At 39.8% G+C, this 72,089-nt stretch overlaps 1 protein-coding gene and 1 long non-coding RNA gene across 2 annotated transcripts; one reads left to right on the top strand and one right to left on the bottom strand.

The window, feature by feature from the left end:
* The first annotated feature begins 32,836 nt into the window (after positions 1-32,836).
* Positions 32,837-33,814, top strand: LOC108177320 (olfactory receptor 2W1-like). Its single transcript, XM_017344797.3, has one exon. It carries the CDS (start codon positions 32,837-32,839, stop codon positions 33,812-33,814), a length of 978 nt encoding a protein of 325 aa, XP_017200286.3.
* Positions 33,815-37,815: 4,001 nt separating this feature from the next.
* Positions 37,816-57,892, bottom strand: LOC149126808 (uncharacterized). The gene is made up of 3 exons (XR_016234787.1): positions 57,547-57,892; positions 52,575-52,707; positions 37,816-37,994 (listed from the first exon to the last, which is right to left on the bottom strand). It is a non-coding gene; the product is annotated as an uncharacterized LOC149126808 (long non-coding RNA).
* Positions 57,893-72,089: the final 14,197 nt, after the last annotated feature.

Here is a 72,089-nt window from a genome sequence, read left to right as displayed (position 1 = left end):
TATAATCACACTTCCAAAAACCAGCACAGAGAAGACTCTGAAAGCAGGAGGAGAAAAGCAGCAAATAACATAAGGGAATTCCAATGTCTAGCAGCAGACTCTTTAACAGAAACCTTAGAGGGCAGGAGAAAGCAAAATGATATATATCCAAAGTGGTAACAGAAAAAAATACCAACAAATCCTGAACCCAGCTGTTCTTCAGAAATGAAGGAACATTACTTTTCCAGACCAATAAAACTGGAGGAAATTCACCTCCATCAGAACTGTCTTGGAAAAATTACTAAAGGAAGTTCTTTAACCTGAAATTTTAAAATGCTAGAATGCTGTTACATGAAGGGGTTGGCATTGTGGCTTAGCAGGTTACGCCACCACCCATACCAGGAATCCATATGGACACCAGTTCCTGTCCCAGCTGCTCCATCTCTGATACAGCTCTCTGTTAATGCACCTAGAAAAGCAGGGAAGGATGGTCCAAGTGCTTGGGCCCCTGCCACCCACATGGGAGGCCCAGATGAAGCTCTTGGCTCCTGGCTTCTGCCTGGCTCAGCCATGGCCCTTGTATCCATTTGGATAGTGAACTGGTAGATGTAAGATCTCCTTCTCTGTCTCTCCTCTTTATGTAACATTATCTTTCTTTTTAAAAGTTACATGAAAACAAGTGAAAATGTAAAAGCCACTGGTAATTATACAAATTCACAACACTATAATACTAGAACGGCAGTGTATAAACCGCTTACATCTTTAGTATGAATGTTAATAGGCTAATTTACTCAAATTAAAAATAACTGGAGAGAAAGGGCACCAGAGCTGGGAGAGGACACAGGCAGGTGGCTACTGTCAGGTGGGAGCATGAACCAAAATGTGCCATACTAATGGTAAGCATTTAGCACATTTGAGATTGAAATTTAGTACACTGTATTCTAGATTGGTCAGTTTGTCTGATGTATTTGCAGTAACCATTTTCCTCTGGACTGTTCAAGCAAGAAAGGCAAATAATTTGCTCTGTCTTCTTTTGTGTTTATTTGGAAATCTTAGTTATAGTGTGATTAATTGGCATGAATTAATAGAATTGGAGTTTTATTTTTTTAAATATTCACAAACTAACATCCAATTAACTCAGTCCCCTTTATTTTTTTGAACTGTGTAATTAACATAACCAAAAAAAGTCTTTTTGGGAATATGTTCTCATAACATATAAAGAAATTTTCCCTTCATTTAAGCTAAGTTACTATTCTATGTTGATCTGCATGTTTCTGTATATTTGTCATAACAATGCTTGTAGCTGGTTGGGAGTAATAACAAGAGACTAAGACCTAGTGAATGTGGGGGGCTTATGAACTGAGACTGTGAAACAAATCCTGAGAGTGTATGGGAGAATTACTGATGTGGCTGAGATATGAGAGGTCTTGGTGGGAGATGCCACAAGCTCAGGAGACACTGGTTACCCTGTGAGAGACATTGCAGGGGAATCTGGCTTGGGTGGCCCTGGCTACCTGGTGAGAGACATTCGAGGGGAATCTGAGCTTACACTAAGGACTGCACAGGTCCTTTGAGTGGTCTTTAGGACAGAGCAAATTAATATTTTACTCACTGGGGCTAGTGCTCAGGCACTAATCTCGATCGAGGAGAAGAGCTCTGCTGAGCAGAATTACTACCCTTCTGATTAAAAAGACACACACAGAGAGAATTACCATGCCAAACCTCAGTCTGTCACCTTAGGCACACCCTTAACCTTGAAGAACTGAATAGAGCTCTCTGGCCACACACACCACAAGCACCTAGAAATTCACTGAAAGCAGACAGTCAACTTATCTACAGAGTCATTGTATAATGAGAAAAGCTGCCACAGTGAAAAAAAGAAGAAGAAGAAACCAAAGAATATCTCCACAAATGCCAAACAACAAACACAAAACCAAGGAAACAAGAAAAAGGGAGGCAACATGATGCTCTCAAAAGAACATGTCATTTCAATGCAAGATTATGAAGATGACAAGATAGAAGAAATGCAAGAAATGGAACTCAAAAAATTGATGATAAGAACACTTAGAAATAATCAAAAACAAATGCATGAACTACTGAAATCCATGCAGGATATGAAAGAAAATCTATCTCATGAAAATGAATCTTAAGGAGGAATCAAAATAAAGTGAGGAATTTAATAGAACATGAAATTGAGTTATTGTAGAGAAATCAAAATGAAATGAAGAATTCAATAGAACAAAACAAAAACACAGTTGAGAACCTTCAAAACAGAATCAATGAAGCAGAAGAGAGGATATTGGACATAGAAGACAAAGCACAGGAAAGTATACAGTCAAGCCAAAGACAAGAAGAGGAAATTAGACATCTAAAAAATATTGTTCAAATCTAAAGAATACTATTAAAAGACAAAACATTCAGGTTCTAGGAGTTCCTGAAGGCATGGGGAGAGAGAAAGGATTAGAAGGTATTTTTTTTGACAGGCAGAGTTAGACAGTGAGAGAGAGAGACAGAGAGAAAGGTCTTCCTTCCGTTGGTTTACCCCCCAAATGGCCACCATGGTCGGCGTGCTGCGGCTGGCACGCCACGCTGATACAAAGCCAGGAGCCAGGTGCTTCTTCCTTGTCTCCAATGTGGGTGCAGGGCCCAAGCACTTGGGCCATCCTCCACTGCCTTCCCAGACCACAGCAGAGAGCTAGACTGGAAGAAGAGCAACCAGGACAGAATCCGGCACCCCAACCAGGACTAGTACCCCGGGGTGCCAGTGCCACAGGCAGAGGATTAGCCTAGTGAGCCACGGCACTGGCCTAGAAGGCCTTTTTAGTGACATACTAGCAGAAAACCTCCCAGGTTTGGAGAAAGAAAGAGACGTCCAAATACAGGAAGCACTCAGAATTCCCAATAAACATGACCAGAAGAGATTCTCACCACAACACATTGTAATCAAACTCACCACAATGAAACATAAAGAAAAGATTCTAAAATGTGCAAGAGAGAAATGTCAGATTACTCTCAGAGGATCTCCAATCAGACTCACAGCAGACTTCTCATAAGACACCCTACAGGCTAGGAGGAAATGGTGAGAAATAGCCCAAGAAGTAAGAGGGAAAAAAACTGCCATCCCACAATTGTATATCCTGCAAAACTCTCATTTCTGAACGAAGGTGAAATAAAAACCTTTCATAGCAAACAGAAATTGAAAGAATTTGTCACCACTCACCCAGCCCTGCAAAAGATGCTTAAAGATGTGTTATACACAGAATCACGGTCATCAATAAAAGAAGGAAAAGGAAGAAAATCATTCAGTAAAAGATCAAAGGAAGTTCAAAGTATATATTAGAAATATCTTTAGGAAATTAGCAGGGCAAAGTCACTACTTAGCAATAGTCACATTGAATGCAAATTGCCTCAACTCTCCAGTTAAAAACACAGACTGGTGTGGGAGCAACTCGGACTAGACTAAGTTACTGGAATTAAGACTTATTCTATGCATCTGCTCTCCCACAATATGGCGCTGGGAGAGGAGGAAACAGCTTCTACACAGCTGCCTCTCGCCAACTTGAGTGACGACCTCCAGGAGCTGATCCTGCTCCTGATTGGAGGAGAGCAGCGTACTCGGCGTGTGGGTAGCAGAGTTGGGATTGGTGGAAGAGGACTATAAAGGAGGAGAGAGACAACATGCACCAGGGAACATCTAAGGGGAACACCTGAGGAACACCTGAGCAGCCCCTGAGAGAGCCGGCCGGTGGTGTGCCGCTCCCCCATGGAAGTGGGGAAAGTGGCAGGGGGGCCCGCCCCTCCACGGAGGTGGAGGGACGGCAGCCAACCCGGGAAGAACCAGCAGCAAACCCAGGAAGGGCCGAGCAGACAAAAGAACAGCACAGGGCCCTGTGTCGTTCCTCCGCAAAATGGGGGAGCGACATAATGGTGCCGTGACTCGGATAGGAAGCCTAGGCTAGAGACTGGCTCACTGGATTAAAAAACAAAACCCATCTATTTGCTGCTGACAAGAAACACAGCTTTCCTACAAAGGTGCATGCCGATTGAAAGTGAAAGGTTGGAAAAAGATATTCCATGCCAACAGAAACCAAAAAGGAGCTGGCATAGCCATTTTTTTTTTGACAGGCAGAGTGGACAGTGAGAGAGAGAGAAAGAGAGAAAGGTCTTTGTTTGCTGTTGGTTCACCCTCCAATGGCCGCCGCGGCCAGCGCATTGCGGCCGCACACAACACTGATCCGAAGGCAGGAGCCAGGTGCTTATCCTGGTCTCCTATGGGGTGCAGGGCCCAAGCGCTTGGGCCATCCTCCACTGCACTCCCTGGCCACAGCAGAGAGCTGGCCTGGAAGAGGGGCAACTGGGACAGAATCCAGTGCCCCGACCGGGACTAGAACCTGGTGTGCCGGTGCCGCAAGGCAGAGGATTAGCTTATTGAGCTACAGCGCCAGCCTATAGCCATCTTAATATCAGACAAAATAAACTTAAACACAAAAACTGTTGAGAGACAAAGAGGGGCAGTATATAATGATTAAAAGATTAATTCAACAGGAAGATGTAACAATTATAAATATATATGCACCTAATAACAGGACACTGGTTTATTTAAAAGATGCATTAAGGAACTTAAAGGGAGACTTAGACCCCAATACAATAGTACTGGGACTTCAATACTCCACTTTCAGCAATGGACAGATCAACCAGACAGATAATCAACAAGGAAACAGCAGATTTAATTGACACTATAGCCCAAATGGATCTAACAGATATCTACAGAACTTTTCATTGTACACTTGAAGCATACACATTCTTCTTAGCAGTACATGGAACCTACTCTAGGATTGACCACATACTAGGCCATAAAGCAAGTCTCAGCAAATTCAACAGAATCCAAAAAATACCATGCATCTTCTCAGACCATAATGGAATGAAGCTGGAAGTAAGTTAGCAACTCAGGAATCCCTAGAGCATATGCAAACACATGGAGATTGAACAACATGCTCCTTAATGTACAATGGGTCGTAGAAGATATCAAAAGAGAAATCAAAAATTTTCTGGAAGTAAATGAGGATAACAGCATAACATACCAAAACTTATGGGATACAGCAAAAGCAGTGTTAAGAGCAAAGTTTATAGCAATAGGTGCCTACATCAAGAAATTGGAAAGGCACCAAATAGATGAGCTTTCAATGCATCTCATGGATCTAGAAAACCTGCAGAAAACCAGACCCAAATCTAGTAGGAGAAGAGAAATAATTAAAATCAGAGAAGAAATCAACAGGATTGGATGCAAAAATCCTCAATAAAATTCTGGTCAATAGAATTCAACAATAGATCAGAAGGATCATCCACCCAGACCAAGTGGGATTTATCCCGTGTATGCAGGAATGTTTCAACATTCAAAAAACCAATCTATGTGATACATAAAAATTAACAAACAGCAGAAGAAAAACCATATGATTATCTCAAGAGATGCAGAGAAAGCATTTGATAAAATACAACGCTTTTTCATGAAGAAAACTCTAAGCAAGTTGTGTATAAAAGGAACATTCCTCAACACAATCAAGGCAATTTATGAAAAACCCATGGCAGGCATCATATTCAATGGGGAAAAGTTGGAAGCATTTCCGCTGAGATCTGGTACCAGACAGGGATGCCCACTCACACCCATCCTATTCAATATAGTGCTGGAAGTTATAGCCAGAGCCATAAGGCTGGAAAAAGAAATTAAAGGGGTAGAAATTGGGAAAGAAGAAGTCAAAATGTCCCTCTTTGCAGATGATATGATTCTTTATTTAGGGGATCCAAAGAACTCTACTAAGAGACTATTGGAACTCATAGAAGAGTTTGGCAAAGTAGCAGGATATAAAATCAATGCACAAAAATCAACAGCCTTTGTATTCAAAGATAATGCCATGGCTGAGATAGAACTTATAAGATCAATCCCATTCACAATAGCTACAAAAATAATCAAATACCTTGGAATAAACTTAACCAAGGGTGTTAAAGATCTCTACGGTGAGAATTACAAAATCTTAAAGAAAGAAATAGAAGAGGATACCAAGAAATGGAAAAATCTTCCATGCTCATGGATTGGAAGAATCAATATCATCAAAATGTCCATTCTCCCCCCAAAATTTATAGATTCAATGTGATACCAATCAAGATACCAAAGACATTCTTCTCAGATCTGGAAAAAATGATGCTGAAAGTCATATGTAGACACAGGAGGTCTCAAATAGCTAAAGCATCTTGTACAACAAATGCAAATCCAGAGGCATCACAATACCAGATTTCAGGACATACTAAAGGGCAGTTGTAATCAAAACAGCTTGGTATTGGTACACAAACAGATGGGTAAACAATGAAACAGAATATAAATGCCAGAAATCCATCCAAACTTCTACAAATTATATTTGATCAAGGATCTAAAATAAATTCCTGGAACAAGGACAGTCTATTCAACAAATGGTGCTGGGAAAACTGGTTTTCCAGATGCAGAAGCATGAAGCAAGACCCCAACCTAACACATCACACAAAAGTCCACTCAGCATGGTTTAAAATTCTACACCTACAACTGAACACCATCAAATTATTAGAGAATATTGGAGAAACCCTGCAAGATATAGGCATACGCAAAGATTTCTTGGAAAAGACCACAGAGGCACAGGCAGTCAAAGCCAGAATTAACATTTGGGATTACATCCAATTGAGAGCTTTCTGTACTGCAAAAGAAACAGTCAGGAAAGTGAAGAGGCAACTGATAGAATGGAAGAAAATATTTGCAAATTAAGCAAAAGGTAAAGAATTAATAACCAGAATCTGCAAAGAGATCAAGAAAGTCCACAACAACAAAACAAACAACCCATTTTAGAGATGGGTCAAAGACCTAAATAACATTTTTCAAAGGAGGAAATCCAAATGGCCAACAGACACATGAAAAACTGTACAGGATCACTAGCCATCAGGTAAATGCAAAAAAGACCACAATGGGGGGGCCAGCACTGTGGTGCTGTGGCTTAATACCCTGGCCTGAAGCGCCAACATCCCATATGAGCACAGGTTCAGGACCCAGATGCTCCGCTTCCAGTCCGGCTCTCTTCTGTGGCCTGGGAAAGCAGTACAAAATGGCCCAAGTACATTGGCCCCTGTGCCTGCATAGGAGACCTTGAAGAGGCTCCTGGCTCCTGAATTCTGATCAGTGCAGCTCCAGCCATAGCAGCCAATTGGGGAGTGAACTATCAGATGGAAGACATGTCTATCTCTCTCTGTCTCTCATCTCTCTGTGTAGCTCTGACTTTCAAATAAATAAATAAATCTTTAATAAAAAAAAAACACACAATGAGGTTTCATCTCATCCAGGTTAGAATGGCTTCATACAGAAATCAACTAAAAACAGATGCTGGTGAGGATGTGGGGGAAAAAGCACACTAATCCACTGTTGGTGGGAATACAAACTGGTAAAGCCACTATGGAAGTCAGTCTGGAGATTCCTCAGAAACCTGAATATAACCCTACCACATGAACCAGCCATCCCACTCCTTGGAATTTACCCAAAGGAAATTAAGTTGGAAAATAAAAGAGCTTTCTGCACCTCCATGTTTATTGCAGCTCAATTCACAATAGCTAAGACATGGAATCAACCTAAATGCCCATCAATAGTAGACTGGATAAAGAGATTATGGGATATGTACTCTGTAGAATACTATACAGCAGTAAAAAAAAATGAAATCCAGTCATTTGCAACAAAATGGAGGTATCTGGAAAACATCATGCGGAGTGAAATAAGCCAGTCCCAATGAGACAAATATACGTTTTCCCTGATCTGTGAGCACCTGAAAGGAAACCTGTTGAAGTGAAACAAACTGTGACAATGACTTGATCAGCCCTTGTACTGACTGTTGAGGAACAGCTTATTATTTTATTCCTTTTAGTATCTTTTTGTTCTACTTTATACCATTGGTTGAACTCTTTAATTAACACACAATTATTCTTAGGTGTTTAAAGTTGAACTCCTTTAGAAACATACCAGGGGATTCCAATTTAATCCCATCAAGGTGGCATATACCAATGCCATCTCATTAGTCCAGTGATCAATTTCAGTTCACAATTGATCATAATGATAGGACTAAGAATCAAAGGGATCACATAAACAAGACTAGTGTCTGATAATACTAACTGATAGAATAAAAAAGGGAGAAAATGATCCAACATGGGAAGCGGGATACACAGCAGACTCATAGAATGGCAGATGTCCTAAATAGCACTCTGGCCTCAAAATCAGCCTTTAAGGCATTTCGATCCAGCTGAAAAGCCCAGGAGAGTATTTCAGGCATGGAAAGCCAAGACACTGTGTCAAAAAAAAATTACCCAAATGAAAGATCTCCACGAGTGAGATGCCAGTGGAAAGAACAGGTTATCAAAGAAGGAGGTACCTTTCTCTAAAGGAAGGAGAGAACTTCCACTTTGACTACGACCTTGTCTAAATATGATAAGAGTCGGTGAACTCAAAATCTTCCATAGCCGTGGCAACTCATGACTGGAGCCTAGGTTGATTACTGATGCCATAAAGAAGAGTGTCAAATTGTTAAGTCCACAACAGGAGTCACTGTGCACTTACTCCTCATGTAGGATCTCTGTCCTTAATGTGTTGTACATTGTGATTTAATGCTATAACTAGTATTCAAACAGTATTTTTCACTTTGTGTTTCTATGTGGGTGCAAACTGTTGAAATCTTTACTTAATATATGCTAAACTGATCTTCTGTATATAAAGAGAATTGAAAATGAATCTTGATGTGAATGGAAGGGGAGAGGGAATGGGAAAGGGGAAGGTTGCGGGTGGGAGGGAAGTTATGGGGGGGGAAGCCATTGTAATCCATAAGCTGTACTTTGAAAATTTAAATTCATTAAATAAAAGTTTTTAAAAAATAAAGTTGAACTCTCTAATTAACACACAATTATTCTTAGGTGTTTAAATTTAACTGAAAATTGATCCCTATTAAATATAAGAGTGGAATAAGAGATGGAGGAGAATACTGTTTGGCACATACTCACTCGGAGTTACTTCTAATGGTAGAGCTAGAAACGTGCCATGGGACTTCAATCAATCCCATTAAGGTTTCATGTACCAATGCCATCTTATTAGTCCAAGTGATCAGTTTAACTTCATAATTGATCATAAAGATAGGATTAAGAGTCAAAGGGATCACATAAACAAGACTAGTGTCTGCTAATACTAACTGATAGAATTAAAAGGAGAGAATGATCCAACATGAGAAGCAGGATACACAGCAGACTCATAGAATGGCAGATGCCCTGAACAGCACTCTGGCCTCAGAATCAGCCCTTAATGCATTCAGATCTGGTTTAAAACCCCATGAGAGTATTTCAGGCATGGAAAGCCAAGACACTCTGGCAAAAAAAAAATGACCTAAATGAAAGATCTCTGTGAGTGAGATCCCAGCGGAAAGAACGGGCCATCAAAGAAGGAGGAACATTTCTGTGAAGGGAGAAGAGAACTTCCACTTTGAATATGGCCTTGTCTAAATAAGGTCGGAGTTTGTGAACTCTACAGGCTTCCATAGCCTTTGCAGCTCATGACAAGAGCCTCGGGTGATTACTGATATCATAAATAAGAGTGTCAATTGTTAAATCAACAATGGAGTCACTGTGCACATACTCCCCATGTAGGATCTCTGTCCTTAATGTGTTGTACTATGCAAATCAACAGTAAAACTAGTATTCAAACAGTATTTTATATATTGCGTATCTGTGGGTGCAAATTGCTGAAATCTTTACTTAGTATATACTAAGTTGATCTTCTGTATATATAGTTAAAAATGATTCTTACTGAGGGGTGGGATGGGAGAGGGAGTGGGAGATGGGATGGTTACAGGTGGGAGGGAGGTTATGGCGGGAAAAACCACTATAAGCCAAAAGTTGTACTTTGGAAATTTATATTTATTGAATAAAAGTTTAATAGAAAAAAACAATCACTTAAATTTAAAGATAAGAAAAGTATCTGGGGATGGTGCTGTGGCATGGAGGGTTAAGCTACTGCCTGCAGTGCCAGCATGTCATATGGGTGCTGGTTCGAGTCCTGGCTGCTCCACTTTCAATCCAGCTCTCTGCTATGGCTTGGGAAGGCAGTAGAAGATGGCCCAGGTCCTTGCTCCCGTGCACCTGCATGGGAGACCCAGAGGAAGCTCCTGGCTCCAGGCTTCAGGTTGGCACAGCTCCAACTATTGCAGCCAATTGGGGAGTGAACAAGCGGGATGCAAGACCTCTCTCTGTGTAACTCTGACTTTCAAATAAATACAATGAATGTTTAAAAAGAACAATGATCTACAAGCAGTAGAAAACCACAAAAATAATGTCAGTAATAATTTCATATATAACAATCATTACCTTAAATATACATAAATTAAGTTCTGTGATCAAAAGACACAGAGTGGATGGATGAATTTTTTAAAAGCCCCAACTGCGTGCTGCCGACAAAAGACTCACTTAACTTCTAAGGTCACCAAACACTGAGGGTATAGGGGTGGAAACAGTCCATGTAAATGAAAACCAGAAAAGATCAGGACTATACTACATCAGAGAAAAATAGACTAACTCAGAAACTGGAATGAGATATGAAAGAAGGTCATTATGTATTGACAAAGGGGTCATTTTATAAGAAGATGTAACAATTGTAAAGACATATAGATCTATAAAGTAAATGCAAGTATTGAAAGAGCTAAAAGGAGATATATCCTTCAACAAAATAATAGTAGGGGGTTTCAAGATGGAATTTCAGCAACCTGCAAATCGTCCGAACAGAAAATCAGCAAGAAAACATTAGACTTAAACTATACTCTAGCTAAAATTTTCTAACCTATACAAAGGACATTCCATTTAACAGCTAAATATAGTTTTTTTAACTTCTCATAGAACAATCTCTAAAATAAATCATATATTGGGACTCAAAACAAGTACTAACATATTTGAGAAAACTAGATAATATAAAGTATCTTTTCTGATGACAAGAGTATAATACTAAAAATCACTAACAGGAAGAGCTTCAGGAAATTCAGAAATACATGGAAATTAAGCAACATGCTTTCTGGCAATCATTGTGTTCTTGAAGAATGTAATGGGAGGCTGGCATTGTGATGCAGTAGGTTAAGCCACCACCCACAATGCCAAAGGCCTATGTGAGCCCCAGTTCAAGGCCCAGTGGCTCCACTTCCAATCTACCTCCTTGTTAATGTGCCTAGAAGAGCGGAAAGGATGGCCCACATGTTCTCCTCACTTATGTGGGAACTGGAAAAAAAAAACATCTCAATCTGAACACAGAATCTTGGTTGCTAGAGGTCAATAAGGCAGGGACAGAAGGAGTTTGATGTAAAATATAAATGGGTGTGTGTGCCATTCATATTATATCATATTAGAATAAGATGTGAATTATAGGGGAAGGTGGGCGTGGGAAGTGTGGAATTTTTTGTATCACTTCACAATTTTTCGTTTGTAAGTTTAAAAGTATTCTTGAATAGTAAGTTAACATATAAATAAATAAAATCAGTATAAAACAAACAATAGAAAATCATATCCAACAGCACATTGTTAAGATCAGTGGAGATTTATCCCAGGGATGCAAGAGTATTTCAACATATGCAAACCTAAACATGTGACACAACACACCGCCACATCAATGTAATGAAAAACAAACAAACAAAAATACATCATTTCAGATAGATGCAGCAAAGTCATCGATGAAACTCAACATGCATTCATGGTAAAAACTATGATTAGATTAAGTATAGGAAAAAAAAAAGATGCTAGACACAGGAAAGGCCACATGTAGCAAGACAACAACAAATATATTAAAGGGAGAGAAGCCAAGGGGCAGGAGCTGTGAGAAAGCAGGTTAAACCTCCATCTGCAGCACCAGCCTCCCATGTGGGCACTGCTTTGTGCCCCAGCTACTGCTCTTCTGATCCAGCTTTCTGCTATGGCCTAGGAAAGCAGTAGAAGATGGCTGAAGTCCTTGGGCATCTGCAACCACGTGGGAGATCCAGAAGAAGCTCTTGGCTCCTGGCTTTGGATCAGCCCAGTTCCAATCATTGTGACCATTTAGGGAGTAAACCAGTGGGTTGGAAGACCTTTCTCTCTGTCTTTCTCTTTCTGTAACTCTGCCTCTTAAATAAATATGTAAATAAAATCTTTTTAAAAAATGCTTCTGAAAATTTCATTTTGGTGCTTATTATGCTAATAGTCTCCAACTGAATGAACAGTAAACTGCACCATGGGGACCTCACCTCCTACTATTCTCAGCAGACTCATTATTTCATATTGCCAGTTCTTACATAAAGCAAATTCTCTAGTTATCCCTCTACAGATTCCATCAGATGCTATGTTCAGAGATGGGATATATAATGACTGAATCAAACTGAGTTTACTACATGGCTCTTAGGAGAAAGGGCATATGGGACAGATAACATTAATAATAGGGCCACTCACAATTAGTTTTAACTCCTTGCTTATGTACAACAATAATTGTCATAATATGGATATTGTGTGTTAAAGATTTCTATGGCTGTACGACAAACATGTGAAGTGCATTCCTTTTAAATATTTGTGACAGAGGTGGGCATTGTGGTGTAGTGGACAAAGCTGCTGCCTGTGATGCCCTTGCTGCCCCACTTTCAGTTCAGTCACCTGCTAATGCACCAGGAAAGCAGCAGAGGATGACCTAAGCCCTCGGGCTCCTGCACCCATGCCGGAGACCTGGAGGGAGCTCCTGGCTCCTGGCTTCAGTCCAGCCCAGCCCTGGCCATTGCAGCCATCTAGAGAGTAAACCAACGAATGGAAGATTTCATTCTCTCTGTACCTCTCTCTCTTTGTGTGTGACTCTGCCTTTCAAATAAATATTAAATCTATTAAAATCTATTAAATCTATTAAAAATCTCTATATTCATATAATATGTAGTTCCCACTAAATTATTCACTATTATGAATATAATATCTAGGGGCCAGCACTGTGGCTTATTGGGTAAGGCTGTGCTGGCAACCCAAATGGGAAGTTCATGTCCTAGCTACCCTGCTTCTGATCCAGCTCTCTGCTATGGCCTAGAAAAGCAATGGAAGATGGCCCAAGCTCTTAGGCTTATGAACCCTTCTTGAAGACCCAGAAGAAGTTCCCGGTTCCTGGCTTCAGATTGGTCAAGCTCCGGCCATTGCAACCATTTGGGGAGTGAACCAGTGGATGGAAGACTTCTCTCTCTGGCCCTGCTTTCTGTAATTCTTTCAAATAAATCTTTTTTAAAAAAATGTAATATCTAGCAAAAGAAACTTAAAATAGAACATGTCTACCTTCACATTAAACTCTTCAAAATAGAATTTTCATACAATCCAACAATCACACTACTAGGTATGTATATAGAAAGGATATGAAATCATTATGATAGAGATACCTGCACTATCACTTTCATTGCAGTATTCACAATAACCAAGATACTGATCAACCTAAGTAAATGTAAACAAATACCACATGTTCTCACTCATTCATAGAATCTAAAAGATCTGACCTTTCTAAATTTAGGTTGTAAACTAGTGGTTACCAGAGCCTAGGGAGAGTTGGAGGAAAGCAGGGATGGGGAAAGGTCAGACTATGGGTAAAAAGCTACAGGTAGGTGAGAGAAAGAAGTTGTAGTATTCTACTACATTGTAGGGTGCCTATAGTTAACAACATTGCATTGTATCTTTCGAAATAACTACAAAAGAAGATTTGGAATGTTCTTACCACAAGGAAGTGATCAATGTTGAAGTGATGGACTGTTCAATAGACCAACTTACTCATTATACAACATATACCTGTATTGAAACATCACAGTGTCCCATAATAGGTATAAATATTATGTCATTACTAATTACAACTTTTTAAAAAATGATAATAGATACTGGTGAGGATACAGAGAAAAAGGAACTTGTGTGTATTGTTAGTGGGAATTTAAACTTGGACAACGGGGGCCAGCCTTGTGGCATGGTGGATTAGGCCACTTCCTGAGATGCCAGCATCTCATATGGGTGCCGGTTCATGCCCCAGCGGCTCCACTTTTGAGCTAGCATCCCTGCTGATAGCCTGGGAAAGCAGTGAAAGATGGCTCAAGTGCTTGGGTCCCTGCACCCTTATGGTAGACCCAGCAGATGATCCTGGTTTCCAGCTTCAGCCTGGCCCAGCCCCAGCCACTGCAGACATTTTGAGATTGAACCAGGAAGAAGAAGAAATCTCTCTTCTCTCTCTGGAACTCTGGCTTTCAAATAAACAAATAAACATTTAAAAAAATAAAGTTGGGGACCAGCACTGTGGTACAGCGAGTTAAACTGCTATCAGCAGCGCCAGCAACTCATATGAGTGCTGGTTCAAGTCCCAGCTGCTCCATTTCCAATCCTGTTACCTGCTATTGCACCTAGATGAAGCTCCAGGCTTCTGACTTCAGCCTGGCCCAGCCTGACCATTGTAGCCATTTGGAGAGTAAACCAGTGGATGAAAGATCTCTGTTACTCTGTCTCACTCTGTCTCTCTGTGTAATTCTGAATTTCAAATAAACAAATTGTATAAAAATAATAAATTTGAAGTACTATTTTGGAAAGTTGTATGAAGGTTCCTGAAAAAATTAAATATAGAAAGTCCCTATAAACCAGCAACCTCACTTCCAGGTATATAATGTACTTCAAAATTTCATGGAAAAATGAAATTAAAAAACAAAGCTATTTTGGTGAAAAATTGGAAATCCATACATAGTTTTTTTTTATCTTTTATTTAATGAATATAAATTTCCAAAGTACGACTTATGGATTACAATGGCTTCCCCCCCAATACCGTCCCTCCCACCCACAACCCTCCCCTTTCCCGCTCCCTCTCCCCTTCCATTCACATCAAGATTCATTTTTGATTATCTTAATATACAGAAGATCAGCTTAGTATACATTAAGTAAGGATTTCAACAGTTTGCTCCCACACAGAGACATAAAGTGAAAAATAATAGATGATTTTTTTTAAATGATGATGAAATCAGATCAGACCTATTGTCATGTTTAATCCCAGTGAGAGTCAAGTTGGGAATTGATAATTTCTTTTTTTTTTTTTTACAGAAGATCAGTTTAGTATACATTAAGTAAAGATTTCAACCTTTTGCACCCCCATAGAAACACAAAGTGAAATACACTGTTTGAGTACTCGTTATAGCATTAAGCCTCAATGTACAGCACATTAAGGACAGAGATCCTACATGAGGAGTAAGTGCACAGTGACTCCTGTTGTTGACTTTACCAATTGACACTCCTGTTTATGGCATCAGTAATCTCCCTATGCACCAGTCATGAGTTTCCAAGGCTATGGAAGCCCCTTGAGTTCTCCGACTCTTATCTTGTTTAGACAAGGTCATAGTCAAAGTGGAGGTTCTCTCCTCCCTGCAGAGAAAGGCACCTCCCTCTTTGAAGACCTGTTCTTTCCACTGGGATCTCACTCACAGAGATCTTTTTGCCAGAGTGTCTTGGCTTTCCATGCCTGAAATACTCTCATGGGCTTTTCAGCCAGATCCAAGTGCCTTTAGGGCTGATTCTGAGGCCAGAGTGCTATTTAGGACATCTGCCATTCTATGAGTCTGCTGAGTATCTCACTTCCCATGTTGGATCACTCTCCCCTTTATTTATTCTATCGGTTAGTGTTAGCAGGTACTAGACTTGTTTATGTGCTCCCTTTGACTCTTAGTCCTTTCATTATGATCAATTGTGAACTGAAATTGATCACTTGGAATAGTGAGATGGCATTGGCACATGCCACCTTGATGGGATTGAACTGGAATCCCCTGGTATGTTTCCAACTCTACCAGTTGGGGCAAGTCAGCCTGAGCATGTCCCAAATTGCACATCTCTTCCCTCTCTTATTCCCACTCTTAGGTTTAACAGGGATCACATTTCAGTTAATTTTCAACACTTAAGAATAACTGTGTGATAATTGCAGAATTAAACCAGTCATATTAAGTAGAACAGACAAAAAAAATACTAGGAGGGATAATGTATTAAGTTGTCCATTAACAGTCAGGGCTATGCTGATCAAGTCACCGTTTCTCATAGTGTCCATTTCACTTCAGGAGGTTTCCTTTTTGGTGTTCAGTCAGTTGTCACCGATCAGGGAGAACATATGGTATTTGTCCCTTTGGGACTGGCTTATTTCACTCAGCATGATGTGTTCCAGATTCCTCCATTTTGTTGCAAATGACTGGATTTCGTTGTTTCTTACTGCGCTATAGTATTCTAAAGAATACATATCCCATAATTTCTTTATCCAGTCTACCGTTGATGGGCATTTAGGTTGGTTCCAGGTCTTGGCTATTGTGAATTGTGCTGCAATAAACATTAGGCTGTAGACCGCTTTTTTGTTTGCCAATTTAAATTCCTTTGGGTAAATTCCAAGGAGTGGGATGGCTGGGTCGAACGGTAGGGTTATCTTCAGGTTTCTGAGGAATCTCCAGACTGAGGAAATCCATACATAGTTTTTGATAGTACTCATTTTCCATGAACTTTTTAAAGACCACTTAAATCTTTTTGCACCAGAATAAAATTATCTTTTAATTCTATTTCCCAAAAATTTTTAAATGTTTTCATAAATCTAAAGAAACTGAAATCAGTATGTCAGAAAATACATACAGACAGAAATGTCTGCACCTCCATGTTCATTGTAACATATTTACAATAACCAAAACATGGAAATAATCCTTATATCCATTAATGAATGAGTAAAGATGCATAGGAGTGGTCTTCAGATGTTCATGGGAAATGTGTACTATTAAAAACATTATGCATGGATTTCTATGTATTTTAAATACATAAATATTTAATTCATCCATAAAAAGAAAAATTCTGCTGCTAACAACAACATAGATGAGGCTGGAGGGCATTATACTGAGTGAAATAGGTCAGAAACAAAGGCAAACACTGTATGCAGAATCTAAAACAGCTGAATTCTCAGAAACAGAATAGAATAGAAGCAGTGAATGCCAGGAGCTTGGAGGAGGGGAAATCTGGAATATCGCTCAAAGGATACAATTTTTCAAGTAGAAGGTGATTAAGTTCTGGGTATCTAAAGTACAGCATGGTGACTATAGTTAAAAATACAGTGTTGTATTTTGAAATGTGTATAGACTAAAATATTCTCACCACACAAAAAGGAAACTGAGGTAATGAATAGGCTAATTAGCTGGTGAGTGACAATCATTTCATAATGTAAACATAGATCAAAACATGCTGGGGGGCCTGCGCTGTGACCCAGCAGGTTAAAGCCATCGTCTGCAGTGCTGACATCCCATATGAGCACTGGTTTAAGTCTCGGCTGCTCCATTTCTGCTCCAGCTCTCTGCTATGGCCTGGGAAAGCAGTGGAAGATGGCCCAAGTGCTTGGGCCCCTAAACCTTCATGGGAAACCTGGAAGACGCTCCTGGCCCCTTACTTCAGATCAGCACAGCTCTGGGTATTGCAGCCATTTGGGGAGTGAACCAGTGGGCAGAAGACCTCTCCCTGTATCCCTCTCTCTCTAACTCTGCCTTTCAAATAAAGGAAGGAAGGAAGGAAGGAAGGAAGGAAGGAAGGAAAGAAGGAAGGACGGATTGTACCGAAAACCGGTGGGAGTGGATAGTGTTCCTAGTTCCCTAGTTTTCTTGGGTTCTCTTTACTTACCCCTCTGTTTGTTCTCATCGTGTGCATGGTCCCTGCCTTCATTTTCCAACCATTTTCGTTTGTAGCCAAGAAAGTTCCAGCCAGACCTTCCTACTCCAAGAACTTTCACCTCCACAGAAACGGGCTCTCCGATCCTGACAATTTGTTCCCTCCTGGGTGGTAACCCTTTAAGTCTCATGGCCCCAGTAGAGCAGGAAGTAGCCAGACTACAGTGACGCCATTTTATCCATTGACTCCATAATCCATCAACAATGAGAACTGAGACTCATACCCTTTTTTCATCTCAAAAAATCCACCTGCGTATGTCTAAAAGCATGCTGGGAATAACCAAATAAAGGGGCAGAGGGAAGCTGATTGGATGCAGCCAAACCCAGCAGCTAACACTAAGGAGCTAGCTACAATCTGATTCAGCTGCATCCACTCTGATCCAGCCTGATATAGAAATCTAAACCCCATTATAATGTAGATACCCAAAAACAGCTGAACGTGAAATACATAGAACAAACATGACAACATGGATGGCATGTGAAACTTCTCCTTATTGAACATGCATAACCCTTCCTGGAACTTTCCAAAAAGCTTACTGAATATATAAAACTTCCCAAGAAGTAAGCCCTATAAGACCTTTTAACACATGGATCTTCCAGAAACCTGATATTTGATTAGTTAAAACACTTGCTCCTGATTTTTTTTTTAAGACAGTGATGTGTGTATTATTCTTAACTGACACATACATACATCCATATGGGGTCCAGTGTGGTATTCTAGCATATGTACACAACATGTAATGACCAGGTTAATTAGCATACCCATCTCCTCAAATGCTGATCACTTGTGTTGGGAACATGCAGAATCCAATTAGCTACTCTGAGATACAATTATTGTTCAGTGAGAGACCTACCAAGTTACCCCTCCCACCCAGCTGCATCGGGGCACCCATGGCCCATGCTCCTCCTCCCAGCCTCTGGTGATCCCTGTTCTTCTGAGATCTGCTTTCTAAGCTTTCACACTGAAGTGAGAACATGCAGTAGTTTTCTTTCTGTGCTGACACAATGTCCTCCTGCCTCATTTCTGCTGCTGCAAATGACAAGACTGCATCCTTTTTTATGGCTGAATACTATTCCACTGTGTAGAGGTAGCCACGTGCTCTTTATCCACTCATCCACCAACGGAGCACCCAGGTCGACTCCACACCCTGGCTGTGTGAGCAGTGCAACAATAAACAGGGAAGTGCAGGCATTTCTTGGACACTTGGCTTCCTTTCCTTTGGATATAAAAACCCACAGTGGGACTGTTGGACCGTAAGGCAGTTCTGGTTCTAGATTTCTGAGGAAACTCCAGTTTCCCACAGGGCTGCAATGATTAACATTCCCATCAACGGTGTAGGTGAGCTCCCCTTTCTCTACATCTTCACCAGAATCTGAGTCTTTTTTGTTCTTTAGCCATATGAACAGGTGTGATAGTATTTCACTGTGGCTTTAATTTCCCTTTCCCTGATGATTTCAGATACTTGTTGCCCATTTGTGTATTTTCTCTTCAGACATGGCTACTCAGATCATTCGCCCACTTTTTAAATTGGATTTGGGTGGGGTGGGTGTTGGGTTGAGTTCTTTCATCTCAGCAGCTGGACAGCTTGGAAGTATTTTCTCCCATTTTGTTTCTGTGAAGAATGTCATGGTATTGTGACAGGGACTGCACTGACTGTAGACTAATTTTAGTAGTATGGACATTCAAAACCATTAGTTATTCAAACCCATGACCACAGGATGGCTTTCCAGGTCTTAGTGATTTCTACCCCTTTGTTTCAATGCATTCCCAGTTATTTTTCAGTTTTTGCTGCTGTTGTTTTAATGGGACTGCTTTCTTCATTGAAATGTTACTAATTTTTGCAAGCTGATCTTGTATCTGGCATTTTCACTGAAATCATGTCAGTTGATGGGTCTTTGTTTTGTAATTTTGGTTTTTTTTGGTGGAGGTTTTAGTTTTCCTATATGTAGGATTGTGTCAACTGTAAACAGGGACAATTTGGCTTCCTCCTTTCCAAACCGGATGCCTTTATTTCTCACTTCATTGCTCTGGGTAGCACTCTCAGTCACTGTTGATAAGGGATCCAGTAATCTGGCATGAGAATGTGGTTCAATGATTTCGGTTTTTAAAAATCTGTTGGTCCTCGTTTGGTGTTGGTCTATTGTAGGGTGCAGGCTGGAGACAGGAATGTATGTTCAGCTAGGGGCAGCATTCCACAGACGCTAAGTCCGTCTCTTTCACTGCTGACTTTGGATGACCTGTCCATTGACACGTGGGTGCTGAGGTCCCCAGCTTCTATTGTTGAGCAGCCTCTCCCTTCCTCTAAATGTAACAGTAGTTTGATTTACAGTAGTGTGTATATGTGCTCACAATAGTTACAACCTTTGTGAACCAGTCCTTTTTTCATTATTTAATGTGTCTGAAGTAAGTTTCTCATAGGCAGTACACAGCTGAATTTTGGTTCTCAACCAGTCTATACCCTTCAGGGAGTTGGACCCATTTACATTTAAGGTTATTACTAATAGTAACAAAGTACTTCCATCATTCTGTCCAGTGCCTTCTGGCTGTCTTGTGTGTCCTGTCAATCTCTTCCTCTCTCACTGTCAAACTTTGTGTTTTGTGACTGCAGTGGTAATGTTTAATCCCTTTCTGGCTCATCTGTGTATCTACTCTACTAATGACTGTACACTTCAGTGGACTTTCCTGAGGGTAGTTACTATACTGCCTCTAGATGAAGGAATTCCTGGAGTGCTTCCTGCAAGGCTGGCCTAGTGGTGATGAATTCCCTTAGTTTCTGCTTATCTGAGAAGGACCTGACTTCTCCTTCGTGTCTGAAGGTTAGCCTGTTGGGTACAGGATTCTCAGCTGGTAGTTTTTCCCTTTCAGCACTCTGAATACATCATTCCATTCTCTCCAGGCCTGCAAGGTTTCTGCTGAGAAATCTGCCATCAGCCTAACAGGAATCCCCTTGTATGTGATCTGGCATTTTCCCCGTGCTGCTTTAAGAATTCTCTCTTTGTCTTTGATTTTGGACAGCGTGATCATGATGTGCCTGGGAGAAGACCTCTTGGGGTCGTGTCTACTTGGGGTTCTTTGAGCTTCCTGGGTCTGGATGTCTGTGTCTTTTCTAAGACTTTGGAAGTTTTCAGCTATTATTTCATAAAAGATGCTTTCTATGCCTTTCTCCATTTCTTCTCCCTCTGGAATTCCTAAAATGTGAATATTTGTTTGCTTAATGGTGTCCTGTAGGTGTTGCAGGCTTTCTTTACACTTTTTCAATGTTTCTTCCTTGTCTTTTCCTGACTGGATTAATTCAGAAGACCTACCTTAGACTTCAGAAATCCTTTTTTTCTACACAATCTACTCTCTTGTAGCTCTCAAATGAATTTACTTTGTTCACCGAGTTCTTCGGCTGCAAGACTTCCGGTTGGTTCTTTTCTTTGGTATCTTGCCCCACACTGACTACATTACTCAAATCATGAATCGACTTTTTCATATCTTCAAGCTGCTGACTGAGATTCGCCTTTATCTCACAGAGCAACTTTAAGATTTGTACACAGAATTCCCTGTCAGACATTTCTTTAACTTCCTCTTCTTCGAGAGGTGCTGTTACAAGCTTAATGTGCTGCCTTGAAGGTGGCATGGCTCCTTGCTGTTTTATGTTTCTGGTGTCTCTACATTGGTATCTGTGCTGGTGCAACAGTAATTTTTTCCAGTTTTACAGGTTTTTTTTCCTCTAGAGAAAAACAAAGGTATCAATTTGCTGTGGTGTGTCAGCTTTGATTGTGGGTGGGCACAGCACTGCACTTTCTGTGTGTCTTCTTCAGCTGTTCTGCTAGCCCTAGGTTGTGAGTAGCAGGGCTCACGGTGCTGCAGCCACTTGTGTGAGTGCAGGGGGAGAGCGGGGGGGATGACAGCAGAGTCTCTAAAGTGGGACTGTGCAGGGTGATGCACTCCAGCACTGGGTCCCGTTTCAAGATGGCATAGAGCAATAGGAGTGGAGGTCACGAGCGATGAGGGTAGATGACGTGGACTCCTACTCTGACACTAAAACTCCGGCACGCAAACTCCAGGCTGCGGCCAAGGGTGCTGAGAGCTGGGAGTGTCTATGTGGTCATCCACAGTGGCAACGGGGGCCTCCAGCTCACCTTTTCCTGTTAAGAGATCTTTGTCTTGGCTCTAGGACAACCTGGGTGGGGTAGCTGCTGGCCAGGGAGCCTCGCTGTCCTCTCTGTGGTGCTGTGCTGGATTCCTGGGCTCTGTGGGCTCTCTCTTGCCCCCTGCCACTACCCAGCGTGCAGTCAGAATGCAGCCGTGGACTCTCTGTGGAGAGCCGTTCTGCAGAGGGGACTAGCGACAGGCAACTCTACTCAGCCATCTTGCTGAAGTCACTCTCCCGCAAAGAAGGGTTCCAGGCGCTCTTCAGCCACAGACCCGGAAGGCGAGGGTGAGGGCGAGTCCAGGCGCCACCAGAACCCAGACCGGCAGCCCCGAATGCCCCTCCGTGGGCCAGGACTCAGGAAAGGACGTAATGGCGCAGCTCCAGGCCTGCGCACTTGTGCTGCCCAAGCGCCCGCAACCAAACTGACCCCCTGAGTTGTAGTTTAAATGTAACTCTTACTGCTCAGAGCTGATGCTGTGGCTTAGTGGGTAAAGCCACCATCTGCTGTGCCAGCATCCCATATGGGCACTGGTTCGAGTCCCAGCTGCTCCACTTCCGATCCAGCTCTCTGCTCTGGCCCGGCTGCAATAGCCATCTGGAGAGTGAACCAGCAGATGGAAGACCTCTCTCTCTGTCTCTCTGTCTTTCTCTCTCTCTCTCTGAATCTGCCTTTCAAATAAATAAAAAAAAAACTTAAAAAAAAAAAAACTCTTACTGCTCTCAACTCACACTGCTGTGGGTGTGCTTTCATTGTCAAAGGCAAAGGACAAGAACCTATGGATATTCTGCCTGGTCACATTATCCAGAAGAAATGATAATATGATAGATATGTTTATGATCCTCATTTAACTGACCATATATATACACATTACACTCTATGCCACAAACACGTACATAGTTATTTGCCAATTTAAAATAGATAACATTAATTTAAAATTAATTTAATAGCTCCTCTGAAGATTCTATGAAGACATGTTTTACCTACTGTGCTCCATTAACAATCATCTATGGCACAATTTAAAAATCCATTCCATAGCATCTGATGAGGCGAATTAGACTGCAATGCAGGCAGCTATGGTCAGACTGGTGCTGCCTTGCTTCTAAAATGTTGGGAGATCTTCCACGTCTCAGGCAGACAGCTGAGCGATCAGTATTTTCACACACTTTTCAGTAACAGAACCTGGCAAACTACCAAAATACCTAAGACCTAAAGGATAAAAGTAATAATAATAATAATAATAATAATAGTGTCTCCCACTGGTTTTTGACATGGCTTATCAGATTTATAAAACTCCATATATCTAACTTTTCCAACTCAACTTTGAGAAACATTTGCTTAAAAAATAATGTTGTATATTTGTCAGAAATCATCTGGTGTGGGGCCGGCACTGTGGCATAGCAGGTAAAGCTGCGCCTGCAGTGCCAGCATCCCATATGGGCACTGGTTCAAGGCCTGGCTGCTCCTCTTCCAACCCAACTCTCTGCTTATGGCCTGGGGAAAGCAGTGGAAGATGGCCCAAGTCCTTGGACCCCAGCACCCGTGTAGGAGACCTGAAATATGCTTCTGGCTTCAGATCAGCTGAGCTCTGACCGTATTGGTCATTTGGGGATTGAACCAATGGTTGGAAGAAATCTCTCTCTCTCTCTCTCTCTCTCTCTCTCTCTGGCTCTGCCTCTTTCTGTAACTCTGTCTTTCAAATAAGTAAAATAAATCTTTTTTAAAAAGCATCATGTTGTACACAGTAAATATATTCACTTTTTGTTTGTCAATTATACCTCAACAAAGCTGGGGAGAAAGAAAAAAATGAAAACATCACTTTATTTGCAAAAATGGAAAAGTGCATATTTATAATTACTATAAAAACAAAGTAGGAAAATATTTGATTTCACAAGTACATAAGAAGGCAAACAGTTTTCTTTTTTAATTTTATTTTGAGTTTTTTCCCCAATTGTGCTAAGAATATTTGTGGTATTTCAATAGCTGTAATTTCTTTTTCTCTCTCTTTTTTTAAAAGATTTATTTTATTTATTTGAAAGACAGAGTTACAGAGAGAGGTAGAGACAGAGAGAGAGAGAGAGAGAGATCTTCCATTCACTGGTTGACTCCTCAGATGGCTGCAACAGCCAGAGCTGCACCAATCCAAAGCCAGGAGCCTCTTCTGGGTCTCCCACATGGGTGCAGGGGCCCAAGGACTTTGGCTATCTTCTACTGCTATCCCAGGCCATAGCAGAAAGCTGGAAGGGAAGAGGAGCAGCTGGGATTAGAACCGGTGCCCATATGGGATGCTGGTGCTTCAGGCCAGGGTTTTAACCCGCTGTGCCACAGTGCTGATGCCAATAGCTGTAATTTCTAATCTTACAAATATTCCAACCATATTTATGGTCCACCAAAAACAAAAGTCAAATGATCCCAAAAGCTCAAAGATTAATGTGAAATCAAGTTCAGAAATCAGATCACCATGAGACAAAATATAGTTCACGCTTGTCTATTCTAAAATGATTAATTTACCACAAAGAAGAGGAAAATAAGGGTGATAGCAGACTCAGTGAAGTGAAATTGAGACAGTTATAGAAGAGTTCAGACTGTTCATTAGAACAATTTTTCCAAGGAAAAGGAGAGCTGTGAAAAACTTGACTGAACAGAGTACACGACTGAAATTGAGATCTTTAGTCAAAGTGAAAAGTTGCAAGTACCCAGATATTTAGAATCTTGATAGAGGAAACTGCCATTAACTGATTTTGTTTCTCATTATCATCATTGTTCATAATGTTTATATATAATATATACACTTATATATGTATTCTTAACGACAGTGATTGAAAGGAAGAAAATGTTTCTCAGATGTTTTCTCAAATACCAGCTATAGCTTTCCCCAAATTGATGAAAATGAATGTTTTTGCAACATAAAATACCTTGAATTTCTCAAAAAAATAGTAGCCAATAAACGTCTGAACACTGGCTCCGTGGCAACTAGAAGTGCAATTTTTTACATATATCAAATGTATCTAACCCTTATAATAAAACTTTAAGTTTGTATTATTTTTAAGATGTATTTAGATACTTATTTGATAGGCAGAATAACAGAGAGAGAGAGAGGAGAACCTCCATCCTCTGGTTCACTCCCCAAATGGCCACAACAGCCAGGGCTGGGCCAGGTCAAAGTCAGGAGCTCAGAACTCCATTTGGGTTTCCCATTTGGGTGGCAGGGATCCCTGTACTTAGGCCATCATCCACTGCTTCCTCAAGTACATTAGTAGGAAGCTGGATCAGTAGCAGAGTAGTTGGACCCCTTAAGTTTGTACGACTGACTCATAATCTGAAAGGGGTTAAGAAATCTGCAGCACTGAAATGTTAAATAACTCTCCCAAGTTCGCATATGTGATAAGTGGAACCAACAGGATTCCAGCACAGCAAGTCTGGTTCCAAAACCTATCCATGTGGTCATGACACTGTGCTATATATATCTCAAACATATATGACTATTATCATATGGAAGGACATATATAAAATTCTTTTGCTCAGTGATGTCATGAGAATTCATCCTCATTGGAGCATGTCATACGGCAGTCAATTTATGCTTATGTGTTTTATTGAAGTAATTATTGGTGGTATTATTAGTGATTGACATAATTTTAATTCCAAGGAGCTGTTATGATTACAAACCAACTCATAAAAATCTTTAGAGTACATAATTTTTCTATACTTCAAACCACATATTAGGATCTAGTGTTTTAGTAGTGCCCACCAGACAAAACAGCAAACATATAGTAGACCCTGAAATATTTGACTCATCCCTCATGGTCACCAAGACAACTGATTAAGCACATAAATATAATTTTGAACTTACTGCATAGGTCTGTGGAGACTGAACATCGCCTTCATAGACAATGGATTTGAACTTGGGTATCAGAGAAAACAACTAGTGATATCTTATTTCATGCTATCTTCTCAGAGCACATGTATCTCCAGAATTAATATGCATGCTATAAATTGTGAAGTTATTTTATGAGGCAAACATTTTTTGTAACTCTAGTATCAGAAATGCACACTATATGTAAGGCCATTTAGTTCTGAAACCTTCACTGTCCAGAGAAAAAAGATCTGAAAATGCATTTTCTACAGTTCTTCAGCTTTCCTTCCTATTGCATAACTTTTTTTGTGTGTGTTTTCTAAGTACTAAATCAGTTCCCCCAAAACACCAGGAAACAATCTACTAGCATTATCTATGGCACTTGAGTGAACTAAATTAGACACAGTCCTGACAGTTTTGCTTGATGATCTGGGTTTTCAGGCAGTACTGGGAAATGTTGTCCAATCTTATTCTGGTTATCAGGTTGCTTTCATATTTCTCTACAAACAAGGCCTGCCTGTTTGCAGGTTGATTTAAAGGCAAACAAACAGAAAGGACGTGTGACTGTTGTCATCCCATTCTTGGCAGTCACGTGTTCAGGGAGGAGGAGCCCTGTCATGAATCTACCTTAACACACTTCTGAAAAAGCAGCAGTCACAGTGGCACCACAGTGGAAATGAGAGAGCTGCAGTCCTGCAGAGCCAATGCTGCCACAGGGTTTGTTTTCCACGGGGCAAGCTCTGCAGTTGTCAGAAAGTCGAATATCGAGGGACATTCTCTGGATCACAGTAATGGTAACCTTTAATGGTCTCCTAGAAAATAATGTGCCTGAGTTGATAAAACAATTTGAGGGAAGTAAGAGAAGAAGAACTTGCACACAAATGGGCAGAGTCTTCTGATTTTCTTTCCAGTTGCTGAGAATAAATTAATATGGTAGATGTCTGCAGAGAAATCATATTGTTTACCTATATGATGAGGAAAGACTAAATTCTCCTTTTATGAGAGGAAAACATTAAGCTAGTTCTGGATTTGTGTTCAGGCATTTGGATCCAACAGAAACAAAAGGTAACTAAGCAAATGAAAATGAAAATGAATGATTAGAGTATTTATTCTTGACGGTTGCAGAGCTAGGAAGGACTTAGATATCTTTGCTCCATTTCTAAGTCTCATATTGTACACAAGAAATTAGTTGAAACTTTTCTGTGCCAGCTTCATAATGAGCAGAGAAGAATGTTCTCCTTCCCTGAATTAATCTGTGGAGGCTGTAGTGATAACGAAAACAGTTAAGGAGAAAACAGCTTAGGATGGACTTTCTTTTTTAAAAGAATTTTTATTTTTGTTTTCATGTCTTTAACTAAAGCCCCGATTTATTCAGAAGTGAGGCACAATTATACATACCATGTGTCTGTCCAGATAAATTATTAGTTATTTATTCCCCTGTTCAGATATTATAAAACCTTATTGCCATGAGACAGATTGCAACACTTTTCAGAGTTATTTCTCTTTTGTCTTACTCATTGGCAGTACTCAGGCCCAAATCATGACTTTTGAATAGCTAATCTCAGGGAATCATGAAACAACTCTCTCAAATCAACTATTTCCATTTTTTATTGCCATGCATTTCATAAATACAAATTTAGAAACATAATAATTCTTCCCGCTGTACCTGCTCTCCCACCATACTCCCACCCCTGTACTTCTTCCCTCTTCTGCTCACAGTCTTATTTTCAAATCAATGAATTGACCACTGTATGCTGTTTTTTTGGCTAAATGTCTCCACTTTTGAGTCATAGCTACAGTTTTGAATAATTTCTTAATAATAGTCAAGAAACATATCTGAAATGACATATTAAAAAAGTTCAAATATTTGCATTATCTCTACACAGAAAGAAGATAGAAATACCAACTTGAAATTTAGCTGTTATTTTTCAGTAAAATATTTTCTGTGAGATTTTTGACCACATAGGATGTGATTGAAGACAAAAAGACATATATATGTAATGTATAAGTACATAATTGATGTGTATGCAGGTAAGTATGTATTTACAAAAGCACCGCCACGAGCTATGCCATAAATCAATCACCTATAAAAGTTTCCTTCTACTCTTTTTTGTATTTTTGAGTGTGTGTCATAAAAAAATCTTAATATAAGATATACTTTTTTATTGAACTTTTTATTTAGTGGTTCACTAAGACTTTGACTATAATATAAATTAAAAGTATATGCTCAAAAATAATAAATAAAATATTAAGTTAAAAGAAAGTTCAACTCAATTATGAAAAAGTTAAGTGTACAAAATAGTCCTGAATGGAAGCTTTCCGGATGCTATTGTAGCTTCAATGCTAAGGAGTCCTCTCTCTATGCTCAGTGATGGGAAAATCTAGTGGTAGATTATCGATCTGTTCAGATCTTAGAAGTTTTGGCAACTCTGAGATATTCATGAAAGTGCAGAGGAATTGGATCTGTATAGCACTACTGAATAATGCTGAGCTTATTAGCCCTTTAAAAAGAGACTAAAGTTTTTCATGATTTTTCACCAGACTGAATGGTTATTTTTTTTAACTTTTATTTAGTAAATATAAATTTCCAAAGTACACTTTATGGATTACAATGGCTTTTTCCCCCCATAACTTCACTCCCACCCGCAACCCTCCCCTCTCCTACTCTCTTTTCCATTCCATTCACATCAAGATTCATTTTCAATTCTCTTTATATACAGAAGATCGATTTAGTATATATTTGTGGGGAGCAACTCGGACTAGACTAAGTTACTGGAATTAAGACTTATTCTATGCATCTGCTTTCCCACAATATGGCACTGAGAAGGGAGAAACAGCTTCTACACAGCTGCCTCCAGTTCAACCAATAAACTGTAGGACCTGCTCCTGATTGGAGGAGAGCAGCGTACTCGGCGTGTGGGTAGCAGAGTTGGGATTGGTGGAAGAGGACTATAAAGGAGGAGAGAGACAACATGCACCAGGAACATCTAGAGGAACATCTGAAGGAACACCTGTGCAGCCCCCGAGAGAGCCGGCCGGCGGTGTGCCGCTCCCCTGCGGAAGTGGGGAAAGTGGCCAGGGGGAACCGCCCTTCCACGGAGGTGGAAGGGTCAGTAGCCAACCCGGGAAGAACCAGCAGCAAACCTGGGGAGGGCCGAGCAGACGAAAGAACAGCGCAGGGTCCTGTGTTGTTCCTCCACGAAGAGGGGGAGCGACATATATTAAGTAAAGATTTCATCAGTTTGCACCCACACAGAACATAAAGCGTAAAATACTATTTGAGTACTAGTTATAGCATTACTTCACATTGGAAAACACATTAACACAGAGATCCCACATGAGGAGTAAGTACACAGTGACTCCTGTTGTTGACTTAACAATTTGACACTCTTCTTTATGGCGTCAGTAATCTCCCTGGGCTCTAGTCATGAGTTGCCAAGGCCATGGAAGCCTTTTGAGTTCACCGACTTTGATCTTATTTAGACAAGGCCATAGTCAAAGTGGAAGTTCTCTCCTCCCTTCAGAGAAAGGTACCATCTTCTTTGATGGCCTGTTCTTTCTACTGGGATCTCACTTGCAGAGATCTTTCATTAAGGTCCTCTTTTTTTCCCAGAGTGTCTTGGCTTTCCATGCCTGAAATACTCTCATGGGCTCTTCAGCCAGATCCGAATGCCTTAAGGGCTGATTCTGAGGCCAGAGTGCTATTTAGGACATCTGCCATTCTATGAGTCTGCTGTGTATCCCACTTCCCATGTTGGATCATTTTCTCCCTTTTTTATTCTATCAATTAGTATTATCAGACACTAGTCTTGTTTGTGTGATCCCTTTGACTCTTAGACCTATCAGTCTGATCAATTATGAACTGAAATTGATCACATGGACTAGTGAGATGACATTGATACATGCAACCTTGATGGGATTGTATTGGAATCCCCTGGCACATTTCTAACTCCACCATTTGGGGCAAGTCAGGTTGAGCATGTCCCAAATTGTACATCTCCTCTGTCTCTTATTCCCACTCTTAAATTTAACAGAGATCAAGTTTCAGTTAAATTTAAACACCTAAGAATAATTGTGTGTTAATTACAGAGTTAAACCTATAGTATTAAGTAGAACAAAAAATACTAAAAGGGATAAAGTATTAAATTGTACATCAACAGTCAGGACAAGGGCTGATCAAGTCACTGTTTCTCATAGTGTCCATTTCACTTCAACAGATTTCCATGTTGGTTCTCAGTTAGTTGTCACCAATCAGGGAGAACATATGATATTTGTCCCTTTCGGACTGGCTTATTTCATTCAACATGATGTTTTCCAGATTCCTCCATTTTGCTACAAATGATTGGATTTCATTGTTTTTGACTGCTGTATAGAGTTATAGAGTACATGTCCCATAATTTCTTTATCCAGTCTACTATTGATGGGCATTTGGGTTGGTTCCAGGTCTTAGCTATTGAGAATTGAGCTGAAATAAACATTAAAGTGCAGACAGCTTTTGTGTTTGCCAATTTAATTTCCTTAGGGTAAATTCCAAGGAGTGGCATGGCTGGGTTGTATGGTAGGGTTATATTCAGGTTTCTGAGGAATCTCCAGACTGACTTCCATAGTGGCTTAACCAGTATGCATTCCCACCAACAGTGGGTTAGTGTCCCTTTTTTCCCACATCCTCGCCAGCATTGTTGTTGGTAGATTTCTGAATGTAAGCCATTCTAACCGGGGTGAGGTGAAACCTCATTGTGGTTTTGATTTGTATTTCCCTGATTGCTAGTGATCTTGAACATTTTTTCATGTGCCTGTTGGCCATTTGGATTTCCTCTTTTGAAAAATGTCTATTGAGGTCCTTGGCCCATCTCTTAAGTGGGTTGTTTGTTTTGATGTTGTGGAGTTTCTTGATCTCTGTGTAGATTCTGGTTATTAACCCTTTATCTCTAGCATAGTTTGCAAATATTTTTCTCATTCTGTTGTTGCCTCCTCACTTTCCTGACTGTTTCATTTGCAGTACAGAAACTTCTCCATTGGATGCAATCCCAAATGTTAATTTTGGCTTTGACTGCCTGTGCTTCCGGGGTCTTTTCCAAGAAGTCTTTAGCTGTGCCTATATCTTGCAGGGTTTCTCCAATGTTCTCTAATAATTTATGGTGTTGGGTCATAGATTTAGGTCTCTAATCCATGTTGAGTAGATTTTTGTGTATGGTGAAAGGTAGGGGTCTTGCTTCATGCTTCTGCACGTGAAAAACCAGTTTTCCCAGCACCATTTATTGAATAGACTGTCCTTACTCCAGGAATTGGTTTTAGGTCCTTGATCAAATATCAATTGTCTATAGATGTTTGGATTGATTTCTGGTGTTTCTATTCTGTTCCATTGGTCTATCCATCTGTTTCTGTGCCAGTACCATGCTGTTTTGATAACAACTGCCCTGTAGTATGCCCTGTAATCTGGTATTGTGATGCCTCCGGCTTTGTTTTTGTTGCACAAGATTGTTTTAGCTATTCATGGTCTCCTGTGTCTCCATACGAACTTCAGCATCATTTTTTCCAGATCTGAGAAGAATGTCTTTGGTATCTTGATTGGCATCACATTGAATGTATAAATTACTTTTGGGAGAATGGCATTTTGATGATATTGATTCTTCCAATCAATGAGCATGGAATGTTTTTCCATGGATCTGCACAGCACTACTGAATAATGCTGAGCTTATTAGCCCTTTAAAAAGATACTAAACTGTTTCATGATTTTTCACCATACTGAATGGTTATTTTTTTCTATAAATAAAATCACTATCTGTCCCATTCATCTTCAAACTACTACCTAACAATTCCGGTAATTTCACAAAATATCATGCTAACTTTTTAATTAAAACAGTGATGAACAGTAACAATATGTAGGTTTATAATCATTGTTAATAGTATGATTTACCTTTAACTTTTATTGAAAAATTATATACTGCAGAAATTCTTTAGGCTATACAAAGTGAAGAGCAACAGAAATCATGTGTGCCTTCTTGAAATTTACAGAGCGGTGTTGGTAGGATGGAGGTTAAAGAAACCCTGTTTAAGGAGGAGTCATTTAAAGGTGGTCTATAGAATGAGAAGGAGTTAGCAAAAGAATAAATATACAAAAGAGAAAGATTTTCTAGGGCTTTCAATAGGAATAGATTTGACATGCCAAACAGCTGAAAAGGTCAGCAGTAAAAATGCTTGAGTGATTTGTGAGATGAGAATGAAGCCAATGCAGAAGTCAAAGCATGCAAATCCTTTGAAGACACCTTGAAAAATTATGATACCTCTTGAAAGTATTTGAAAAAGGCTAACAAGTTTTAAGCACATAGCTAATGTGCTTTCAATGAATAAGTTAACAGTGCAGATGAACACATCTCACTGCAAGCAGTAAATCCCATTAATAGACTCTCGTAAGGAGATCATAGTTGTTTGGATTAGGATGCTGTCGTTGGAAATTTTTAAAAATGAGAGGGCACTTAACATATTTTTCATTCAAAATTACTAGCTTGGATGATAAAGAAGGAATTGAGGATGAGAGAAAAAAAGGAAAGAATAAATGCCAGTTCTCTTATATAACAATTGGAAAATCAAAGGGGCTGTTAAGAATAAAAAAGATTAGCCAAATATTCAGGTTTTATGAGTTACTTCATTGACCACCTGAAAGATGTTTTCACTATTTCAAGCTAATGACCTTTGGAAGGAATCATATGGACACATCCTTTTAGAACCAGATCAATGCCAAACTTTCGAATGTGCATGTGGGAAAATTGAGATCCTTAGTTTAAAAGAAAATTTCCTAAGGTCACCTAGATGTTTAAAATGTAATATTAAATTCATTGCCATAAATTATCTGTGATAAGTACCAGATTACTTGGCTTACCTTTTGTCTATTAGTTTTTCTTAATTATTAACAAAATTTCTCTGCTGTTGATTAGCTCTGCATTGCAGATTATTTAGACAGTCCATATTGACTAATTATTTCTTCTTTTCTTCCACTTCTCTTTCTTCCTCTTCTTCTTCCTCTTTATCTCTGTTTCTCTTTTTCCATCCTCCTCTTTCTCCATCTTCTCTTCCCCCTCTAAGATTTAGGCATCAAAGGATAATGTACCAAGGAAATTACAGTTATTTACATGTTTTTATTCTGCATGGTTTCTCGGACCATCCCAAACTGGAGAAGATTCTGTCAGGAGTTGTCACCGTCTTCTACTTAACTACACTGCTGGGTAACACAGCCATCATTCTTGCATCTCTCTTGGATTCCCATCTCCATACACCAATGTACTTTTTCCTCAGGAATTTGTCTTTCCTTGATTTATGTTTCACAACTAGCATTGTCCCTCAGATGCTGGTTAACCTGTGGGGACCTGATAAGACCATCAGTTACGTGGGTTGTGTCATTCAACTCTATGTCTTTATGTGGTTGGGCTCCATTGAGTGCCTTCTCCTGGCTGTAATGTCCTATGATCGTTTCACAGCTATTTGCAAGCCCTTGCATTACTTGGTAATCATGAACCCACATCTTTGTCTCAAGATGGTTATCACGGTCTGGAGCATTAGTTTCGCCAACTCTGTGGTATTATGTACACTCACCCTGAATTTGCCTAGATGTGGAAGCAACCTTCTGGATACTTTCTTGTGTGAGGTGCCAGCTATGGTCAAGGTAGCCTGTGTAGACACCACAACAGTGGAAATGTCTGTCTTTGCTTTAGGCTTTGTTATTGTCCTTACACCCCTGATCCTTATTCTGACATCCTATGGCTACATTGCCAAAGCTGTGCTGAAAATGAAGTCAAAAGCAGGCCAACGAAAAGCAGTGAACACCTGTGGATCTCATCTCACTGTGGTGTCCATATTCTATGGTACTATTATCTACATGTACCTGCAACCAGGTAACAGCGTCTCCAAAGACCAGGGAAAGTTCATCACACTCTTTTACACCATCATCACCCCAAGTCTCAATCCCCTCATTTACACATTGAGGAATAAGGACATGAAGGATGCATTGAAGAAGCTGATGAGAGTTAACCATGAATCTACAAAAAAAAAAAAAGAGAAACCTGATGGCATAGAAAAATACTAGAGTTCTAAGGCAATTAAATGTGTTTCCATCCTTAATTTTACTGAGGCAAGTAATTCCTAGATCAGAAAATTCAATTTCACAATTCTGTACAAACATTTTGTTGATGGAAAAAATAAACTATCCTGCTTGGCCATTTTATGTCTCTAACTATTGGAATGTCTTCATGGAAAAAGGTTATTATGAATATTCATTCTTTGTTTCATATATAAAACATAGGGGAAGTGTATATAGACTTGAATGCATTTAATTTATATTATAGCACTAAAGAAACTGTTTCAGTTATCTGATTTTGTATTCTGAGGCTTATGCTTGACTATTATGAAATATGGATTTAAAAGAATACTTTCATATACATTATGGTATGTATTTGAAATAAATATACAACTCACAATTTTATACATTTAAATTTTTCATGGTAGCATCCAAACATTTATGTGCACTGGAAGTAAATGATGCAATTTACAAGACAGTAATGGTGATAAACCTTAACTAAAGCAGTTCATTCTGCTCAGTAAAACATTACACTAACATCTGGAGTAAAAGGTAAAGGGTCTATGATATTTATTTAAATCTATTACTACTTTATCATGATACAGGACCATAGAAAGGCAGGAATTAAAAGGTTTTAAAGGTGACTGATAATCTGATTCATTTCTCACTTATTTATTAAATGTTTATCCCATGATTGTCTCTTAGTAGAAAGAGAAAATGACTGGGTTCAGACCAGTTGGGTGTTTGACATAAATCTAAGGGAATGTGCAATTTATGTGATGTTGAGAACTGTGATAATATCTGTATGTAGTGGAAAAATAAATGAATCATTTTCTTATGGATATTTGTTCTAATGTAGAATGACATGGGACACTGAATTTTTTCTTCCCAGACTTATCACTTTGTGGTTTTTTAAATTTTTTTTTTATTTTGACAGGCAGAGCTAGACAGTGAGAGAGACAGAGAGAAAGGTCTTCCTTCCGTTGGCTCACCCCCCACATGGCCGCTATGGCCGGCGCACTGTGCCTATCTGAAGCCAGGATCCAGGTGCTTCTTCCTGGTCTCCCATGCAGGTGTAGGGCCCAAGCACTCATGCCATCCTCTACTGCCTTCCCTGGACACAGTAGAGAGCTGAACTGGAAGAGGAGCTATCTGGACATTACCGGTGCCCTAATCCGGGACTAGAACCCAGTGTGCCTGCACCGCAGGCAGAGGATTAGCCTAGTGAGCCGTGGTGCCAGCCAGACTTATCACTTTGATAATAGATGGCACCTCCCTCCATTAACATGTCATTGCAATGGTTACCTTTGTTATGGGGATTTTCTATGTAATAACCTAAATAACAACACAGAGATTGGCACTCCAAAGAAAATCAGTTTATTTGGTAATAGCAGGGCATTACAATACAGTATACATACACATATACAATATACGTATACACATAGATAAACCATAGGAGCATCCTGGGAGACAAAAGCACAAGATTTTTCTAAAGGTAAAATGAGGAAGGTCACATCGTTTCTTTCAAAAGAATGATCTCTGACTCCAAGGATCAATAACAAGAGTAGCCATGGTACAAGATTGGACAGGCATATGCTGGGCAGATGTCCTGGTAGAAATATTTTTGTATAGGCTGTGGTTTTAGCAGAGCCTTTTGTGACAGTCCCATCATCAGGCCATCATGCATGAGGACCCCGTGCCTTTAGGATTCCCTGGCTTCATATGTCGGTGTTTGACACAAGTGACTCCATTTTCATTCTGACAGCTTTCATATATCTCCCTTTTCACTGAAATCTTTCTCCACTGAGCCAACACTCCATGGTTAGCTTTAGATTGTCCCTGGATGCTGGCCTTATGTCAGAGGGAAGTAATTAGAAACTGATTCAGTTGTAAAACTGCTTTAGCTACATTTGAGCAACAAAGTGGGATTGGCTGGAATTGCTCTCAGACAGTCTACCACGATTCTACTGTAATGTTCAATTCTGTCTATTCTACAGGCTTTGCCTGTTATCTCAAAGACCTGGGTAAGCATTATTCTGTTATTTGAACTTCTATAGATATCTGACAGGCAACAATTACAAAGTTTAAAATGAAACTACAAACACGTGAGGGTGGTAAGGACGTGGCAAAAAAAATAACCCTAGCACACTGCTGTGAGAATGTAAATCATCCTGAAAAACAGTATGGCACTTCCTCAAAAAGTAAAACTAGAGCTGCCCTATGATCCATCACCCCCTTCACTGGGAATTTAACGGAGCACTATTCACAATAGCCAAGAAATGCAAGCAATTTACACGTCCATCAACTAATGAATGTTTTTTAAAATGTGGTATGTAAACACACTGCTATTCAGCACAAAAATGGGTGAAATCTTAACTTGGATGAAACTGGCAGTTATTATGTGAAGTGAAGTTTGCCAGGTTCAGAAAGACAAGCACATGGGACCTCACCCATGTAGACTCAAAACACGTTGACCTCTCAGAAGATGAGTGTAGGATTGTGGTAGCCAGAGTCTGGGAAGAGAAAGGGAAAGGGGAGATACAGAGAACATTGGTCAACATGTACTAAATTATAGCTAGATAGGTATAAGAAGTTGTCATACTCTTACACAGTAGAGTGACTATAGAAAGGTATGGTGAGATAGGGAAAGACTAATTAACCTGGAGCAAATTATGGTTAGATAGGAATCAGAAATTCTGCTATCCTATTTCTCTGCAGAATGACTCTAGATAGTAATAATGTACTGTCTATTTTCAAAGTCATTTGAATGGTATGTTTACCCTGATTCACACAATATATTCATGTATTGAAACATCACTTGGTGCTACATAAATATGTGCAGGTTTTGTGTCAGCCAGCCAAATTTTTAAAAAACTAAAAAATAATCATTTGATTGCTTAAAAACTAAAAGGAGCTGGTGAAATTAATTTTAATAATATATTTTGGGGCCGGTCTATGGTGTAGAAGGTTAAGCCTCCTCCTGCAGTACAGGATCCCATATGGCCACTGATTTAAGTATCAGCTGCTCCACTCCTATCCAGCTCCCTGCTAATGCTCCTGGGAAAGCAGCAGTGGATGGTCCCAGTCCTTGAGCCCCTGCACCCATGTGGGAGACCTGGATGAAGCTCCTGACTCCTGGCTTCAGCCTGGCCCAGCCTTGGTATTGTGGCCATTTGGGGTGTGAACCAGCAGATGGAAAATCTCTCTCTCTCTCTCTTTCTCTCTTTAACTCTGGCTCTCCTTCTCTGTAAATCTGACTTTCAAATAAATAAATCTGTAAAAAGTAATAATAATATATTTTACATTATGCAATGTATAAATATTATTTCAACATGTAATCGATATTGTAAAATTACTAATAAGTTATAGTCTTTTTCCATACCAAGTTTTAAAATCCTATGTGTTCTTTACACTTACCTGCATTTTGGTTCACATTCCACATTTCTAGCACTCAACCAGGTAAGGCTAGAAGGCACTGTACTAGCACAATTCTACATCTTGATCTGTGTGGTAGCTACAAAAGTGTATACTAATATAAAAAATTTTTGTAGTTGAAAAAATGAACAGAGGGGCCAGCACTGTGGTGCAGCAGGTTAACACCATGGCCTGAAGTGCCAGCATCCCATATGGGAGCCAGTTCGAGACCCAGCTGTTCCACTTCTGATCCAACTCTCTGAATAGCCTGGGAAAGCAGTAGATGATGGCCCAAGTCCTTGGGCTCCTGCACCCATAGGGGAGACCCAGAAGAAGCTCCTGGCTCCTGGCTTTGGATCGGTGCAGCTCTGACTGTCGTGGCCAATACAGAGTGAACCATTGAATGGAAGACCTCTCTCTCTGCCTCTCTTCTCTCTCTGTCCATCTCTGACTTTCAAATAAATAAATAAATCTTTTTAAAAAAAGAAATAAAAGAAAAATGAAAATACATATTTAATAGTAATGTAATAACCTCAGTTTGCATAGCAACATTTTTTGCAGGTTTTATTTATTTATTTATTTGAAAAGCAGATTACAGAGAAAGGGGGAGGTGGTATCTTCCATCTCCTAAAAGGGTTCATTCCTTAAATGGGTGCAACAGCCAGGACTTGGCCAGGCTGAAGCAAGGACGCAGGATCTCACTTGGGTCTGCCACATGGTTACAGGGTCCCAGGAAGTATGGTCATGATCAACTCCAAGAAAATCAGGTGTATAACTGAAAAAGAAATCAAGAAATTTCTTTTTTAACAGCTACAAAATATAACATAAAATATCAGAATAAATTTAGCCAAAAGGGGATACATGTATGCTGAAATTGTAAAACATTGGTGAAAGAAATTGAAGAAAACACAAATGTAAAGATATCCCATGCCCATGGACTGGGAAAGCTACTCTTAATAGGATGCCCTTATAATCTAGAGAAACATAAAGATTTAATGCAATCTCTATCAAAACTTCTGTGATGTCTTTCACAGATATAGAAAAAAAAAATCCTTTAAAATTCTCATGGAATCACAAAAGTTCTAGAATAACCAAAAAGAATTTAGCAAAAAGAACAAAGCTAGAGGCATCACACTCCCTAATTTCCATATCTACTAAAGAGTTAGAAAAATCAAAACAGCATGATGCTGGCATAAAAACACACATATGTATAGATCAACAGGACAAAACTGAGCATCCAGGAAATAAACTCCCACATTTACAGACCATTGATTTTTGACAAAGGTGTCAAGAACACAAATGGGGAAAAGGCAAACTCTTCAATAAATGCTGGCAGCATTGATGTATCTTAGAAACAAAACATTGGGACCAGCGCTGTGCGCAGCGGATTAAAGCCCTGGCCTGAAGCGCCGGCATCCCACATGGGATGGTAAGTCTTCTTTGCTATCTCCAGTAGAAGACATAGGTTATAAAACCGATGCTAAATGCCATAGGCCTATGTTTTTAAATGAAAACAAGGATGTAAAATGTGTATGAGATTTAAATAACCACAATATACTGATATCCTCTCAAGAGTGAAGATTTAATTTCAAAAAGCACAGTTAGTGGATTTTGAAGTCATGCACCAAGAATTATATGAAATATTTTATGCTTACTATATCATTTACTCCTCTTTCTAGCCATCCTTAAAAGGAGATCTAACTAGAATAACGTTTTCACAAAGATATATAGATGTTAGTGAGCTTGCTCATGTTCACACAGCAAGGAAGTAGCTCACAGAAGTTACAATAAAATATGAGTTCTGAATCTAGAGTCTAGAATCTTAAATATTTGGATACTGCCTTTTCCTGCTTAGAAACTGTGCTTCTATGGCAATGCACCCTTTAAATTATAATTAATAAAAGATTAATTTATTTTTAACAAAATGTTAGTTTAACATTTTATGTTTCTAATTTTTTATGTCATTATGTACATCCAAATTATTTTTAATCAGATTTGGCTCATTTGTCTTAAACTTCACTAAAGATACTAAAATGCCAAACAATGGTATCTTCCCAGGAACTGAATTCCACATCATAAAGAAAAACAGGAAAATTACATTTCATAAAATACAGAATGCCTCCTTTTTCAGCTACAGTGCCCTAGGTCTCATTTTTATTATTATATTCACTTTTAAATTACAATTAAAATAACATCTAAAGATTGAGGCCTAAGACATCAGTAAGGGAAATATTAACATGCTTAAAATGAAAAGCTCTATATTTAGCTTTTTATTTTGAGGGGGGGCAGTTAGAGTGGACAGTGAGAGAGACAGAGAGAAAGGTCTTCCTGTACCGTTGGTTCACCCTCCAGTGGCTGCTACGGCCAGCGCACTACAGCCGGTGCACCGTGCTGATCCGAAGCCAGGAGCCAGGTGCTTCTCCTGGTCTCCCATGGGGGTGCAGGGCCCAAGGACCTGGGCCATCCTCCACTACACTCCATGGCCACAGCAGAGAGCTGGTCTGGAAGAGGGGCAACCAGGACAGAATCCGGTGCCCCGACCAGGACTAGAACCCAGTGTGCCGGCGCCGCAGGCGGATGATTACCCTATTGATTCGTGCCGCCGGCCTATGTTTGGGTTTACAACATTTATTTACACACAGTATAATTCCCTGCTTGGCAGCATTTCTAATGAAAATACCTGGGGCCTTTTGTTATTCAAAGTTTAGATTGAGTCACTTATGTCTTACACCTTCTAACAGATATTTTAGAAAATGCATGCAGAATATAGACATTTTCATTAGTCGTGTAGCACACCTGGCATACTCTGCTCACTTTTGACCATGGGAATTTGAGACACTTGATAAACTGTGTGTCCAGTGGAGAACAGCCATAAAACATGGTAAGAAATTAGAGTGCAGTGTTAAGGAACATTGGAATATGTGCTTAGTCTGGAAGATAAATGTAAGAGTATAGTTGATGATAGATATGAATGGTGAAAGGAATTTGACAGATATATAAAATTTTTTAAATATGCCTACATATACAATATCATCCAGAGATAGGCTTTGAGTAACTGAATTGTTAAAGTGCAAGGAGGTGATTACTGTAAACATCAGAGTAGTGGATACCCGAGGAAACAGGGAAACAGCATGGTTGCGATAAGACATACAGAGAAGCTCTTGGGTAACTGGCAGTTTTAACTCGGGCCCCTCCTGTCTCTGAGATTTATCAGCTCAAAATGAACATTCTGTCTCTGCATGTCTTTTGTATACATGTTTGTACATGTACCTTTTTAGTAGTTATATTACCATGTTCTAACTGAAATGCTTCTAACAATGAAATTGAGATAATTTATTTCACCTTATTTTTTTTAACTTTTATTTAATGACTATAAATTTCCAAAGCACAGCTTATGGATTACAATGGCTTCCCCCCCATAACTTCCCTCCCACACGCAACCCTCCCCTCTCCCACTCCCTCTCCACTTCACATCAAGATTCATTTTCAATTCTCTTTATATACAGAAGATCAATTTAGTATATATTAAGTAAAGATTTCAACAGTTTGCACCGACACAGAAACACAAAGTGAAATATACTGTTTGAGTACTAGTTATAGCATTAAATCACAATGTACAGCACATTAAGACAGAGATCCCACATGAGGAGTAAGTGCACAGTGACTCCTGTTGTTGACTTAACAATTTGACACTCTTATTTATGGCATCAGTAATCACCCTAGGCTCTTGTCATGAGTTGCCAAGGCTATGGAAGCCTTTTGAGTTCTCCGACTCTGATCATTTTTAGACAAGGTCATAGTCAAAGTGGAAGTTCTCTCCTCCCTTCAGAGAAAGCTACCTCCTTCTTTGAAGACCTGTTCTTTCTACTGGGATCTCACTTGCAGAGATCTTTCATTTAGGTCATTTTTTTTCTTTTGCCAGAGTGCCTTGGCTTCCCATGCCTGAAATAATCTCAGGGGCTTTACAGTTGGATCAAAATTCCTTAAGGGCTGATTCTGAGGCCAGAGTGCTGTTTAGGACATCTGCCATTCTATGAGTCTGCTGTGTATCCAGCTTCCCATGTTGGATCATCATGTCCCTTATTCTTTATTCTATCAGTGAGTATTTTCAGACACTAGTCTCGTCTATGTGATCCCTTTGACTCTTAGTCCTATCATTATGATCAATTGTGAACAGAAATTGATCACTGGGACTGGTGAGAAGGCTTTGGTACATGCCACCTTGATGGGATTGAATGGAATCCCCTGGTATGTTTCTAACTCTACCATTTATGGCAAGTCTGATTGAGAATGTCCCAAATTGTACATCTCTTCCCTCTCTTATTCCCACTCATATTTAACAGGGATCACTTTTCAGTTAAGTTTCAAAACTTAAGAATAAATGTGTATTAATTACCAAATTCAACCAATAGTATTAAGTAGAACAAGCAAAAAAAAATACTAAAAGGGATAAAGTATTAAGTTGTTCATCAACAGTCAGGGCAAGGGCTGATCAAGTCACCATTTCTCATAGTGTGCATTTTACTTCTACAGGTTTCCTATTTGGTGCTTGGTTAGTTGTCACCGATCAGGGAGAACATATGATATTTGTCCCTTTGGGACTGGCTTATTTCACTCAGCGTGATGTTTTCCATATTCCTTCATTTTGTTGCAAATGACTGGATTTCATTGTTCTTGACTGCTGTATAGTATTCTATAGAGTACATATCCAATAATCTCTTTATCCAGTCTACTATTGATGGGCATTTGGGTTGGTTCCAGGTCTTAGCTATTGTGAATTCAGCTGAAATAAACATTAAGGTGCAGACAGCTTTTGTGTTTGCCAATTTAATTTCCTTAGGGTAAATTCCAAGGAGTGGGATAGCTGCGTTGTATGGTAAGGTTATATTCAGGTTTCTGAGGAATCTCCAGACTGACTTCCATAGTGGCTTAACCAGTTTGCATTCCCACCAACAGTGGGTAAGTTTTCCTTTTTCCCCACATCCTCGCCAGCATCTGTTGTTGGTAGATTTCTGAATGTAAGCCATTCTAACCGGGGTGAGGTGAAACCTCATTGTGGTTTTGATTTGTATTTCCCTGATTGCTAGTGATCTTGAACATTTTTTCATGTGCCTGTTGGCCATTTGGATTTCCTCTTTTGAAAAATGTCTATTGAGGTCCTTGGCCTATCTCTTAAGTGGGTTGTTGGTTTTGTTTTTGTGGAGTTTCTTGATCTCTGTGTAGATTCTGGTTATTAACCCTTTATGTCTAGCATAGTTTGCAAATATTTTTCCCATTCTCTTGGTTGCCTCTTCACTTTCCTGACCTTTTCTTTTACATTAAAGAAACTTCTCCATTGGATGCAATCCCAAATGCTAATTTTGGCTTTGACTGCCTGTGCTTCCGGGGTCTTTTCCAAGAAGTCTTTAGCTGTGCCTATATCTTGCAGGGTTACTCCAATGTTCTCTAATAAGTTATGGTGTCGGGTCATAGATTTAGGTCTCTAATCCATGTTGAGTTGATTTTTGTGTACGTTGAAAGGTAGGGGTCTTGCTTCTTGCTTCTTTCTTCTGTACTTGGAAATCCAGTTTTCCCAGCACCATTTGTTGAATAGACTGTGCTTACTCCAGGAATTGGTTTTAGTTCCTTGATCAAATATAAGTTGGCTGTAGATGTTTGGGTTGATTTCTGGTGTTTCTATTCTGTTCCATTGGTCTATCCATCTGTTTCTGTACCAGTACCATGCTGTTTTGATAACAACTGCCCTATAGTATGCCCTGAAATCTGGTTTTGTGATGCCTCCGGCTTTGTTTTTGTTGTCCAAGATTAGTTTAGCTATTCGAGGTCTCCTGTGTCTCCATATGAACTTAGGCATCATTTTTTCCAGTCTGAGAAGAATGTCTTTGGTATCTTGATTGGTATCGCATTGAATGTATAAATTGCTTTTGGGAGAATAGACATTTTGATGATGTTGATTCTTCCAATCCATGAGCATGGAAGATTTTTCCATTTCTTGGTATCCTCTTCTTTTTCTTTAAGATATTGTAATTCTTATTGTAGAGATCTTTAAAGTCCTTGGTTAAGTTTATATCAATGTATTTGATTGTTTTTGCAGCTATTGTGAATGGGATTGATCTTTGAAGTTCTTCCTCAGCCGTGGCATTGCCTGTGTATACAAAGGCTGTTGATTTTTGTGCATTGAATTTATATCCTGCTACTTTGCCAAACTCCTCTATGAGTTCCAAAAGTCTCTTAGTAGAGTTCTTTGGATCCCCTAAATACAGAATCATATCATCTGCAAAGAGGGATAATTTGACTTCTTCCTTTCCAATTTCTATTCCTTTAATTTCTTTTTCTTGCCTAATGGCTCTGGCTAAAACTTCCAGAACTATGTTGAATAGCAATGGTGAGAGTGGGCATCCCTGTCTGTATGTTCACCTTATTTTGCTATATATCTTCACAAAATAAGTTTATTCTTTGGGCCAAAAGACACTATAGACATAATATACCTACAATCTGAAGTTCATGGTCAGGAATTCTCTACAGCAAAAGACTTAAATAAATTCAGTCATTAATCATGCCATCTATTTAACAGAATGCTACAACAAGAACTAGTGAGATTGTTACAGTTTTTATTCTTGTCTGAATTCTTTTAGAGTTGAAACGAGATGATGTTTTTACATATCGGGTTCCAGAGCAACCAGAAGATCCACTCCTGTAACTGCTAAATTCCATGAAGAAAACTCACTCACTGGGCTTCTGATGAATGTTTGTTGTTTGAATTCTCTGCCTGGATAATTCTGCTGAATGGCCGGGTGAGAATATGACGCAGATTGTAACTGCATGTATGCGGCAGCCAAATGGTTCTAGAATTGAATAGTTTCTAACAATGAAACAAAACAATGAGGCTATATAGATCGTCTGTAATATAAACTGTGGGGAGCAACTCAGACTAGACTGTTACTGGAATTAAGACTTATTCTATGCATCTGCTCTCCCACAATATGGCGCTGGGAGAGGAGTAACAACTTCTACGCAGCTGCCTCTCGCCAACTTGAGTGATGACCTGCAGGAGCTGATCCTGCTCCTGATTGGAGGAGAGCAGCGTACTCGGCGTGTGGGTAGCAGAGTTGGGATTGGTGGAAGAGGACTATAAAGGAGGAGAGAGACAACATGCACCAGGGAACACCTATCTGAAGGAACACCTGTGCAGCCCCTGAGAGAGCCGGCCAGCGATGTGCCGCTCCCCCATGGAAGTGGGGAAAGTGGCAGGGGGAACCACCCTTCCACGGAGGTGGAAGGGTCGGTAGCCAACCCGGGAGGAACCAGCAGCAAACCGGGGAGGGCCGAGCAGACAAAAGAACAGCGCAGGGTCCTGTGTCGTTCCTCACGAAGAGGGGGGGGTGACATAATGGTGCCGTGACTTGGATAGGAAGCCTAGGCAGGGTTTAGTGTCGTTCCTCCACGAAGAGGGGGAGCAACATAATGGTGCCGTGACTTGTATATGAAGCCTAGGCAGGGTTTAGTGTCGTTCCTCCATGAAGAGGGGGAACGACAATAAACATAGTTTACAAAAATTTGAGAAAAAGTGAATTAACCCCAAAATTTTAAATATAAACTTTATTTCTCAACATGAGCTCCATCAAGTTCAAGACACTTTTATAAGCAAAGATAAGATCCATTTAGTCCATCACTATAAAATTGATGATCCTGCGAATTCTCCGGCCCCCGCTCTGTTGCTCTGTTGGGACCAGTGAACCTTGCCCGGGAGCAGAACCCCAATAAAAGCCTGTGAAGTAATCAACTCATCTGCCTGGGAAGATCTGTTATGCACCGGACACCTTGCAGATTGTGCCAAAACCGGAGAGATGAGGTTTAGAGCCTTCCCTTTCTGGGTTCGAGGCCCCCTAACTCATTGAACCTGTCTGGTGCCCCAGGCTAACTACGGACCACGCTCGACCAACTGTTAAGTAACTCCTCTCTTGCTCTCTCTCCCTCCTCTGGGTTGGCCCAGTCTCTGAGATCTCCAACTACCTCTCCATCCAGACAGATACCTCCAAATCGTGCACACGTGGCCTCTGTTCTCTCTGCTGTTTAGCCTCTTAGCGGCTGCTGGAGACATCCCGCCACTGGCTTGGCCCCGTAGAGGACTCACCTCTAATCCATCTGCTGAAGTCCAGGACAGGGGATGCCTTGACCGAATTTCAGTAGATCCGGGCTACTGGGGAGACCATGAGATCTGGCCAATCCTGAGGGTGGGACTCAAAATGCCCCCTGTCCTGCCTCCTAAAGAACTTGAAGAAACTGGGACTGGTCCAGGACCTATGGAGTAAATGCCTAATTTTCTATTCCACCCAGGCATGGCCTAATTACCTTGAGAATTTCTGCTGCAGGGAGAGAAAATGATCCCATATCTCCAGGCTTTTTGTGACCTCCGCTCCCATCCTACTCCCTTCTCTCTTACTTTCCTCTCTTCCTGCTCCACGGCCCAGGTCTTGCTGGCCAAGTTCAGGCCCGCACCGCCTAAGGATGCCTCTTCTGTGTTACTGCCAAACTCTCCACCCTCCACCTTTGTGGACCCTCCTGAGTTCCTGGGGACCCACAGCTAGCCAGGAACCTTCTGCCCTCATATGTCCATTCTTTCACCCTGCCCCAACCCATGTCCTGCTCTCCCTGCCGCCACTGCTGGAAGCCAGGTAGCCACGTGGTCCAACCACCAGTGTCAAGCTCCCCACCCCCATCCTAATGGGATTCGCTGCTCCTGCTTCCCTGGCCACCCTCTGGCAAAGTTTTAAAAGGACCTGTTCCTGACACATGGCTCTCTAGCCTCCTCTGGTTTCCTTTCTTTCAATCTAAGATCACTACCTTTGATAATATTGCTTTGTAACCTGCTGAGCTTATTTTTGCAATTTATTTTAACAGGTTTCCGGGTAATCAGTACTCAATGAAACAGCAATGGGTAATTAGTGCTTGTTTTAGATGAATGCAATTTTAATTTTAATTGAATTCAAGAAGAGATATATCATATCAGTATCTTAAGTCATTTAGGTGTAACTGCTAATTTATTGTAAACTCTCGTATACTCAACATGTTAAATTTGTGTTAAAAATGTTATAGAAATGTGCATTTGGTAAGGAAGGTTAAAAGGAAAGAGTTATTTTGAATTAAAAAAGGACAAGATTTGTAAGATTGACTTCATCCTGATGGCTAGTTTACTCTAGACTGGAATGGAAATGATGGAATGTTTAAGGTAAGTTGAAGAGGGTGTGTGGAAGTCAAGAAGGTTACGAAAGAAATCTTGGATCTTAATGAGAAAGCCACAGAGGCCTAAAGAGTTAAGTGTTCTGTAAAATCCTATGTGAAGTAAGCAAGTGCCTCTTGTTGAGTTTATAAAAAGTTGATAATTTTAAACGTGGCAACTGAAAGTCTTTTGTCATCCACAGTTTTATATATCAGATTTGCTGCTCATAAAACTAAAGTATTGTTACTTTGCCAAGACACTCTGGAAAAAAAAAAAACCCTAAATGAAAGATCTCTGCGAGTGAGATCCCAGTGGAAAGAACGGGCCATCAAAGAAGGAGGTTCCTTTCTCTGAAGGGAGGAAGAACTTCCACTTTGACTATGACCTTGTCCAAATATGATCTGAGTCGGCGAACTCAAAAGGCTTCCATAGCCTTGGCAACTCATGACAAGAGCCTAGGGTGATTACTGATGCCATAAACAAGAGTGTCAGTTTGTTAAGTCAACAACAGGAGTCACTGCGCATTTACTACTCATGTAGGATCTCTGTCCTTAATGTGCTGTACATTGTGATTTAATGCTATAACTAGTACTCAAACAGTATTTTTCACTCTGTGTTTCTGTGTGGGTACGAACTGTTGAAATCTTTACTTAATATATGCTAAACTGATCTTCTGTATATAAAGAGAATTGAAAATGAATCTTGATGTGAATGGAAGGGGAGAGAGTTTGGGAGAGGGGAGGGTTGCGGGTGGGAGGGAAGTTATGGGGGGGGCATTGTAATCCATAAGCTGTACTTTGGAAATTTATATTCATTAAATAAAAGTTAAAAAAAAACTAAAGTATTGTTGATTCTGTGTTTAGCTGTTCTTCAATAGGTTCTGATGGACTTTTTCCAGCCACATCTATTGTATTCAGTGCTTTGGGATGGCGCTGTAAACAGATGAAGCCAATAATGTATTATAGGTACCAACTGAAAGCATGGTTAGCTGAGGTTACTAAGAGCAGAAAGTAATTCAAATCAACTGGTAAATTAAAAAGTAGGTAAAACTTTAAAAAGCTAGTAATGAAACTGCTGTATTTGTTATCTAATGATTGAAACTGCTCTCTTTTTTTATTTAACAAATGTGAATTTACAAAATGCAACTTTTGTATTGTTGTGGCCCCCCCCCAAACCTCCCTCGCTCCCGCGGCCCTCCCCTCTCCCACTCCCTCTCCCATCCCACATTCATCAAGTTTCATTTTCAATTACCTTCATATACAGAAGATCAACTTAGTATACGCTAAGCAAGGATTTCAACAGGCTGCACTCAGACAACCGCACAAGATATAGGGCATAGTTCGACAAGTAGTGTTGTTTTTAAGTTTCATAGTTGAACACATTAAGGACAGAGATCCTATGTGGGGAGCCTGTACCCAGTGACTCCCATTGTTGATTTAACAATTGGCACTCTTATTTATGACATCAGCAATCACCCGAGACTCTTGCTATGAGCTGTCTAGGCTATGGAAACCCCTTGAGTTCACCAACTCTGAACTTGTTTAGTCAAGGCCATATCACAGTGGAGGTTCCTTCCTCCCTTCAGAGAAAGGCGCCACCCTCCTTCATGGCCTGTTCCTTCTGCTGGGGTCTTGTTCACAAGGATCTTGCATTTAGATTGTTTTTTTGCCACCATGTCATGGCTTCCCATGCCTGTGAGACTCTCATGGACCTTTTAGCCAGATCCAAATGTCCCAAAGGTTGATTCTGAGGCAGTAGTTCTGTTTTGGGCATTTGCCATTCTATGAGTCTGCTGTGTGTCCTGCTTCCCCCGCAGGATCATTCTCTCTCTTTTAATTCTATCGTTCATTGTGAAACTGCTTTCTAAATTTTCATTTGATATTGCTATTGTCAGTAAGTGATCTGGGATTTGAGCACCCCCTTGACTTGTATCCTCTGGTCTGCTTTAACAAAAACCAGGAGGAAAAAAAAAGCCAGGCATCAGAAAGATGGGTGGCAGGTCTATTAATGGCTGTTCTGTACAGTGATCTGCCCTCAAGGAGACTCAACAGGCCAGTCCACTGCAGTGGCTTTCAGTGTGGAAAGCCTTGGCTTCAGCAGAAATCAGCTTATGAAGAGCCCTGGCAGCTCTGCCAGCCAAGAGTTAGATCTCTCGAAGTGGAACTGCCCTGAAGTCGAAGGACTTCAGGACAGAGCCACAGATCTTATTGGCTCTAAGCTGAAAAGCCCTTCACTCAGCCCAGCTTCCAAAGCGACCACCGCTGTTGAGAGGAGACGGCCAAATAGGGTCAGCAACACTGCAGGCAGAACTGTAGATTTCCTGTTAGAGATGCCACCTGCCTTTACCTGGCCAGCTCTCCTCCTAGACCAGGTAGGTAATGGAAGTCAACAGGGTGCCTCCCCCAAGAAGATTCACACCTCCCTTAAGATGTACCCCATGTGAAGAGACAGACATATTTGAGCCTCTTTAACTTACAAGGCCAAAAGCCCACCAGATTATTATCAAGCCCCTTCTGTCAGTTTCTATTTGTCTCTCAGAGAACTTAGTTGTGGCTGAGACAGCACCTTTCTTGGGTCCTCTGATAATGACTCTGTCCTTTGTTCTAGACCCTGTCTAGTCCACTTGGGACTCATTCCTTTGTAACCATAGCCTCTACTCTACCACCAATGGCTCTACTCCCAACCTGTATGTACTGATGGTCCTCTCCACCACTTAATTTGTATGATTATTCAGAATTTCACTACAGACAAACCCCTCTACCTGCAAAAGTTGAGTGGCCTTTCTCCCAGTCTTGGCTGGGATCAGATTTAAACCACGACCATCAAACAATCCTCACAAAGGTCCAGAGACCCCCCTCATTTCCTCTCCTCTATGAAATCCTTTCATTACCTGGTTAATGCCACTCTTAGGATCATTGGTTGCTATTCTCACCCTGACTTGTATACTACAGTGTCTGTTTAAGTGTTTATAGCAGGTGATAATGGAATGAACCAAGGCCTTCAGCAACCAGGCAGTCAACCAGATGCTTCTCCATCCATACATGCTTGTCCCTGCAGAGCCCCAAGATACCCCCAGTGGGCCCCTGTAGACAACGTCCCCAGTCAGCAGGAGGTAGCCAGAGAGACTCATCATCACCCCCTTTCCTATCATCAAAAGGTCGGGATGGTAGCTTTGGGATCCACATGGAAGGAAGGCCTATATTTCCATGAATGGAGAGGCCTACTTCCGGGGAAGAAAGTCCTTGTCAAGGTCCCTGCAGGTGCCTAAAGGTCAACCAGTGAGGATCAGACCCACCTCAACCTTTAACTCCCATGCCCTGAATCTATAAAAGGAGCCCTCCCAATCTCTGACACGTGACTTCTCCGGTCCCCGCTCTGTTGCTCTGTTGGGACCAGTGAACCTCGCCTGGGAGCAGAACCCCAATAAATGCCTGTGAATTAATTTAAAAAACTGATAATCCTGGGAATTCAATCATGTGAATGCAGTCTTTGTACATTACTAACTCTTTAAAGATTTTTTTTAAGAAGAGGAAATTGGGCCTGATGTTGTGCCATGTTGGGATAAACCACCACTTGCAACACTAGCATCCCAAATGAGTGCCAGTTCAAGTCCTGGCTGCTCCAGCTCAGATCCAGCTCCCTGCTAATGAGCCTAGAAAGCAAGGAGGATGGCCCAAGCGCTTGGGTCCCTGCCACCCACAGGGAAGACCTAGGTGGATGTCCAAGCTCCTGGCTTTGGTCTACCAGTAACCCCAGCTGTTGCAGTTATTTAGGGAGTGAAGCAGCAGAGGGAAGCTCACTCTTTTGCTCTCCCTCTCTCTCTGTAACTCTACCTTTTGAAGAAATTAAATAAATCTTTTTTAAATTTTAGGAAACTAAAACAAGCCAGAACTGTAAGATGAATGCCTAATAATGTCCCTTTGGAACTCTTGAAAAACTGCCCTTGTGTGATGTGAGACAGGAGCAAGAGGGGCCAATGTTGTGGCACAACAGGTTAAGCTGCTGCTTAGGATGGAAGCACACTATATCTGAGTGCTGGTACCAGTTCCAGCTGTTTTACTTCAATCCAGCTCCCTGCTAATGGAATAGGGAAAGCAGCAGAAGATGGCCCAAGTACCTGGGCTGGCCCCTGCTACCCATATGGGTGACCTGGGTGGAGTCTTTCCCATGACTGGATCCTTCTACAACTTGGTTCCATTGTTGTGATAGTGTTTTGTCTTCAGAGTTATACCAAAGAAGCCATGTTTCTTCTCCAATTACATTCCCTTGAAAAAATGCTTCAAGAACTCTGTCCCACTTACTTAAAATTTGTAAAAGAAATTTGTTAAAATTTGTCCCAGTGTTAAAATACTGAAAGTTTTGCCTTTCTATGAGCTGATGCAGATGCAACAGTCTGGCACCTGTCAAGCAGAAATTTAACTCAACTTTAATTCTTCAGATAGAATGGTGTAAACCAAAACAGTTGAGATATCCATGGTGCTGGCTATTGTTTCTGCTGTTAATCAGTTAAGGAACAAACAAGATTCTTTATCTCTCAAATTTTCGTGGATGGTCTATTGCTGCAGACTTCATCTTTATCATCATCTCATCACTTCTTGAAATGAGCTACCCATTTGTAAAATGCTGATATCTTTGAGGGCATTGTTTCTGTAAAGTTTCTGTAAACCATCAATGACTTCACCATTCTTCCATCCAAGCTTCACCATACATTTGATATCTGTCCTCACTTCAATTTCAGTAGAATTCATATCACTCTGATAGGCACCCTTTTCATTTAATCATAATAAAAAATTGATATTTTACTCTTCACAGTACCACAAAATAGACGCTATTCATATTAAAACAAGTTAGCATGAGTTTGTTTTGTGGCATAAAAATTTTGAAATACATGCATACCTTCTTTGATAATACATATTTTCCATGACCTCTTTGAGGATCCCTTACATTAGTTATTAAAATATTTTTGAAACATTTGTGTTTGCTTAAGGCAAGTTAAGGTCAGTAATAAGAAATATCACCATTTCTTATTAACCAAAAACATAAAAAGCAGTGTCCAAAGATATACCAAAATTTAGAAAACAATTGTACTTGGAATGTTGAGAATGCAAAATATAAGGAAGTTGATACAGATCATGATTGTGACTATGAAAGCAGCTGGTGATATAGACATTTCAAAATGAATATGAGCTGTGATTCAGCTATCAAATTATTGCACCTATGTCAAGAAAATATGTTTACCTCAAACTCCACCCTTCTGATGAGGAAAATATTTTTCATGATTAACTGCTGCTAACATCATAGTTTCAAGGAAAAATAATCTTAAGGATCATACAATTGACTTTATCAATTGTTTACTTAAAATACATAAAACAATTGATGACAAAATATTAAGCTTCTGGTGATTTATGTTTCAGTACATTTGGATTCAGAATATTATTTTAAAATGTGTTTGATATGTTTAAATATGCAAGTACTCTGGACACTTAACCCTTGGGAAAGCTAAAAGAGATGCTCCAAAAAGGGAAAACATGCAAATAAGTGAATTTTTAACACTCTTTATTACTAAGTTCATTTTTAGTTTCACCTAATTATACATCGTCATTACCATGATATTGTCTCATAGACTTTCACAAACATCAATGGAAATAAACAATGGAAGTTTTGGGACAGACTTCATCCTTCTGGGGTTTTCTGCCCAACCACAGTTAGTCCATCTTTTTAAATACGAAACAGCTAATTATCATCACCTTCCTCATGACCCTTGCTGTTGGCTTGAATGTAAAGGAGGAGGATACCTAGCTTTGAACACACAATTGAAAAAAAAAAAACCTATGACAGAATGTAACGGTAAAATAAATGAGACCAGCACTGTGGTATAATAAATTATGCTTCCACCTGGGGCCCTGGTATCCCTAGTTCATGTCCTGGCTGCTCTGCTTCTGGTCCAGCTCTCTGCTATGGCTTGGAAAACTGCAGAGGATGACTCAAGTGCTTGGGCCCCTGCATGCACGTGGAAGACCTGGAGAAAGCTCCTGGTGATAGTAAATGATAATTGTTTGAAAGGGTGCTTGATGCTTTAAATTGAAACAAAACATAGCAGTCTCATGGTGGTCTACCATCCTCACATTATTTTACCTGTAAGTACAAATTCTGAAGAATTCTTGTACTGAAGAATAAACTAAAGCCACTTCTCCATAATTCAGCCATTTCAGAGATTTGAAAGCCTCTCTGTGAGTGAACTCTTCCCATTTATGATGAAAGGCACCACCTGCATGAAATCATTGGAGAAAAGGGGTAGTAAGGTTTATTAATTCTCTTGAGTCACTGAACCTTATTGTTCTCAAATAGTCACACTAACACTATCTTATCTATATTCTGACTCCTCTTTGCAGATAAATTTAAAATTGTCCATTATAAAAATCTTGGCAAACATGAAGAACATGGGAGAGGGTGGTGTTATCAGAGTATAGGGGAAAGCAGAAAGATATGTGCACCTTATGGTATTAAGGACCACAGAGAACAGGTTCTCATATATAGCATGGTAAAATTGTGGCCACTAAAAATAAATATGTTTCTTTGTGAGAAGGGCTGATCTCAAGTCTTGACAAGACTTTTTAATGGAGAAGTGTGGTGGAATGAGAAGGCCATGTCAAGGTGGCCACTGGCAAGTGAGTGTCAGTTACTCAGGTATGGCCTTGAAACCCACCTGGCAATGGAGCCTGCCTGGTAACAGGCTGTGATTGGATGGATTTTAAACCCACAGGGCAAATGGAGCCTGCCTGGCAAAAGGCTGTGATTGGATGGCCTTGAATCCTACCTGGCAATGGAGCCTGCCTCGCAGCAGGCTGTGATTGGATGGCTTTGGAAACTGCCTGGCAACAAAGGGCATAGACCGCCCCTTGACTGGACTGGCTGGTCTAGGCTATATAAGCTGTTGTACCAACTGAAATAAACAAGTTTATGGGCTGCTTGCTTCAAGCCCACTTTCACCCAACTCCCGGGGTCTGTGTGGTGACTCCGCGCCTCTTGCCCCCACCATGCTCCTCCTCTCAGAAACGAATCCACTGCAACACTGTTCAGAAATCAACTACAACAGAGAAGATATTGAATGTTCCCAAAACAGGGAAGCCCATTCACCCTACTTCTATTAAATAGAATATTGGAAGCTCCAGTTAGAGCCATGAAACAAGAAAAGGAAACTGAAAGTATCCAAATAGGAAAGCAGGAAGCTAATCTGTACATTTTTGAAGAGGACATTATCATATGTATAGAAAATTCTAAGAACTCATCCAAGCAACTTCTAGAACTAATAAATGAATTTGGTAACATTGTTTGATATAAAATCAACACACAAAAATCTGTATTGTTTCTATAAAATAACCATAAACTATGAAAAGAAACCAAGAATTCAATCTTATTCACTATACCTGCCAAAAATACTTAAGAAAAAATTTAACTGATGAAGCAAAAGAACTATAGACTGAAAGCTGTAATATAAAAAGACATTGACAAAACACATTCCACGCTAACAGAAACCAAAAAAGAGTTGTTGTGGCCATCCTAATATCAGACAAAATAGGCTCTAACGCAAAAATGCTAAAGGAAGGGCACTATGGAATAATGAAGGGATCAATACAACAGGAAGATGTGACTATAATAAATGTATATGCACCCAAATACAGGGCAACTGGCCATTTAAAGGAAATGTTATTGGATTTATAGAATACAATAATAATGGGGACTTCAATACCCCACTTTCAGCAATGGACAGATCAACCAGACAGAAAATCAGCAAGGAAACAATATAGTTAATTGACACTACGGACCAAATAGACCTAACGGATATTTACATAACTTTTCATCATAAGTTGCAGAATATACATTCTTCTCAGCAATGTATGGAACTTTCTCCAGGATAGACCACATACTAGGCCATAAGGCAAGTCTCAGCTAATTCAAAAAAATTATAATCATACCATGCATCCTCACTGACCACAAAGGAATGAAGCTGGAAATCAACAACTCAAGAATCTATAGAAAATATGCAAATACATGGAGACTGAACAACATGCTCCTGAATGAACAGTGCGTCATCAGAGAAATCAAAAAGCTTTTGTAAATGAATGAAGAAACTATAACATATCAAAATGTATGGGATACAGAAAAGCAGTGTTGAGAGGAAAGTTCAGAGCCAATGATGCCTATGTCAAGAAATTAGAAGGGCACCAAATAAATGAGCTATCAATGCAGTTCAAGGACTGCATTGATAGAAAAACAACATCAAACCAAACCAAAACTAGTAGGAGAAAAGAAACAATTAAAACCTGAGAAGATCACGAGTACCTAAAGTAATCTTATACTACAAAAACTAAGCTTCAGGCATCACAATAACAGATTTCAAAACATACTACAGGGAAGTTATAATCAAAATAGCATAGCGCTGGCACAAAAACAGATGGATAGACCAATGGAGCAAAATAGAAATGCCGGAAATCAATAAAAGCATCTAAATCCAATTTATCTTTCACAAAGAAGCTAAAACCAATCCCTGGAGCAAGGAGCAAGGACAGTCTCTTCAACAAATGGTGCTGGGAAAACTGGATTTCCACATGCAGAAGTACAAAGCAAGACCCCTACCTTACACCTTATACAAAAATCCACTGAAAATGGATTAAAGATCTAAATCTATGATCTGATGCCATCAAATTATAAGAGGACATTAGGGGCTGGCACTGTGGCCTAGTGGGTTAACACCCTGGCCTGAAGCGCCAATATCCCATATGGGTGCCGGTTCTAGTCCTGGCTGCTCCTCTTCTGATCCAGCTCTCTGCTATAGCCTGTGAAAGCAGTAGAAGGTGGCCCAAGTCCTTGGGCACCTGCACCTATGTGGGAGACCCAGAAAAAGCTGCTGGCTCCTGGCTTCGGATCGGTGCAGCTCTGGCCATTGTGGCCAGTTGGGGAGTGAATCATCAGATGGAAGAGCTCTCTCTCTCTTTCTCTCTGTGTAACTCTGACTTTCAAGTAAATATATAAATCTAATTTTTAAAAAGGAGGACATTGGAGAAACCCTGTAGGACATTGGCACAGGAAAAGAGTTCTTAGAAAGGACCCCAGAGGCACAGGCAATCAAAGCCAAAATTAACAGTTGGGATTATATCAAGTTGAGAAGCTTCTGTGCTATAAAAGAAACACTAAAAAAGTGAAGAAGCAACCGACAGAATGGGAAAAATTATTTGCAATTTATTCAACTGATAAAGGATTAATAACAGGAATATATAAAGAGATCAAGAAACTCAACAACAAAACAAACAACCCAGTTAAGAAATGGGCAAAGGACTTAAACAGACATTTTTCAAAAGAGGAACTCCAAATAGCCAACAGATGCATGAAAAAATGCTCAGGATCATTAGTTGTCAGGGAAATGCAAATCCAAACCACAGTGAGGTTTCACCTCACCCCAGTTAGAATGGCTTTCATACAGAAATCCACAACAACCAATGCTGGTGAGGATGTGGGGGGAAAGGTACCTTAATCCACGGTTGGTGAGAATGTAAAATAATACAGCCACTATGGAAGACAGTACAGAGATACCACAGAAATCTGAATACAGACCTACCATATGACCCAGCCAACCCACTCTGGGAATCTACCCAAAGGAAATGAAATCAGCATATGAAAGTTATCTGCACCCACATATTTATTGCAGCTCAATTCACGATAGCTAAGACATAGAATCAACCCAAATGCCCATCAACTGAAAACTAGATAAAAAATTATGGGATATGTACTCTATGGAATATTACACAGAGGTAAAAAATGAAATCCAGTCATCTGCAACAAAATGGATGAATCTGGAAAACATCATACTTAATTAAATAAGGCAGTCCAAAGGGACAAATACCACATGTTCTCCCTGATTCAAGATAACTAACAGAGCACCTCAAAGGAAACCTGTAGAAGTGAAATTGACACTTTGAGAAGCAATGACTTGAACAGCCCTTCTCTTCACTGACAAGGAACAGGGTTTTTTTTTTTTTCCTTCTTAATACCATTGGTTCATCTCGTTACTTAACATAGAATTAATCATATGTGTATAAACAGTAATGTTGTATATATTTCTGCATACATCCTTATAGACTTACTTCTAAGGGTACAGTTTAGAAACTTGCCAGGGGACCCCAAATCCCCTTAAGCTGGCTGGTAAAAATAGCATTTTCAGTGTTAAAGTGATCATAGAGATAGGATTAAGTGTTAGAGTGATCATCTAGATAGGATTAAGATAGGATATGTGCAACATGAAATACCACACAGCCCTAAAAAATGAAATCCTATCATTTGCAACAAAATGGGTGCAACAAGAACACATTATACTTAGTGAAATAAGCCAGTCTCAAAAAGACAAACAGCATATGTTCTGCCTGATGCGTGGGAACTAATCCAGTACCTAAAAAGTAATCTATAGAAGTAAAAGTGACACTTTGAGATACAATTATTTTGAACAGCCCATGTCTTGGCTGTTGAGGAACATTTTTTATACTATATGTTGAACTCTTTACTTAGTATAGGGTTACTCGTATGTGTATAAAGTTAATTGAAAATAGATCTTAGTAAAAACTAAGAATGGGAATAGGAGGAGGAGGAGGAAAAAGGGCGGGAGTGCAGTGGGATGGCAAGTAGGGTGGGAAGAAAAACTTTCCTAAATATGTATTAATGAAATGGGATTTCCGGCAAGATGGCGGAATAGGAAGGGAGCACACTGATAGTCTGGGGAGAGATAGTTTAATAAAAGTGGAGATACTGCAGGTTCAAGGAAGAGTAGGGGAGGAAACAGCAGAAGAAACTCTTCCGGAACGCGTGACTCACAGCGGACCTGCGTGGAGAGCGTGGGAGCCCACAGTTCGGGACATCAGCGGCAGACTCAACACACCAGCGCTGGAACGCGAGGTGAGCCGAACCTCAATAGCCCGAGACACCGGCAGGCAAGCGGAGAGAGGAGACTAGAGGGAACGACCCCCGGGGGGGGAAGTTCACAAGGCTAACTGGAAGAGAGAGAGAGAGAGAAAAAAGGGTGACTAGTACGGACACGGGTTTCTCTCTCTCCGCTCACCTCTCAAGGGCGAGCAAGACAAAGAGCAGGCGCCATCTTGGACATACGTCATAAGCAGAGCGATCTCAGGTCTGCACCGGCCCTGAGCCTAGCAGAAAAACCCGACTCTGGGTGGGGCGAATTAACAGGAGATTAGGAGCTAGTAAATTTGTGGTGCTACTGAACTGAGACTGTGAAAAAAGAGACGGTGGGGGAGAGAACTCACGGAATTCACGTGAGCACTCTCCAGAGACGCTACAATTCCATAACTTTGGCAACCCAGTGGGAGGCTGAAGGAGAATTTGAGCCCACTCTGAGGGCCGAACAGATTCCCTGTGGGGATCTTGGGAAAGAGCTTCTGATCTCTGGCTCCTGTGGGTATATCATTTGCCTGCTAACTACCTCCAACTTCATTCAGCTGTGCGGAATTACTTCCCTTTTGAATCAAAAAAAAAAAAAGAGAGAGAGAGATTTACCACGCCTAACCTGGGAGTGTCACCTTTGGCACACCAAACAGAGCTCTCAGGCCACACCCATCTCAAGCCCTAAGGCTCCATCCAAAACAGATAGTCCACTTAATCTAGAGTCATAGTATAACAAGAAAAAGCACCACAGTGAAGAAACCAAATATCTCCAATATGCCAAATAACAAACGCAAAAACTGAGGTAATAAAAACAAGGAAGTCACCATGACGCCCTCAAATGAAAAAGACACCCAAATTCAAGATTATGAAGATGATGAGATAGAAGCAATGCAAGAAGCAGATCTCAAAAAATTGATAAGAACATTAAGAAGTTCTCAAAAACAAATTCTGGAACTACACAAATCCTTAATGGACAAGATAGAAAATCTCTCTCGTGAAAATGAAATATTAAGGAGGAATCAAAATGAAACGAAACAACTAGTACAACAGGAAACTGGGATAGTGACTGAAGTGAAGAATTCAATAGATCAAATGAAAAACACAATAGAGAGCCTTACAAACAGAATGGGTGAAGCAGAAGAGAGAATATCGGACTTAGAAGACAGAGAACAGGAAAGGATACAGTCAGACCAAAGAAAAGAAGAGGAAATTAGAAATCTGAAACATACTGTCGGGAATCTTCAGGATACTATTAAAAAACCCAACATTCGGGTTCTAGGAGTTCCTGAAGGCATGGAGAGGGAGAAAGGATTAGAAGGCCTTTTTAGTGAGATACTAGCAGAAAATTTCCCAGGTTTGGAGAAGGACAGAGAAATCCTAGTACAGGAAGCCCACAGAACCCCTAATAAACACGACCAAAAGAGATCCTCACCACAACACGTTGTAATTAAACTCTCCACAGTGAAACATAAAGAAAAGATCCTAAAATGTGCAAGAGAGAAACGTCAGATTACTCTCAGAGGATCTCCAATCAGACTCACAGCTGACTTCTCATCAGAAACTCTACAAGCTAGGAGGGAATGGCGAGATATAGCCCAGGTACTAAGAGAGAACAACTGCCAGCCCAGAATATTATATCCTGCAAAGCTATCATTTGTGAATGAAGGTGAAATAAAGACTTTTCATTGCAAACAGAAATTGAAAGAATTTGTTGCCACTCGTCCAGCCCTGCAAAAGATGCTTAAAGATGTGTTACACACAGAAACAAAGAAACACGGTCATCAATATGAAAGAAGGTAAAGGAAGGAAACCAAGGAAGGAAACCTCACAGCAAAAGATCACAGGGAATTCAAAGCATATATTAGAACTTGTCTTTGGCAAATGGCAGGGCAAAGTTACCACTTATCATTAGTCACTTTGAACGTGAATGGCCTGAACTGTCCAGTTAAAAGACACCGATTGGCTGATTGGGTTAAGGAACAAAACCCATCTATTTGCTGCTTACAAGAAACACATCTTTCCAACAAAGATCCATACAGACTGAAAGTGAAAGGCTGGAAAAAGATATACCATGCCAACAGAAATGAAAAAAGAGCGGGCGTAGCCATCTTAATATCGGACAACATAAACTTTACCACAAAAACTGTTAAGAGAGACAAAGAGGGACACTATATCATGATTAAGGGATCAATTCAACAGGAAGATATAACAATTATCAATGTATATGCACCTAACTACAGGGCACCAGTTTATCTAAAAGATTTATTAACGGACTTAAAGGGAGACTTAGACCCCAATACAGTAGTACTGGGGGACTTCAATACTCCACTCTCAGAAATAGACAGATCATCCGGTCAGAAGATCAACAAGGATACAGTAGATTTAAACGACACTATAGCCCAAATGGATCTAACAGATATATACAGAACTTTCAATCCTACAGCTAAAGATTTTACATTCTTCTCAGCAGTACATGGAAGCTTCTCTAGGATTGACCACATACTAGGCCATAAAGCGAGTCTCAGCAAATTCAAAAGAATTAGAATCATACCATGCAGCTTCTCAGACCATAAAGGAATGAAGTTGGAAATTAGCAACTCAGGAATCCCTAGAGCATACGCAAACACATGGAGATTGAACAACATGCTCCTGAATGAACACTGGGTCATTCAAGAAATCAAAAGAGAAATCAAAAACTTTCTGGAAGTAAATGAGGATAACAGCACAACATACCAAAACTTATGGGACACAGCAAAAGCAGTGTTAAGAGGAAAGTTTATATCAATAGGTGCCTACATCAAGAAATTGGAAAGACACCAAATAGATGAGCTTTCAATTCACCTCAAGGATCTAGAAAACCTACAGCAAATCAGACCCAAATCTAGTAGGAGAAGAGAAATAATTAAAATCAGAGAAGAAATCAACAGGATTGAATCAAGAAAAACATTACAAAAAATCAGCCAAACGAAGAGCTGGTTTTTTGAAAAAATAAACAAAATTGACACCCCATTGGCCCAACTAACTAAAAAAAGAAGAGAAAAGACCCAAATCAATAAAATCAGAGATGAAAAAGGAAATGTAACAACAGACACCACAGAAATAAAAAGAATCATCAGAAATTACTACAAGGACTTGTATGCCAGCAAACAAGGAAACCTATCAGAAATGGATAGATTCCTGGACACATGCAACCTGCCTAAATTGAACCAGGAAGACATAGAAAACCTAAACAGACCCATAACTGAGACAGAAATTGAAACAGTAATAAAGGCCCTCCCAACAAAGAAAAGCCCAGGACCAGATGGATTCACTGCTGAATTCTACCAGACGTTTAAAGAAGAACTAACTCCAATTCTTCTCAAACTATTCAGAACAATCGAAGAAGAGGGAGTCCTCCCAAATTCTTTCTATGAAGCCAGCATCACCTTAATTCCTAAGCCGGAAAAAGATGCAGCACTGAAAGAGAATTACAGACCAATATCCCTGATGAACATAGATGCAAAAATCCTCAATAAAATTCTCGCCAATAGAATGCAACAACACATCAGAAAGATCATCCACCCAGACCAAGTGGGATTTATCCCTGGTATGCAGGGATGGTTTAATGTGCGCAAGACAATCAATGTGATACACCACATTAATAGACTGCAGAAGAAAAACCATATGATTATCTCAATAGATGCCGAGAAAGCATTTGATAAAATACAACACCCGTTCATGATGAAAACTCTAAGCAAATTGGGTATAGAAGGAACATTCCTCAATACAATCAAAGCAATCTATGAAAAACCCACAGCCAACATCCTATTGAATGGGGAAAAGTTGGAAGCATTTCCACTGAGATCTGGAACCAGACAGGGATGCCCACTCTCACCACTGCTATTCAATATAGTTCTGGAGGTTCTAGCCAGAGCTATTAGGCAAGAAAAAGAAATTAAAGGGATACAAATTGGGAAGGAAGAGCTCAAACTATCCCTCTTTGCAGATGACATGATTCTTTATTTAGAGGACCCAAAGAACTCTACTAAGAGACTATTGGAACTCATAGAAGAGTTTGGCAAAGTAGCAGGGTATAAAATCAATGCACAAAAATCAACAGCCTTTGTATACACAGACAATGCCATGGCTGAGGAAGAACTTCTAAGATCAATCCCATTCACAATAGCTACAAAAACAATCAAATACCTTGGAATAAACTTAACCAAAGACGTTAAAGATCTCTACGATGAAAATTACAAAACCTTAAAGAAAGAAATAGAAGAGGATACCAAGCAATGGAAAAATCTTCCATGCTCATGGATTGGAAGAATCAATATCATCAAAATGTCCATTCTCCCAAAAGCAATTTACAGATTCAATGCAATACCAATCAAGATACCGAAGACCTTCTTCTCAGATCTGGAAAAAATGGTGCTGAAATTTATATGGAGGCACAAGAGACCTCGAATAGCTAAAGCAGACTCATAGAATGGCAGATGTCCTAAATAGCACTCTGGCCTCAGAATCAGCCCAACTTGACTCTCACCGGGATTAAACATGACAATAGGTCTGATCTGATTTCATCATCATAAAAAAATCATCTATTATTTTTCACTTTATGTTTCTGTGTGGGAGCAAACCGTTGAAATCCATACTTAATGTATACTAAGCTGATCTTCTGTATATTAAGATAATCGAAAATGAATCTTGATGTGAATGGAAGGGGAGAGGGAGTGGGAAAGGGGAGGGTTGTGGGTGGGAGGGACGGTATGGGGGGGAAGCCATTGTAATCCATAAGTCGTACTTTGGAAATTTATATGCATTAAATAAAAGTTTAAAAAAAAAAGAAAAAAAAAAAAAAAGAAACACCAGAAATCAACCCAAACATCTACAGCCAACTTATATTTGATCAAGGATCTAAAACTAATTCCTGGAGCAAGGACAGTCTATTCAATAAATGGTGCTGGGAAAATTGGATTTCCACGTGCAGAATCATGAAGCAAGACCCCTACCTTACACCTTACACAAAAATCCACTCCACATGGATTAAAGACCTAAATCTACGACCTGACACCATCAAGTTACTAGAGAACATTGGAGAAACCCTTCAAGATATTGGCACAGGCAAAGAATTTCTGGAAAAGACCCGGGAGGCACAGGCAGTCAAAGCCAAAATCAACTATTGGGATTGCATCAAATTGAGAAGTTTCTGTACTGCAAAAGAAACAGTGAGGAGAGTGAAAAGACAACCGACAGAATGGGAAAAAATATTTGCAAACTATGCAACAGACAAAGGGTTAATAACCAGAATCTACAAAGAGATCAAGAAACTCCACAAAAACAAAACAAACAACCCACTTAAGAGATGGGCCAAGGACCTCAATAGACATTTTTCAAAAGAGGAAATCCAAATGGCCAACAGGCACATGAAAAAATGTTCAAGGTCATTAGCAATCAGGGAAATGCAAATCAAAACCACAATGAGGTTTCACCTCACCCCGGTTAGAATGGCTCACATGCAGAAATCTACCAACAACAGATGCTGGCGAGGATGTGGGGAAAAAGGGACACTAACCCACTGTTGGTGGGAATGCAAACTGGTCAAGCCACTATGGAAGTCAGTCTGGAGATTCCTCAGAAACCTGAAGATAACCCTACCGTTCGACCCAGCCATCCCACTCCTTGGAATTTACCCAAAGGAATTTAAATTGGCAAACAAAAAAGAGGTCTGCACCCTAATGTTTATTGCAGCTCAATTCACAATAGCTAAGACCTGGAACCAACCTAAATGCCCATCAACGATAGACTGGATAAAGAAATTATGGGATATGTACTCTTTAGAATACTATACCGCAGTAAGAAACAACGAAATCCAGTCATTTGCAACAAAATGGAGGAATCTGGAACACATCATGCTGAGTGAAATAAGCCAGTCCCAAAGGCACAAATACCATATGTTCTCCCTGATCGGTGACGACTGACTGAACACCAAGAGGGAAACCTGTTGGAGTGAGGTGGACACTATGGGAAATGGTGGCTTGATCAGCATAGCCCTGACTGTTAATGAACAACTAAATACATTATCCCTCTTAGTAGTTTTTTTAATCTGTTCTACTTAATATGACTGGTTTAGATCTGTAATTGATGCACAGTTATTCTTAAGTGTTGAAAATTAACTGAAATGTGATCCCTGTTGAACATGGTGGTGGGAATGGGAGAGGGAAGAGATGTATAATTTGGGACATGCTCAGGCTGACTTGCCCCAAGTGGTGGAGTTGGAAGCATACCAGGGGATTCCAATTCAATCCCATCGAGGTGGCATGTACCAATGCCATCTCACTGTTCCAGGTGATCAGTTTCAGTTCACAGTTGGTCATGGTGAAGGGACTGGGAGTCAAAGGGAGCACATAGACAAGTCTAGTACCTGCTAACGCTAACTGATGGAGTAAATAAAGGGGAGAGTGATCCAACATGGGAAGTGAGAATCTCAGCAGACTCATAGAATGGCAGATGTCCTAAATAGCACTCTGGCCTCAGAATCAGCCCTAAAGGCATTCAGAGCTGGCTGAAAAGTTCATGAGAGTATTTCAGGCATGGAAAGCCAAGACACTCTGGCAAAAGATCTCTGCGAGTGAGATCCCAGTGGAAAGAACAGGCCATCAAAGAAGGAGGTACCTTTCTCTGCAGGGAGGAGAGAACCTCCACTTTGACTATGAGCTTGTCTAAACAAGATAAGAATCAGAGAACTCAGAGGGCTTCCATAGCCTTGGAAACTCATGACTGGAGCATAGGGAGATTACTGATGCCATAGACAGGAGTGTCAATTGGTAAAGTCAACAACAGGAGTCACTGTGCACTTACTCCTCATGTAGGATCTCTGTCCTTAATGTGCTGTACATTGAGGCTTAATGCTATAACGAGTACTCAAACATTATATTTCACTTTGTGTTTCTATGGGGGTGCAAACTGTTGAAATCCTTACTTAATGCATACTAAACTGATCCTCTGTAAAAAAAAAAAAAAAAAAAAAAAAAAAAAAAAAAAAAGAAATTATCAATTCCCAACTTGACTCTCACTGGGATTAAACATGACAATAGGTCTGCTCTGATTTCATCATCATTTTAAAAAAAATCATCTATTATTTTTCACTTTATGTTTCTGTGTGGGAGCAAACTGTTGAAATCCATACTTAATGTATACTAAGCTGATCTTCTGTATATTAAGATAATCGAAAATGAATCTTGATGTGAATGGAAGGGGAGAGGGAGTGGGAAAGGGGAGGGTTGTGGGTGGGAGGGACGGTACGGGGGGAAAGCCATTGTAATCCATAAGTCGTACTTTGGAAATTTATATGCATTAAATAAAAGTTTAAAAAAAATATGTATTAATGAAATGAATGAAATTTGTATACCTTAAATAAAAGGCTTCTGAGAAAAAAATAGATGAAATAATAGAAAAATGTAAGACATTGACAAAAGACATTGAAGACAAAAATAAATAGAAAGATATCCATATCTGTGGATGAGAATAACTATTATTAGAATGTTCTTAACATCCTAGTAATCTACATTTCTATACAGACTATAAATTTCCAATGTCATCCCTACAGAAAAAGAAAAAAAAATCCTAAGGTTTATATGGGGCCTCAAGAGACTGAAAGCAGTCAAAACAATTTTAAGCAAAAAAAAAAATGTAAGCACCACTCTACCTGACTTCAAACTCTAATATAAAGCTGAAAAATCAAAGGTTTGTAATGGATTGCTTTGTACCCTTGTTTCTTTGGAGCCTTGTGATGGTGCCTCTTCTTTTTCTAGATCATTAATGGCCAGAAAAAATAAAATAAAATAAAATGAACAGATAAAAGAGTGTCTGTGGTATTTTTAAGATTTTATTTATTTGAAATGAAGAGTTTCAGCAAGAGAAGAAGAGACAGAGAGAAAGAGAGATCTTCTATTATGTGGTTCATGCACCAAATGGCCACATGGCTAGGGTTGGACCAGCCCAAAGCCAAGAGCCATTCTCTTCTTCCAGGTCTCCCATGTGGGTGCAGTGGCCCAAGTACACGGGCCATCTTCCATTGCTTTCCTAGGTGTATTAACAGGGAGCTGGATTGGAAGTAGAGTAGCCAGGAGATGAACCAGCACCCATATGGGATACCAGCATTGCAGGCAGCAGCTAACTCCTATGTCACAGCACCATTCCTATCATGTTATTTTTAATTCAGTAAAAAATGGAATAGCAATGAAAGGATTCATGAACCTAGAATTATGATTACCCATGAATTTTTAAAAAACCAAATGTTTCCCATTCTGTGGACATAACTCTGAGAAATCTTACTTTCTGCAATTTAATTGATATCATAGCCAACAAATAAGCCAAATTTAATTAATTGTCATTTTTTATTTGACAGTTAGATCATGAGAGAGAGAGAGAGACACAGAGAGAGAGAGACAGAGAGAGAGAGAGAGAGAGAGAAAGGTCTTCCTTCCCTTGGTTCACCCCCCAAATGACCGCCATAGCCTGCGCACTGTACCAATCCAAAGCCAGGAGCCACATGCTTCCTCCTGGTCTCTCATGCAGGTGCAGGGGCCCAAGCACTTCGGCCATCCTCCACTGCCCTCCTGGGCCACAGTAGAGAGCTGGACTGGAAGAGGAGCAACCGGGACTAGAAGCCGGTGCCCATATGGGATGCCAGGCTGCAGGTGGAGGATTAACCAAGTTAGCCACAACGCTGGCCCATTTATATGTTATTTTTTAAAGATTTTTTATCTATTATATGAGAGGTAGAGTAGATAGGTAGAAGGAGAGACAGAGTGAAAGGTCTTCTGTTCATTGGTTCACTCCCCAGTAGGCTGCAATGTCCGAAGCTGCATGGATCCGAAGCCAGGAGCCAGGTGCTTCTCCTGGTCTCCCATGTGGATGTAGGAGCCCAAGGACTTGGACCATCTTCTACTGAATTCCCAGGCCACAGCAGAGAGCTGGATTGGAAGAGGAGCAGCCGGGACTAGAACCAGCACCCATATGGAATGCCGGCACCAAACGCACAGGATTAACCTACTGCGCCATGGTGCCAGGGCCCTTAAATGTTATTTTTTATAAAAATAGTCTGGTAATATTTTACTCTTTAATGTAAGCTTAATATAAAACAAACATAATTAAATTCATCTAAAATAAATTTCAAGAAATCAAAAAAAAAAAAAAACAGAAAAAGATAAAACCTAATGACTTATGGGAATTTGTCATAAAATTATTTTTGGATCTGATTCTGACCCTAATCATCTCTGTTGGGTACCAGTACCTTGGGGACTGGTATGATTTATACAATAAATTTATACAATAAATCATACCAGTCCCCAAGGTATAAACTATAACCACATACATAGCCTGCAGAGTTAGGAATAAATACTTCCCTGCTACATGTTCATGATTCTTAGAACACATTTTGACCACCCCAGTGCTGTCCACTTTTAATTAGGCAAAAGTCTACTTGGAAATATGAATAACAATAGTTTACAGTGAAAGGCCTGACTTATCCAACCAAAAATACATTTAACTAAACCTAGTTTTTTAACTCTTCCCCAGTATGACTTCGTTTTTCTGCAACATCCACATTAAGTGGAGACTTCTAAGTTTTAGTTCAACTGCTGCATTTAATTTGAATGGGATTGTGGTGTCTGTATAAGGAACTTCTGGCTAATCCAATTTCTCAGATCTTCAATATTTTGCCTGATAAGAATGTTTTCTGACCTATGTAAATGAGATCATCATAATGGAAACACGGGTACCTCTGAATTACATGACAGCTTTGAATTCCTGCCTCATAAAAATATAAATACACTGTAATCTCTCTGCCTTCAGGTAAGCACTCCTTGCCATTTCCAACAGGGTAGGATATGGGGTAGAAAACAGATTCTAGGTAGCATGGGTGATATTCTAACATGGAAACAAAAATGTGGAAGGTATGTGGCACGTCAACAATGCCAATGTATTGATTCATTCTCAGAAGTGAGGATTAAATTTCAAAAAGTACAGAGGATTTGGAAGCTGCTAGATTTTGAAGTTTCTGAATGCTCTCTGTGCACAAAGCAACATGCTAAATATTCTATATTTACTGTATCATCTAATGCTCCTCACAATGACCTACAAGCAGGTGTTATTAGAATAACTTTTACAGAGAAAGATACTGAAGCTTCTAGAAGTAAAGTACGTTATTGAAGTTCACACAGTAAGGTGTAGCTGAGGTCAGTTGTCGCCAAAAACACAGATAGTTTGAATCCAGAGCTAAGTTTTTAATATTGTCTTTTTCTGCTTGGATGTTGTATGACTATTAAAAATATTGCTCTTCATTTAGAAAAGCACCAATTAACACAATTTTTACAAAATTGCACAGTTTTGTAATTTTATTTCTCTAATTTTCTCTTCATATCATTATGTTTATCTAAATTATGTTTAAATATGTCTTGTTCATTTGCTTTAAACTTCATTGAAGAAAGTGAAATGTGAAATTACACTACATTATTGGGAACTTGAGTTCATACCATGAGAAAAGGAAAACTGAGTTTCAACTAAAGTGTACTATGCCTCTTCTTTGCCATCCAATCCAGTGCTCTAGGCCTTATTTTGTAACTTCACATTCACTGCTAAATTAAAATTAATACAGTATCAAAAAAATAATACTTAAGGCTTAAGTTAATACGAAAAAATGTTAAAAGACATAAAATGAAAAAAGCATGTATATAGATTCACATCATTAAATTACATAAAGTACAATTTCTGACTTAGCCACGTTATTTTCTCAATACTAATGTTATTCAATTAAGTGCTTTATCAAACCTTGCAGATTTCAACACTGTTAGCACGACAATTTACCAAGCTGTAGTTAATCGGTGCAGTTTGCTGACCACGGTTTATAGAGAAAGAGAAATGCCAAAGCCCTGTTAAAGTGGTTCTGTTGCAGCTCAAAGAACAAGAGCTTCGTGTCTCAGGTAAATGAAAACAGGTAATTCCCCTCCCTTATCAGTAGAAATAGTCGGATAAAGAAAAACTAGACAGTCTATGCACTCACCAGACTCCATAGCTCCTAATGAATAACGGAGAGGTTTACCTTCTTCTGCTTCAAAGTTGGAGAGTGTGGACCATGTATGTGTCCAACTGGAGGTGTTCAGCTAGTGTCTTCACTCAGAGATAAGCAGTCGCTTCACAACATATTTTCTAAAATATCCTCATGCTCAGTTTTAAGACAGAGCAAATTTCACACTCGGTGCACTCCACATTCTCTTTGCTGCACACATCTTTCCTTGACAAGTTATGAAGAAGTCCCAGCAGGTGGTTCACACTATTTACTGAATGATGCTGGGAAATACTACACCACTGCTTGTCATCCTGCAACCTGTATTTCCGATTCAGTGACTGCTGCTACAAAATCAAAAGCAAGAATGACAGCACTATTAGGTTGTATTTGGAGTTCTGTGTGTGTATGTGTGTGTGTGTGTGTGTGTGTGTAACAATGATTTAGGGGCCAGTGCTGTGGCATAACGTTTAAAGCCACTGCCTGCAATGCCGGCATCCCATCTGTCTTGGGTGCTCCCCTTCCCATCCAGTTCGCTGCTATGGCCTGGGCAATCAACTGCTGCTTCCCATGCTCATTAGCACAGAACTGGATCAGAAGTAGAGTAGCTGGAACTAGAACTGAGCATCCCAAGTGGATGCTGAACACACTGCACCACTTTTCCTGCCCACTTTGATCCATTTTGAAGTCATTTTTGTATAGTATGAGAGTTAGAGCAAAGCTTAAGTCTTTAAAAAAAAGATTAAAATTTCTGCAAATCCGTTTTTTCTCATTAGAATCTATGGAAGAGCTTGCCTTTCTCCAATATATGTTTTTGGCATCTTCACTGATAATCAGTTGGCTGTAGATGCATGGATTTATTTCTATCATCTCTCCTCTGTTCGATTGATCTATGTAGCAGCACCATGCTGCTTTAGTTAGTATAGTGCTGTTGTACGCACTGAGGCTTGGTATTGTGATGCCTCTGGCTTTTAAATTTTGCTCAGGATTGCATTGGCTATTTGGATTCTTCTGTGTTTCCATACAATTTTAGGATTTTTTTCCAGTTTTGTGAAGAATGCCATTGGTATTTGGATGGGAATTGCATTAAATCTGTAAATTATTTGCAGTATTATGAAAATTTTAACACTATTAATTCTAAGCCTTCCAATTCATGAACATGAGAGGTCCTTCTACCATTGAATGTCTTCCTCAATATCTTTCATCAGTGTATTATAAATTTCATTATAGAAATTTGTTTCTAAGTCTTTTTGTTTGTTTATTTTACAGTTATTCTTAGTTTAATTTCTTTCATGATTTCTTTCTCAGTAACATCATTATTAGTGTATAAAAATATTACTAGCCTTTATGTTAATTATGTATCCTGCAACATTTCATGTGTCAATTTAACAGGCTTTGGATCAAATCTTTGGATTTTGTAATTACAGATCCATATTAGCTATAAACATGGATAATTTGACTTACTGCCATCCTATTAGTACACCTTTTATTTTTTCTTTTCCCTAGCTACTTTGGCTAAAATCTCCAGACTGGTAAGAAGGGACACATTTGCGTTACTTTAGATCTTAGAGGAAATGATTTTAAGCTTTTCCCGATTCCATATGAAGTTGGCTTTAAGTTTGTCATAGATAGCCTTTATCATGATGAGCTATATTCCTCTTATACCTACTTTATTCAGAGTGTTTGTAACCACATGCTCTCATATACAGAAGCTCTAAAAAACAATCTAATCATAGAATTGTGGTTAGTAGAAAATGGGAAGAGTAGGAGAGGAGAGGTAGGGAATACTGGAAAACAGGTACCAAAATATATTTAGATAGAAGAAATAAGCTCTAGTATATCTTCACAATGGGTGACCAGAGATATAAAGAAAAGCACCTGGAGCAGCTGGCAATGTTCTATTTCTTGATTAACATGATAGTCATAAAAATAATCACATAAATTTATTAAATTTTGCAATTTGTTATTCTATTTTATATCTTAAACTAAAACTAAAGGGTGTTTTTTTAAGATTTTATTTATTAATTTAAGTCATTGTTGCAGACAGAGACAGAAAGATAGAAAGGTCTTCCATCTCATGGTTCACTCTCCAAATGGCAACAAACGCCAGACCTGAGATAGTAGAATCCAGGAGCCAGGAGCCTCTTCCAGGTCTCCACATGGGTGCAGGAGCCCAAGCACTTGGGCCATCTTCTACTGCTTTCCCAGGCCATAGCAGAGAGCTGGATCAGAAGAGGAGCAGCAGGAACATGAACCTCTGCCCATTTGGGATGCGGTGCCACAGCCGAAGGCTTAACCTACTGCACCACAGCGCCAGTTCCCAGAGGGTTTTTTTTTAACAAAGCCATACTAAGCTGATGTAGTCTTTGTTATATTCATAATAAAGGAAAAGAGCAAATGCCTGGAGAGAGCAAAGTGGCACCACTGGACTCAATGTAAGCAAGTGAGAGTCAATAAGGAAAGAATCTGCTTCATGTGAAACTGAGTTCTCTGTCACTAACCTTATGTAAACAGGCTTTGCATGACTATTCTCTGGAATCCTCTATGCAGACTACTCACGTCTATTTTAGCTTTCAAATTCATGGCCTTTTAATTCTAACACCATCCCAACATGAAGCAAAGAACCCAGTGCATTTGTATACCAAGTATTTCAGGTTCTCAAGCCCTCCCCTGGCCCTGAGACTCACTACCTCAAAACGTATGTTTGTGTACATTTTTTGTGTGTGGAATTATGTTTGAACATTTTAAAGTTATACAAAAATTTTACGACATTCCAGTTTACTTCTGGAACTTCATGGTAAAATCTCTTGTGTAAAAAACAAGAAGGAGGACAGAATATATAGACAGAATAGTAACGATGTCCCAGTAGGTGGATATAGCCTGTTACTTTTTGAGCTAAATATGACCAAACACTGTTCCAAGTACTTTCACAAGTATTAATACCCATAAACTCCCTTGAGGAAGGCAATACTGTTAATTTCAACAAACAAAGCTTTTATTGCATGGCCAAGAGACATTGTAAGTGTAAGGTACCCTGTGCCTGAAGTACATGATCATGAATTATCTGGTAAAAACATAATTCAGCCATTAAACAGTCCATCTGTTTAATATGATACAATAATCAGAAAGAGTGAGGTTGTTAAAAGTTTTTATCCCTTGTTGTATTCTTTTAGAGTTGAAATGAGGTGATGTTTTTCCATAAAGGGTTTCAAAGCAACCTGAAGATCCGTTCATGTAATTGGTACATTCCACGGGAAAGTCAACTCACTGGTTATCTAAGGAATACTTTGTTGTTTGAATTAGCTGCCTGGCTAATTCTCCTGAATGGGCAGGTGAGTAGAAGCTGACACAGAATGTCACTACATGTATGTGGTGGCCAAATGGCTGTGACAGTATTCAGTTTTTAATTCTGCATCAACTCCATGGGACCATTTAGATGATGTAGTATCAGTTATTAAAGGTACTTTAAAATATATAGCATCTGTACTTGTAAGCAAATGCATGTACAGATAAGAAATAATAGGAAAACAAACTCACAAAAAAGGCAGTGAAGTAGGGATCGCTAGAATAGATATAACAGGAACAGTACATGCAGTGTTGAGGTGATTGAAAAAACAGGAGGAGAAACAACGAGGTGGTGGTTGTGATTGTGA

This window comes from Oryctolagus cuniculus, chromosome 5, assembly GCF_051225735.1.
Source record: "Oryctolagus cuniculus isolate XC-2025 breed Fujian yellow rabbit chromosome 5, ASM5122573v1, whole genome shotgun sequence".
Taxonomy (NCBI): domain Eukaryota; kingdom Metazoa; phylum Chordata; class Mammalia; order Lagomorpha; family Leporidae; genus Oryctolagus; species Oryctolagus cuniculus.
This window is presented reverse-complemented; position numbering and strand designations above follow the sequence as displayed.

Bases quoted from the DNA above. Each gene is read 5' to 3' on its own strand.
- LOC108177320 (XM_017344797.3), top strand. From the start codon at position 32,837: ATGTACCAAGGAAATTACAGTTATTTACATGTTTTTATTCTGCATGGT.